This window comes from Calliphora vicina, chromosome 1 (genome assembly GCF_958450345.1).
Source record: "Calliphora vicina chromosome 1, idCalVici1.1, whole genome shotgun sequence".
Classification (NCBI taxonomy): Eukaryota; Metazoa; Arthropoda; class Insecta; order Diptera; family Calliphoridae; genus Calliphora; species Calliphora vicina.
Window position 1 is genome coordinate 171,231,591 of NC_088780.1, and position 72,089 is coordinate 171,303,679.

The 72,089-nt window shown below is 28.7% G+C and overlaps 2 protein-coding genes across 2 annotated transcripts; one reads left to right on the forward strand and one right to left on the reverse strand.

The window, feature by feature from the left end:
• The first annotated feature begins 16,795 nt into the window (after nucleotides 1–16,795).
• beat-VI (beaten path VI) lies at nucleotides 16,796–52,347 on the forward strand. Its single transcript, XM_065498225.1, has 5 exons — nucleotides 16,796–16,910; nucleotides 26,361–26,452; nucleotides 26,981–27,091; nucleotides 50,120–50,389; nucleotides 50,823–52,347. The coding sequence occupies exons 1-5, from the start codon at nucleotides 16,826–16,828 to the stop codon at nucleotides 51,291–51,293; spliced, it is 1,029 nt and encodes a 342-aa protein (XP_065354297.1). The 5' UTR covers nucleotides 16,796–16,825; the 3' UTR covers nucleotides 51,294–52,347.
• Nucleotides 52,348–56,387: 4,040 nt separating this feature from the next.
• Nucleotides 56,388–58,597, reverse strand: Lsp2 (Larval serum protein 2). Its single transcript, XM_065498226.1, has one exon. It carries the CDS (start codon nucleotides 58,571–58,573, stop codon nucleotides 56,468–56,470), a length of 2,106 nt encoding a protein of 701 aa, XP_065354298.1. The 5' UTR covers nucleotides 58,574–58,597; the 3' UTR covers nucleotides 56,388–56,467.
• Nucleotides 58,598–72,089: the final 13,492 nt, after the last annotated feature.

Below are 72,089 nucleotides of genomic sequence, written 5' to 3' on the forward strand. Positions count from 1 at the left end.
GTCAGTATAAATACATACATATACAATGTACATTAAACGTGCACCTAAAATTACTTTATGTTGGATTGGTCTAATTTTGTTCCTTAGCATCTCAAACAAAGCCGTACAAAATGGGAATAATGGGAAGTTATTATTGAGATTAAAAACATACAACCCTTTCATCTCTATTTAGGAACATTTTTAAATATTTATTAAAAATTCTAATCCCTTATGAGAATTGTTACTTTTTGTAATTATTATCAATTTATTTCAATTAGAACGTTTCTCTCTTTTTTTTATAAATTTTTCATAAATTTCGTTAAAAATGTTATGATTGTGGATAATCATGAACATTGTCATAACAGTTGTATGATTCTAGTTCTTAGGAAAATTATTGATTTAATTAAATTGTATTGCAGAAAAAAAAGCAATTCAGTTTTCACAATTAAATTTTAAGAAAATGCGTTGCTTTTATTTTATATGTATAATTCCACTTGTTAATTTTCATAAATAAAATATATTTAGTGCATAATTTCTGTATTTAATTATTTGTAGTACTATTTAATGATGTCTGTTTCAAATTTAGTTTAATATTTCTAAAATGTGTTTAAAATTTTATCCTGGAATTTAGACTGTAATTTCTATTTCACGAAAAAACAATAATAATTCCACTTTAAAAGTTTTTGGGATAAATAAATTTAAATTAATTTAATACACTAGGATTGAAAATATTTAAAAATTGGAAATATTTAAATTTTCAAAAGCAATAAAAACAAATTTTTAAAAATTATTAATTCATATCAAAATATGAACTTAAAATCAATTTATGTACATTAACCCTATGGAATCAAATTTATAGGATGTGCAAATGCTTGACTTTATTCCATTGTTTTATAATGTTCCATCTTTAAAAATGTTTGAAAATTTGTAAATGTTATGATTTCTCATAAAATGTGAAAAATGGAACCCAAAATTATTGTTGTCCATTGACTCAGAAAGTTTAGAAATGACTTAGTAACAGCAAATAAACTTTAACTTAAATATTTACTTGAAAATATTGACAACAAATTTGTTTATCCATCCTAATACGTACATTTGTATATTAAATATACATACAGTGGTGGCCAGCTAATTAAGAACAAAATTGTTTGCTAAATTCTATGTGATTCTCAATTAATTTTTCAAATATTTCCACAAATATGAATGCATAGGGACTGTATTAACACACAACTGTGTTTTAATCAACTGTGTCCATTCATACATATTCACCACGAACACGTACGATTTTTCTACAACCTGACCAAAAATTATTTTTTTTAAATAAAAATATTTTCTAACATTTATATCCTTACATTTTTATTATTATAAAATATTCGGACTAAATTTCGTACTTTTAGTTCCATTAGTTTCGATTATATCATGTTATTAACAGCGAATGTTCGCTGAGGTGAGTCAACGTATTTCCACATATCTTTGTCCATATATGTTGTACCGATTTTTCCAAACATTTTTGAGAAACTAGAAATATTAATAACAAATTTCACACCCTTAGGTTCTTTTGGGCCCTACGCACTTAAAATTCAGTTGATGAAATATAATTCAAGTATTTGTTCTTAATAGCTGGCCGCAACTGTATATACACAGAGTAGAACCAAAATGTAACCATATGATGCAGCAGTAGGGTTCCTAAAAGGACAAATTTTCCCGGTAACATTTTTTTAAAAAAATTGCGGTTAATAAAAATTGTACTAATAAAAATTTGTGAAACAAAATATGAAAATTGTGTGAAATTTTCAATTGGTCCCTTAACATTTTGAATTTCCATGCTATTTTGTAGCTAAAAATATCAATTTACGCAATAAACCAGAACCAAGCCAGAGGCAATCAAGTCGGAGAAAGTTATATAGCAATATTGCTTATCCGTATCTGATAAACAGTTCTTTGATACAATTATAAATTCAAAAGTTGAAAAAAATTAAAAAAAGGAAAATAACTTCCGTTCGTTTAAATTTTTTTTATATTTTTCAATTCCATATCTAAAAAATCTATAAACACATACTCGTGCTTTTAACTACTTTTTTTATTTAATTTTTAACCTTTTCAATTTTGTTGCTAGTAGCGTCTTTGATATAAAATTATTTTCTATTTTGTCAAAATCAAAAACACTTAAGAAATAATGAACAATAAAGTTCGGTTTCATATATTTTAAAAGAATAGTGTTTTTGCGCATATACATACATTATTGTGTTATAACCGATTATTTGAAAAAAAATCGACTGGTTTTTGCTGAATTTAGTATTAAAAAAAACTTCCGGGATTTCGAGGGAATTAAAATATTTAATTTATTATTTCCCGGTAATAAAACAAGTCCGGGAAATGAGGAACCCTAAGCAGCAGTCTTAAAGGTTGCACAAATACATTTCGTTTGTTTTTTTATTTATTGTATATGTGTGCGCATTATTCTAAGTTTTTGTTGAAATAATATTATCATCTGTGAAATTTATGACAGGATTTTGTGTTATGAAACAGTCATAAAATTATTCTTCTTTTCAGTGGAAGAAACGTAAAAGTGGTAGGTGTGCAGACATGTATATATGTATGTTTTGTGGTTGCATCATATTGCTATTAGATTTATGTATGTATGTAAGTATCTGTTACTTCACCTGTGTATGCATTTAAATGCTTATTGTTGTACTGTGTTTACAAGTTTTATTAAAAATATTTACATGAAAGTTTTCTATAAAAATTTAATTTTTTTGCGAAAAAAAAATAAAATATTTAAGTCTTGTGTCTTTTGTTTTGTGGACATTTATTCATACTGCTTGGAAGGAAGTTGGATATAATTATTTTATATCTTATATTCAACTATGTCGTTATCACTTGTGGTAATCGATATACTTAACAGATTTGGTTGAAATCAATGCTTTAATACATAATAACTATAATGCTTGAATACTTGCATAAGTACAAACTTTTGGAAGGGTTGTTCGAGAAAAATATTTTTTTTATATATTTTAGCCATGCTAAACACAATCTATTGTTCTCACACCATACGCTGCAATTTTGTTTATTAACAAACCCATGAAGTCACAAACCTATAAAGCCTCATCCCCGAATACAATTTTGCGATAAAACAAAAAGTTGCGCAAACCGATGACTGATTTTCAAAGTAAATTTAGATAATTTGGTAGCGTTGTTCAAACGTCAATATATTTATGATGAATTGCCAGAGTATGCTGATCAAAAATATCGTTTGACAGTTAAACATTTTGCAAGTTTTATCGGGCTTAAAAAACACCCTTAATATCAATCAAAAGATAAATCATGCTAAATCATTCAATGGAACAATTAGAAAATCTGCTAAAGTTATATTGCTCGATTTTGATGCCCTCTAGTAATATGTTGTGATTTCTAGACAAACACTTTAAAAACTTAATTTATGAGTCGAAAAAATAAACATTTACTGTGTGTTTTTTACTCCATTTTTTTATTTATGTGCTGTTTTTCTATAGCGAATGAGCGTTTTGAGTGGACGTTTTATATGTATTTTGTTTTTGTTACAATAACAAAACACATGTTAAATTTCCACTCAAAGTACTCGTTCGCTATAGAAAAACAGCACATTAGTTTTTTATATTAGTTTTTTTAAAGTATTTCTAAATACACGCATACTCACTCACTCAGTCCAAACCCGACACAATGAATTTATCTACGCGTATTTATAGTCTAAATACACACAGATACACACTATATCCTTGAATGTATGAATGCATTCATGAAATATTACAGTTTGGCAACTTAAGACTTTGTTCGTCCATTCGTTTTTATAAATTTTTGTTGGTCAATTTATTACAAAAGAAAAGGAAACAAGATCTGTATGTGAAAATGGATAAAAGGTTTTTAACTGATTCCAATACTGATGGTATTATCAAATGAAAAGCAGAAAGAAAATAAAGATTTTCATCTGTTTCTTTTTCAACTTTAAGAAAAGATAAACTATTTTTATGCTTCATTTGGTTCACAAAAAAAAAAACTGAATACAGAGCAAAAGGAAAAACTTAAGCTCTTACTTTAGCCAAAGTTTTCTCATTCTCCATGTTTTAAGTTTTCGATTATGTTGTTATTAATCATCATCTTAAAAATTAGAGATTTCTTAATGTGACACTAGTTTGTTTAAAAAAATAACAAATTTTATATAAAAATACTATAATTAAAGAGACTTACACAGCCATATGTTAATATTAGATTACCTAACCATATTTATCATAACGACAGTCTACATTATTAAAAAATACTTAAACAAAAATGCTGGAATTTTCCTTACAAAGCAAATAATTATTACTGAAACCGATTATTGGCGGATTGTAATTTAGTGGGTGAAACAAATGTCGATTTAGCGGTTGAACACTAACTAATTTCATTCATTTAATACAATGCATGGTAGTCGAATTCGTTCTTAAATCAATAACTTTGTTAGTTCACGATAGCGTTCATTTTTATTGTAAATCACGCAATTTTGTTTTAAAAAACGGTACATTTTGTCTACCATATAGAAATATTCATGAACTAACTGCATCATTCGCAACTCTTAGACACGTGTTAGAGGCTAGTTTTATATCTTATGTAATATTTGAATCCTTTATTGTTTAATGCGATTTTTATTAAATCTGTACACAGTCAGTCTGTCATTTATCCAACCCTTCACTTGTGTACCAAGCACTACATTTGAGTTTTTTTTTTCCTAGAACCTCTTAGACTCAAGTACACACACACTCAAACTCATAAAGCATACGAGTTCGTTTTACTGTTGGCCTCTTTGAGTAGTTTAATTTAAATATGGCTAAAAGCATTCTTAATGTAAATACTGCAACTATTTACATAACTTTCCAACATACATACATACAAACAAACATACATTTGAGCACTAGGATGTTCAATTATTCGATTAAAATCACTGATAGGTATCTTATAAAATAAGTTTAAATATCACATAATTATAGCATATTTTTTAATATCTTTAGAGAAGATTTCAAAAATTTGTTTGAGATCAAGTTATTTTTCATTTTATTCTGGAGTTATTTTAACCGAATAATAATTAATCGTTGCACTACTAAATGCACACTTGTTAATACGTATGTATGTTTAAAAGCTTACATAATCACTATAAGTACATATCCACGTAGATACAAATATACGTAATAGGGCATCCAAATTATTCATGTTATAAGATAATTTGACATGTTCATAGTTTCCATACTTTAATAAAATAAACAAAATCTGTTTAATGTAAGTTTAATTAAAAGTTCTGGTTATGCGTTAACTAATATTTATACTGACACTTGTCATACACAAATAATTTTAACCGACAGTATAACTGTTAGTTAACGCTTAGCCAGGTTTCTTGTTAGTGGGGGTTAAACAAATAATTTTTCCTACAATTAATGCTTTACTCATTCTTATATGTCTTCATCATTTGGGACACATTTTGCTAAGAGCAATAGATAATAAGTTACATGGATGAGAAAAACACCTGCTTGGCCAAAATGTAAAATGTTGACCCCCTCTAACTCAGAGAGTTCTACTATCCAATAGAACTATCCTTGGTGTAAATTTCATACCAATCGGAAGACATCGAATGAACCTGACATGAAATTCCCCATATATAAATATAATTACCAATAATTCAATTAGTTACAAACGCAATACTCATGAGATTGTATAGGAATAAGACATTTAATTCATCGGAATCTTCGTATAATTATTCGAATGGATACCCTAGTACGACATAGCCATATGTACAGCATTTACGTTTAAATTAATGTACATATATTTTGTAAAGTAGTGAGAGTTGTGTGATTGAATGCGTATGTCAGTGTTGCTAGGGTATTGTTTCAATAAATGATTAAAGTCCTTTTAAATTTCAGTTGAATAGAATACTTTAAACTAAATATTACGTGGGTCCTCATTATGGAAAAATAAAAATAAATTTTACGAATGCTTAAAGGAACCAATTTTCAACATTGTAATACCTTTTGGTCAAAAAAAAAACACACTTAACAAGTTACATAAAAGTTAAAGAGTTTTCCCGACTGGGCAGAACATTTAGAGCTTCTTCTAAATATTTTTTTTTATATTTTCTCCTGAAAATTCTTAAACTCTAATTTCAGCTATAAAAATATCTAAATTTCGGTTTGAATTTCCTTATTTGAAGTAGCCTGTTTTTCTAAATGCGAACGGATTGAAAACAAAAAATAAATTTTAATTTTTTGTTGTTTTCAATATAAAATACGAAAGAAATTCGTTCGCATTTAGACCCCTTTCACACTAGGCAATTTAGTTGCGCAAGTCTCTTGTGTTTGTAGATGCCAGAGGTAATGTCGGGTTAAGGAGAAGAAAATTTTACATGCTGTTTTGTTGTTGGGCAAGAGACTTGCGCAACTAAATTGCCTAGTGTGAAAGGGGTCTTAGAGAAATAGGCAGTTAATTTCAAAGACATTTTTTAATGCGAATAACTAGTATATGTGGAAAAATGTAGCATTCTACAAATATAATTCAAACCAAATTTTTGTAACTTGTAATAGCCCATGCTTGGTTAAGAAAAATCTTACAAATGTAGCCAAACGGCAACACTGGGGAATGCTCATGTATGTGTTAATGTTTTTAAATGCCATTTACAAAGCAGGCCATTTTGTATACTTAATATCAAGTTTGTTTTAGATAATCTCTTTTTCTATTTGAAATTTACCTTTCTTTTTCTCTTACTGATATTTACTGAATTTATCTTTCACTTTATTTTAAATCTATATGTATAAGTATTACACTCTCATACATACAGTATGTAATCATATACATACAAAAGCATATGTTGAGCAGTTAGGTACGTACCAGGGTTTCTACTATTGGGGAACAATTTTCGGGTATATTATTTTCCAAATAAATAATATAAGTTGAAATAAGTTTGAAAGTAATTCATGAATTTTGTTATTTCTATTATTTAACATTAGTTATCAAATTTTTTTTAAAGGGTTAATACGGATCTTGGAGTAGGTATTTATATTGTCTTTAAACCCAGCTGTGTATGGAATGTTAAACTCGGCATAGAAACAATATTCTTTGAATCGACTCCATAAAAATAAATCTTTATTGAATTTGTCTTATATTGAACTTATCAAAATATTGCATTGGCACTTTTTCGAAAACTAGGCAAAATTTCTTTAATTAAAGTTAAACACAATCGATAGATTTTTAATAATAGTTATCTGAAATAATGTTTACATGGTATTAAAATTAATTTCGGGTAATTTAAGGGAATGCAAAAAATTATTTATTTTTTCCTGAGAATGAAAAAATCTGGGAATTGGGAACCCTAGTACGTATATAAATAAAGATATTTGAATGAGGAACATTTGTTATTTAAATCCCCACAATTTAACTAAATGTTTTTGTACTTCATTATTAAGTTGTTTAAAACTTATTATTATTATCTGTGTATGGCTTTGTTAAGCATCTCTGCTGATCAAAGATGTACATAAGTGTTAGTGTACACTGTGCATCAGGGATGGCAAATGGAATATTAAAATTGTCATCAGTAATTGTATCAATACTAGGTTCCTATATGTTAAGAAATTCTCGTGAAATTTTTGAAATTTCTTTATACGTTTTGTTGTTAGAGTTACAATATTAAGATTCAAATTTGTAGCTGTTTGGATGATGATGAATGAATATAATCATTGATTTCGGTTCTAGCCACAGATAGTAAATTGATAATGAAGCATTACTGTTGAAATGACTGAACTTTTAGCACCCCACTCAGCCATAGTAGAAAAAGTCGGTAATTAAGAATGAATCATTCGATTAGCAACAAATTACATTATAACAACCAAAATCCGAAACACAGCAAAATGTTAATTTAAAACAAAAAAAAAATCGATTTATTACAAATTGAAATTTTAAGATCTAATATTACAAATTCATAATTAACTTTGTTTATTATATGGTTTCTGGTTGGAATAAGAGTGTGATAAGACTGGTGAAATGCCACTATTGCACTTTTATTTAAAAACAATTTTGTATATTAATTGCAATTTGATACTACATATTTCGGCCATTACTAGAGAACCATTTTAATTAAAAATTCATAATGAATTGGAATTCATAAATTTTTCTTTTCTCATATTAACTGTAAATTTTAAATTTTAAATAAATTTTAAAATTGTACCAAATGAGTCATATCATTGTACTTTTCAATATCGAATTGTACCAAAAAAAAAAGTACAATTGTACCAACTTTGCCATCGCTGATTGGAATGCTGCTAAGGTGTTTTTTTACCTCAGTTTTCAATTTTAAATATTCTCAAAGAGAAAATGGAGAGTATCCGTATCTTTTTTTTGTAATATTTTTGTCAGATTGACTGTTAATCAAATTAGAATCACGTCCAGTATGTACGACCATATACCTACTTACTTATTTATCAAAGAGTGCGGTCTTCCTTTAACTAAATATGTTCAACATGTTCCTTGTAATAAGAAATTTAATTTCAATACTTACATAAGTACATACATATATATAACGTATATTACGTTTTTTTTAACATTTTATATAAGGAAGGGGCGTGTTTATGTCTACGGAGCTAATAAAATGTCAATTAAACTTGATACTCTGAGGTTGAGGAATCCAATAGTTTCTTATTATTTGTTCTTTGTTTTTGTCTGCACTGTCATACTTCATCTCAATTAAAAGATTATTATTTTGTGGTCAAGCAATTTGACTGTTATGGGAGTAGAAATCTTTGTAAAATGAATTTACACCCATTTCCTAGAAGCGTTAGGGTATGAACGTTCTTTAAACCCACTTACATGTCTGATTGATAAACCAACCCATCTAACAAATGACTAGTAGGACTTAATCAAAAATCCATTTGACTATGAAATAACATATTCCCATACACATATGTAAACTCACATACGAGTCCATACATACATAACACGTGTGTGTGTGTGTGTTTCCAGATGTATTTCTTCGTATTTGGAAAATACTACAATATATAAAAAAGAAAACTGTTTTTATACTAAATAACTATCGTTTCTGTCTTTGTATGGTATGTACATATGTATCGATATGTATATTGATATTACGTGTGTGTCTATATTGTTATTCATACATAATATGTACTCATTTGTGTAGGCATGTGTGAGAGTTTGTGTATTTGTCGTTAAGGGCGTTTCCGGATCCTCTAATCAATAAACACTTATTTATATATTCAAGAAAAATATTTAAATGAAAAATGGAAGAAAAAAAACTAAAACAATATAGAGCAGGCAACTTAAAAAAAAGAAACGAAATAGAATGAAATGTTGCCATAACTCTAGACCATTCTGTATAGAAGGCAAATACAAAATAACAATAACAATTGGAATTTGTAACATTTATAGCCTTAAGTGAAGCATGACAAAGCATAAATATAACGCAAAATAAAAAAAGGCGGCAGATTGCATAAACTTACATACATACATATGTATGTATGTTAGTATATTAGTGTGGATCCAAAAAATTCCCCATTCTTAGATGTCACTTCACGAAACGTTGTAGTTTTTTACATAGCTGTACAGATTAATTTAGATTTGAAATTTAATAGTTATAAGAGCATTTTTTTCCATTTCTCGAAATTACTTCTAACTTCGATTTTAAAAGGTAAACATAAAGTAGCACGTTAGATAATTCCTTATAAAAGTCTCGTTATTTAGCAAAATGTTGCCAGACTAAATTAGAAAAGAATTAATATGATCGATCGATTCAAAGACACCAAGAATACTATTCCTTTAGTGCAATAAATTTGAAAAAATATAAAAAAAATCCTTTTCATTCTTTGATCGACTAAAACGAAAAGATATTTTTTTTAAGAAACAGATCAGTAGATGTAGATTTATATACATAAATATATAGTTAAAGGAGAGGATAATGAGAAAATAAAACATTTTCTTTTTTGCCTTTTTTGTCCTCTATGATTTCTTTTTAATGGTTTCCTTTTTTAATATTAACAATATTCTTACTTTTTGTGTTTATTTGAACAATATTTATACATTTTGCCTTCTCTGGATTAGATATGCAATTAAAAATATATTTGCTTTGGATGGATCATAGATAAGTAGTTTATCATTAGTTAAGTCCAACTATTGCAGAATGTAAGTGCATAAAACTTTTTTTGATTTTTTATAAAAACTTCATCTTTATTTTAATTATTTAATTATTTAAGGTAACATTCATAATTTACCGAATTTTAAAACATTCAATCGATTTCCGGCACGTGTTGTAAATATCCGATTGCACTTAAATTTTGCAGTAGTTTTTTTTCGCTATGAACAAAATAAGACCCATCCAAAGCAAATATATTTTTAAAGGGCATGTCTAATGTATGTATGTTTGTACTATTTAGGTGAAACCAGGATACAAGTAATCTTCCTCATAAGACATTAGAAAGAAAGAATGAATAATTTTAGAGTAATAAAAGTGATAAAACTAACGCATGACGTCACGCCTGCCTAATATTTATAAATATATGTAGTTACATGTTCAAACATTTATACACATACATACATACATATTTACTAAATACAACAGTTAAATAAATCTGTATATAATAAATAAGTTAAAATACAGAAACATTACACGTATTTATATTCATACTCGTATACCTACATGGCTGTGAACGTAGAAAACCACAACTGGGTGTAATTTGTTGTCTCGAGGGCCTGCAGATCTTTTGTATACCACTTGCTCCAAAGTTCCTCGAGGCATAAATTCACATCAACCTAGCAATTTCTTGTTTCTATAGTTTTTTTTTTTTTTTGGTTTTTTCTTTTTTATTTTTCGTTTTAAAATGATTGTCATATCTGATGGTTTAGTCTCCTTAGAAGCAGTAATACAATACAGATTGATTGACTATGAAACAAAGATGCCCTTAGAACTTTGAGGTTTGTGTGTGAATGTACGTACGTACATATGTACATATACATACATATAAGATATTTTTTCTTTCCCAAAAAACACACACAAAAAACAAAATGATTTTAAACGGAAGTATGCACTAATGATTCAAAGGTTTCCGTATTGTTTGATTTGTTTTGTTCCATTTTAATGCACTTCTCTACTACTGCATCAATTCTTACTCTTTAATAAAGATTTGCTTTTGTTCTACGTTCTACTTTTCAATAGAAACCATAAATTGGAAACCATAAAAACGGGAATTTATTTTCTAGGAGACATACAAATATATATAAGAAAAGATATACAAGTACAATTGTACAAGGATACAGTTGATGATTGTAGTCAAATTCTATCAATTGTTTTATTGACTTATTCTCACAGATACGAATGCTTGCATACATTCATACCGACTTTTTTGTTTCTGTTGCTATTACCATTTAAAAAAAAAAAAAAACTTATCCAAATTCTTAACAATTTCCTTTATTAAACTCGTTCTTTTTGTATTTCATTCATGTGGATGTGCGGGTACACGAAATAAAGTAAAGACAAATTTGTTTCTTGATTGTTTGAAATTTATCAGCAATTATAATAAGAGATAAGAAGCAGAAAAATTAATAGGGAATATTTATTCAAAAGAAATTCCTGCGGCTGTGTGTTACAATCCTTTTGATTTCAATTTGACATACACGCTAAAGGTATCGATCAAATACTTTAAAAGAATGTTTCAAATATTTAAACACACACAGCCGCCCTCACACATATTCATTCATTCAAAACCATTGACGCACATATACCGATACTTATAAATACTACATACTGCACATAGATAAAAACATTCGCATTACAACCCAGCATTTAAGCAAGTAGTCAATGTATCCCTTAAAGACAGTAATTGTCACAAATGTGACAGTAATTGTCACAAGAGAGAAGACAATTGGTTATTCTATACATCCCAAGTAATCTAGCGTGAAGACAATTGACACTTAAGTGTCTCTAAGTAATCTGGAGTGTAGTCACTTTAAACGTTTTGTGAGTAATTCGTACAAACTGGTTTTATTCAAATTGTGTTGATATAATTCTCATACAGTTTATTTTTATTTTTGCTTAAGTATACTGATATCGCATGTAACATAGCACCATAGGTGTCTCTTGGTAACCTATGGTGAAGTCACTTTAAACTTTTTTTGTACTGCACTTTATTTTACCCACCAGAAGCCTTGACTACTTTCGACCAGCTATCAGATAAACACACTGCAATCAAAAGGGTCAATTGACCACCTGCTTAGGACATGCACGTTTTAAAATAACTAGTCAAGTAGCTGATCAAGTAACCAGTTACTAAGCTATTAAGGTAACTGACGCTATGTAACCAGTATGTGAAGCCAATGTGTTGCCTAACTTGGACCAGCTATTAGACAGTCTTATTGTAATAAAAAAGAGACAATTGACCACCTGCTTCGGACAAGCCCGTGTTAAAGTGACTAGTCACGTGGCTATTGAAGTAGCTAGCTCCCATCCTAAATGATGGGTAAAATCACTAGTTCGGTACTGTCTCCTAGAACTGCTGGGAAGTTACAAGTGTCATACTACAAGTGTCATGTAAGAAAAAATAAATCAAAACATGAAAACCCACCCCATTCCAAGATTTTTTGTGGAGTGAAGTGTTTAGTTTACTAACCACCGGTTGGCATTAAAAATTATTATGATACAAATTTTGGTTTCGTATAAATTTTTTGAATTTGAATTTGAATTCGATGAACAATAAACACTCTGTGCATTTTTTTATTGGATGAAAGTCTCTTAAAAAAACCGATTTTTAAAATACGATGACTTCAAAAAATATAATTGTTTAGCAGAATGTCAATAAATGTCAATAAACTATGTTTTAAATACTATAGAAAATGTGGTTAGTAAAGTGACCACCCAACCGCAAAGAGTTAACAAACGTTTTGTAATTGATTTACTCATTATAATACAGAACAGAATACAAAAACAAACATAACGAATAAAAAATACGTTTCTCTATCTGTTTTGTACTCAAATGTACGATTGTAACCGTAAATAAAAAATGCAGATGAGTGAAAAACGAATTGTTTTGTTTTCTCTCTTCGTCACTCTTTATTTCACTTTAATTTTTCTAATCTTTTAAAAGAATTATTATATATACATATGTTTAATAAAATTGGTGCAAAATAAAAAATAAATCAAATTTTGAAAGAACATTTGCAATCATTATTAATAACATGAAGTCAGTCGCATTTTGTCTATCGTAATGAGCTTTCACACATAAGTTGGCCATTCCCCTGTGTTGTTTTGAAAAAAGTTCAATATATTTTAAAATTTTGTGTGTGTTTTTTAATTTTATTTTTAACATTAAATTACGAGTCACGAACATTTTTTAAAGTAATTACTAAAATCGTCAATTAAGAGAGTTTTGTAGATAATCGACATTACCCTGTCAAAAATGGCCAACGTTGGTCATTTAAGTATCATTTAAAAAAGCACTGAGAAACTTATTTTCGTATTTAAATAGAACTTAAATATAATTCATATTTAAATACGAATTCAAAAACTGGCTCTAAGTATTACAATTTTCAGTTTTTATAAAAAAAATCGCCCAGTAAATAAATTAGAACATTTTTCTCCATTTAATAATTAAATATTACTATTTGCACTAAAGTAACTAAAAATTTAAAATTTTGTAATTTGAAACTTCACATGCAACATATTCCTTTTCTAAAACAAATGGAATGAACATTTTCAAAGACATTTAAGAACTAACGTTTCGAAGGACACTTTTAAAAATCACTTTTAAAATATATATACATATATATATTGAAGTTAGTTAATTATTCATAGCTCCCATATAAGGTCTAATTCCGAAAATCACTTTAACATACATAAATCTTTTACAAGCATATCAACAAGATATCTTGATAAAATTTAACTCAAATAAGTTTTATATGCCCAGAAATCATGCTATTTAATTTGATGAAAAAACACATGTTTTGAAATTTTGGCCCCCTCTAACTCAGAGAGTTTTTGACCGGCTATGGAGGGTCGAAATTTTGTTTAAAAATATCAACTATTTTTGATACAAAATTTTGAATAAAATCAAAACAACTTGCTGAATGTTATCTCGTACGTATAAAAAGTTACATGCATCAAAATTTTTCTCAAAAAAGTCCATATATTTTTTATTTTGTTCTTTCCTAGTTCATGTAAAGTAAAACTTGGACCACTTATTTATATATTATTGTCAAGCTGAAAATGTCTTTTATTGGTAACAGTAGATTATGAATCGTATACAAGATATACATCGAATTTTCTCGAACGATGAGACTTTTGCGACTGTAAAGCTCCATTATCTTCGATGATTTAAAAACATAATGGCCTTACGTTTCAGTGAAAATTTCAATAAGAAATGTTTGCAGGGTAATTAGATATAAATGTATTTATACATTATCTGTAACTCTTTGAGTACGAGTATGTTACAGTTCATAGAGGTCTTAAATTAAAATTCCTTAAAACTTTGTGTATCTCCTTCTCGTTCCTTGTACTTCTCCTTTAGGCATTGTAGCGAAAATTTAATTAAATTTCGGTTTAAGTATAAATACCAATGAAATGAAATGAAATGCAATAAAATTTGTATGCGTACGAATGTACATATGTGCGGATAAAGAAATCTATATGCAATACTTAAATATGCCTGTATGAGAGTTTGTTTGTAAGTTATGTGATTGTGATTGTCAGCGATTTTCCGGCAATAAACCACAAAATACTGCCGTAAGTTATTATTGGAATGTTTGATTGCACCGAATACCGCAAAGATCAGTTGTAAATCAACGTATTTTAAGCAAAAGTATGACACACACACCCATTGTGCTTGAGTTTGGCATTGTATTTACATGTGAGGGTTTTATATCATGAGAATCTATCAATTTAGTTGGCTAATTGGACAAAGAAAACTCTATTGGCGTCAATATATTTAAAGTGATAAATTGCAAACTCAAATGGAGTGTTTATTTTAATTAGTATAAATTATTAATTTTTACATTTAACATTCATAAGAATCAACGATTAAATATTAAAAATTTAGATGCTTGACTTGTTCTGCATTTTATATAAATCTACTCAATTTCATCTTAAATATTGAAAGAGATTTATTTCTCATATTATTTTCATTATTTTTAATTTGAAACTGTTTTTGTTTGTATACATGCATACATACATACGTATTTTTAATTTTATTTGAAGGAAGAAGAGTTTTTTTTTGGTAAAAGTTTTATTATGCGTAAGTTATTGTTACCAATTCAAAAGTTTTTGATTCTTTATCTTTTTCTTCCTTTTGGTTTTCTGTGAAAAATTGCATGATGATGTTTTAACAACTTTTTTAATTATCTTTTCTGGCCAACTACAACATAGCAATAAAAAACCACTTGTTAAACAATTCAGCATATAAACACATAATTTTAAGCAGCTTCAGTTATAACGAAAAATATATAAAGTACAGATTGTGAGACTGACAGTCGGAGAATTAGACAGGAAAAACACACTAGTTCCAAAGTGATAGGGACCTGTTGTAGTTCCTATCACTAGTTCTTCATATCAAAGGAACCTATTTTATTTAATATACACATTTTTGGTGTCAAAAAAATTAGGTTTCTCAAAATTTTTGTCCTGGCTTCAGAATTTGGTGAGCTGGATCCAAACATAAAAAGTCCTTTTTTAGAGATCTTATGATTTTGTTCCTATTTTTCGCAAATGAAGCATATGAAATATTGGTATCATGTGAAAGGATCCAAGTGATAGTCCAAAATTATTCAAACGTTTGTATTTTTGGGAACAATTTTTAGTTTTAAAATTTTTACATACAATTATTTAATGAAATTAGTTTAAATTAATAAATTAAACCTCATATCAATTCAGCGAAACGTTTTTTCCATTTTTCGAAATTCAATCTGAAAGTGTGCAGACAAGTCTGAAAGAAAAATTGTGGACTATGTGTCATATGTTGATAAAGTTTCAGAATTAGATACTAAAATTCTGTCATCAGATACGTCGGAAAATTATGTTTACTGAGTATATTCGTACGAATCACTATCAAAAATTAACGGGGTTTAGGATTTTTAATTTACAAATACATACATTGAACTCCTAAAACTTGTGTTTGTAAAAATCCGACTCTTAAAAACCGCTGTGTCGGCTAACTTAAATTTGGACCATTTTAGAAACTTATTTAAATAAATGTTAAGTTTTACAAATGACTAATAAAATAAAATTTAATGAAAGAACAATCTAATCAACTCAAATTTATGGAAATAATATAATGATTTATATGTACAACAAATTCTATTTAACGTTTAGAAAAATCATCAGTAAATATTGAATGAATCGATAGTAAGATTTAGCCTAAACTTCTTGAATTATGCGGAATATAAATAATGTTTGATAGTTTTTATGTAAATTCCTCAGCTATTTAGAATTATTGTAATGCTTATAAATTTGTATCGAAAGAACTTTAATATTACAAGTTTAGATTTTAAATAAGTGGAAATGTTTAATATAATCTGTATAACAACGAAAATAAACATGCAACTTATTGTTTTTAGTGCTAAATTTTAATAATTCCGGTTAGCCGAATTATATAAAACGGATAAACCGGTTAACTGAAAATCCGCATTTGAATATAACCGGTTTAAAAATTACAGACATTGCGAATACAATCCAGTTTATAAACACAACTTCCTATAAATAACTAACTGATTTCAAACAAATTGTATTTCAATTAAAAAACGTATTTTTTAATCTCTCATTTCTCAAACAGATTTATCCTGTGGTACAAACTCTGTTGCCGCCATAATGATTTGGAGAAGAAAATATTATTATCATTGGTTTAATTGGTTTGTTGGCATATGGATTATTATATCTGATATCAGTTTAAATGGTAAGTACTTTATTTAGGTTATTATTTTAATTAAATATTATGTATAACCAAAACTTTGTGTGCTATTTCTATTTTATATTAGTATACATTAGAGTAGTTCAATGGGAATATTGAATGAATATTGTTTTAAATTTATACACATATATTTCACAATGGTATAAAAATGTTGTTATGGCCTTTCAAGCTAAAAATGCCATAAAATAATACTACTCTGTATGATATGTTTATTGTGTTATCGTAACCAACCCGCAGAAACCTGCGCTGAACGGGTAAGAGTCGGTTAAGACGAGCCGCCGCACAGTGCTTTGTTTTCATTTCGGCAATGGTCAAAAATAGTTATTGCAGACGAATAAAAATTAGTAGAATATTTCCTTTTGGTAAGATTAAGAAAAAATATAATCCTTGAAAAAATCCGTGCAAGCACACGGGTACCTCCCTTATATCCTGAACATATACTTTTGAATAAAATTTACAGTTATAATCCTAACATTTTAAAATTTGGTTATAATCATTTCAAAGTTATTGTTGTTTGTGAAAATTTGTATTACAATCGCAGCAAAGATTCGGGTGGCTGCCATACATCCTTTTGCGTAAAAAACATATAAACCTGAATAAAATTCGATGTAAAATTATGAAAATGTCATCGGAAGGATATTCATAATTCCAAGATATCAAGATTTCAATATCCTGTATAACATTTTTCAAAAATTCGTAAAAATCGTTTTCTATTTAGGAACCAAGCATTAATTTAGTTATTAACATTTCTATTATAGCTAAGATTTACATAACTGCCATATATCCTTTTTTAAAAAAATCTTTAAATGCTTTTGAAAATCATCTAATTGGTTCAAAATTTGTACCAAGTTCAACACATCAACAATATTCCATACAAACTTGTATTAATTTATTTAAAAATTGAAATATTGTTAGTATTTTCTAAATTTGGAACGACGGAAGGACGAATGGACGGACATTTTGAAATGTTCATAGACTTATGGTTTTGCTGTTATATTAGAAACTGGATGTTGGATTATACTTTATGTGTTCCTAATATCAGCAGAAACTCATATTACTATCTCAACCTAAGGATATGTAGGTTATATACAATTATTGAGTTACTTACATTTAGAGTAAAAATGTATTATTTATGGTTGCCATCAAAAACAACATTTTTTTAAAGTTCTAGTCAAAACGGACAAATAATGATTTGATGACGACAAAAATAGATATTTATAAAAAAGTCTTTTTTACACGAATGAGTTATTTAGTTGTCTATTGAAACATATAAATTTCATTAACATCAAAGACATGATCTTGTTTTTGATTTTTGTCCATTGAACAAAGCACTGTGCGCCGAGTAGAGATGCTAATCGGGACTAATTTTTTAAAATCCCGGGGTTCGGGATTTAACAAAAAATCCGAAATCCCGACCCGGAGTTTCGGGATTTTCGGGAAATCTAAAATCCCGAAAATTATAAGAAATAAACGTACGTAATTATGTCTTTACAATTGAAAGTAAATTTTTTACTTAGTCATTCATTTTTATTAGACACTAAAAAGCATTAAATACTTGCATGTGTACATTATATAATAAGTAATAACAATAAAGTATGTATATTAGGCCGGGTCGAATTGTATGGACGATAAAAAAGTAAAAAATCGTATAGCAGCAACGAAATCTACGGATAATACTAAGAAAGTTTTCTCAAGAAACCATAGGTGTAAAATCAAATCCTATCTTGCGCATTTGGTCTTTTATCCAATAAAAAAAATATTAACAAAAAAATTTATATTGAAGTATTATAGGATAAAAAGCGAAATGCGCAAGATAGGATTTGATTTTAGACCTATAGTTTCCTGGGGAAAATTTCTTAGATTTTTCCGTGCAATACGATTTTTCTTGAAAAAAATCGACCCACCCTAATGTATATACTGGTAAAAAACAGTACCTTAGTAAAAAAAATAAAATACCTTAGTATTTTAAATAGCTTCTTAAGAATACTATCTATGGTTTCATCTGTCATTCTGGAACGAATTTTGTTTCCGAAATATTTTGCTGCCGAAAAACATCTTTCGCATTGGCAAACCCGTTTGCTAATAATTATAACAAATCTGCAAGTATTTTCATCTTGTTCCTTCAGAAATAAAATGATCTATTTCTTTTGCAAGTTGCAAATCTACATTATAATTTGATTTCGTTATTGTTATTTGGGTTTTTTACATTTATTAATAATATCTTTTAGCCTTTTAGCCATCGAAATATTTTTATTTTGTTCGAGTTCCTCAACTGAGATAAAATCTATTTCATTTGAAGAGGATTTAAATTGAGTTTTGTTATATAACTTACAAAAAAGGTGAAGAATTGATTTTTATTAGGTTATTATTTTAATTAAATATTATGTATAACCAAAACTTTGTGTGCTATTTCTATTTTATATTAGTATACATTAGAGTAGTTCAATGGGATTATTGAGTGAATATTGTTTTAAATTTATACACATATATTTCACAATGGTATAAAAATGTTGTTATGGCCTTTCAAGCTAAAAATGCCATAAAATAATACTACTCTGTATGATATGTTTATTGTGTTATCGTAACCAACCAGCAGAAACCTGACCTGAACGGATAAGAGTCGGTTAAGACGAGCCGCCGCACAGTGCTTTGTTTTCATTTTGTCAATGGACAAAAATAGTTATTGCAGACGAATAAAAATTAGTAGAATATTTCCATTTGGTAAGATTAAGAAAAAATAGAAAAAACATTTCTTAAATGGATGAAAACAAGTTAAAAATCCGTGTTAAATTTATTTGCGATACGATTTATAGTTAAACATGCCAAACAAAAATTTACTTAGTATAAATGAATATGCTATGCTACTATTTAAGTAACTACCGTCAGATAACATCAGATATCAACTATTTATGCCAAAACTTTAAATAACTTTTACTAAATGGCATACAAATAATTTAATGTTAAATTTTATTTAAAACTTTCCATAATCTATAAAAAATAGATAAAATGTACATTTTAATTTAATCAGTAAAAAATGTCTAACTATTGTTTAATTATTTACATTCTACGGTACAATATTATAAGTATTTTTATTTTCAATGCGATTAAAAATGATAAAAATGTGAAAATATGAAATGGGTTCCATTCATGCAGCGTGTTACACATAAAATAGGGAATTTATTTTACAGGCTTTAATAGCTGTGGTTGACACTTCATTAAAAGCAAAAGAGAACGAGAGAGCACTATTGACAGTATACCAGCCAGCCAGTCATTGCAAAACAATTGCCTACTAACACGTACTCATACATATTTACATACATACCCAGCTGTTAAGCAAGTAGTTAATGTATCCCTTTTATGTCTGGATTCCAATTTACATATTTTAAGTCATTTGCCACCTATGTGTTTTAGTAGTGCAGAGAGAAGTCCATTGGTTACTTTATACATCCCAGGTAATCTAGCGGGATGACAATTGTCATTTAAGTGTCTCCAAGTAATCTAGAGTGAAAGTGAAGTCACTTTAAACGTTTATTTTGTACTGTAATTCATACAAACTGGTTTTCTACAAATTGTCTTGATGTAATTCTCCTACAGTTTATTTCCGTTTATTCTTGTTGCTTAACATTTCAAGTAACCTATCCCCTTTAGTGTCTCTAAGGAATCAAAAGTGTAGTCACTTTAAACGTTTATTGTGTAGTTCACTTTAGAAAATAAATGTATTTCAATCCATAAGTAATATAATGGTGGTTGGTTTGTGTACAAACAATCGGTTATCGAACTGGCTATGAAATGTATTTTTAACTGACTATTTGAGGCCATATGTAAAAATAACTATCTATATAGCTGATCAATTTACCAGTACGGTAACTGAATCTATGAACTAGCTATTAGTTAGTATCAATGTAATCCAAACAGGTCAATTCAAATAACAAATCAAATAACTAGACACGTTGCTAGTTATGTAACTAGTTTTCAACCTTAATGATAGGTAAAATTACTAGTTGGGACAGTCTCCTAGAACAGCTGGGTACACACACATCTATGCATATATACAGTGAAAGTACTCGTACACGGACACTTGACAGCTTTTCAAGTGATATGAATTTTACATTAATTTTTCAGATAAATTAATAACAACGACAATAATAAAAATGTAAAAAAAAACATACAAAATCATGACATGCATTTAAAGCATTTAATAGCAATTGATCAGAAATTGATTAACTAAACTGATTAATTGTGAAATTAAATAACTTTTTTCTATATTATTTAACGAGTTTTCATTGTGCATATGAATAACGTTTATAATCATGTTAATCTACATCTACATATGCACGTATGTGTTGTTCTGTTAACATACACATACACTCATGTGTGTGTGTGTGTGAGGAAAACTGTAAATGTACACTAGACATGTCCTTAAAAAACTTATTTGTTTTGGTTGGGTATTATTTTGTTCATTAGTAGCTTTAAAATTAGGCAAATAACTTTTTTGGTATGTTCTTATCCTCTAGAGTAAATTATCGTTTTAACATGCTATAAATATTGCCTTTTCAAAAGAGAAATTAAGAAGTTTTTATGTTTATGCTATCAACTTCAAATGTAATCGAAGCAAATTTTAAATTAAAAATGTATAAATTAATACTCACTGAGTTATCTTAAAGTTCTTAGTGGTATGAAAACATACGGAATAATAGCGTTCCGAACGTGAAATTTATCATTACAACATCGATGGCAAAGCTATAATGCCATATCCTTAAAAAAAACCTAAGGTGACTTGACGCTTGATTATCTGGAATGTAAAAAGTAATCAATTGTCTTATCTCTGCATTACAAAGAGCACATATGTACGCATAAAATTACCCAAAAATATATAAATTGAAGTCAGCATGAAATACAAAATTAGTAAAAATCACTGTATAACATTCATACATACATTGAATTCTTTTGTAGTTAATGTAGAATTGCAGGGACTAAATGCCAACATATAAAAAGATTACACACACACACACTCAAAATGCATTGAAATTACAAATTGTGTAATAAATACACACTCTAAAATTACGTTTTCAAAAAAAATTTATTGAAAAAAATTTAAAATTAATTTATGACAATTGAACACCTTTAACTAATTTAAATAACACAATAATATCATCATCAGTTTACCTGTAATATTCGTATACGGTGCTGAATATACTTGCCACACAATCTACGTATCACCCCCATTACATTGCAAGCGTTTTTTGTGTGTTAAATTCAATGAAATTTATTTTACAGCAATTCTTTATATCTACATGAAACATTGTTTAATTGAAAATTCAATTATTGCCGTTGTCAGGGCAACTCTTGCATTATGACCTTCTTTCTGGGTCTGAGTAAGTATGCGGATGAGTGTGAATAGATTCGCATTCGGATTCGTATCTGCTATATACAATGAACATTAGGCCCACCCTTAAAAAATATTTCTTTGGGACTTATTTTTGTTTGTAGTTGGTAAAAATAAGCGATTCAAAATTTGACGATAATCGGATAACTTGTAACTTGTAAAATTGGGCAAACAATGGGTCTTTTAGGTACGAAAGGACAAAATAAGACCAATCCGAAACAAATAAATTGTGAAGGGCATGTCTAATGTACATCCATACATACATACATATATACACATATGTACGTAGTATTTACGTACATATAGTGCGAGTAACTCGCATGTAACAATTAAATTTTCCTCGAAATGTTCCACCATTATTCGGTGGGAGTATGAACATAATTTTTTATGCTAATTATTATAACTTTTTTTTTAATTTCATAACAACTACAAAAGCATAAAATATGCAGTATAAAAGTATTGTAAATTCATACATACATACATGTGTATATACGCACAAACACACAAAAACATACTATTGGTATTGGTATTAATAGAATTTTTAAACTTTTTTTTATTTAATTTCAACATTAATACGAATACACATAGTATGTACTTATTTTGTATTTGCATACACACTCACACATACAAATGTCATATTAAATGCAAGATCGTCTCAACTTAAAATTCAACATTTTTGAAGTGCATAGAAAAAACCTATTATCTATATCTTCCAAATGTTTTCATCTATATCCATTAGCCAGCCGTCAATGCAATATGCCCTATGTAACATGAGTTTGAAATAAAGATCAATGAAAATACTTGGAAAACAAGTAAGAAAGTATGGTCGGTCAAGCCCGACCATATAATACACTACACCAAGTAAATGAGTAAAAATGTTTTTCTTTTAAATTATAATAATAATAATTGATATTCGTGAGTGACTTTCGGAAGTGGGCCTTATATGGGAGCTACGACCAATTATGGAATTAGGTAGTGTGATTGATGTCTATATGAAAGTTTACTATGTTGAATTGTGTGTGTATACCAAAATTTTTAGGAGATGTATGCATGTTAAAATGATTTTCGGAAATGGGTTTTACATGGGAGCTAAGACTAATTATGGACCGATCGTAACAAAATTTGGTGACATGAATTCGGTATATATAAAATTTATTTGGAGCTAAATTTGTGTAGATACATATATAATTTAAAGATTTATGATCGATAAAGTCCAATTTCGAGAGGACATTTGTATGGGGGCTAGGTGAAATAATGGACCGATTTTAGCCAGTTTCAATAGACTTGGTCCGAAAAAATTATATGTACCAAATTTTATCAAAATATCTTCAAAATTGCGACCTGTACTCTGCGCACAAAGTTTACATGGACAGCCAGCCAACCAGCCAGCCAGGCGGACGGACGGACTTCATTTAATCGACTCAGAAAGTGATTCTAAGTCGATCGGTATACTTTAAGGTGGGTGTTAGACCAATATTTTTGGGCGTTACAAACATCTGAGCAAACGCCTTATACCCTCCCCACTATGGTGGTGTGGAGTATAAATAATGGAAAAATACAATATAAATTAAATTTAATTGCAATTTAAAATCCAGAGTGTTATAAACGATACTATCAGCGTAACTACAAAAGAAATTTTAAAGTTAATTTTTGTTAAAGTGGACTTTATTTTAAAATAGAACTCTTGTTTTTTTCGTACCATAAGAAACATTTTAAAAAAGCTTACGAAACTTTTTCCAACTCATACATTCAAATAAATGAAAATATTTTTCAATGAATGTAAATAAAAAAAGAAGAAATTTCAAATAATTAAAATAAAATAAATAAAAGTTCAAAACAATAAGCTTATTTTATAAAAAACCATAGCAGAACAAGCAAGGTACAATTGTTAGAAAGTACGTTCTCAATTATACATTCCCTATAACGTCAAACAAAAGAAAATTAGAAAAAAACAAAACGAAATGTCTAAGAGAAAAAAAAAATAATTAAACAAATTTTTGTGTATTTACTTTTTTTCCTAAAATATTCAATTCAAATTAAATTTTTTCCAAATAAATATGTGTTAGTTTTAATATAACGTGCAAAACATTGAGAAAACAAAATAAAAACTGATTAGAGTAAATGCGTTATTTGATGTTGTAGGGGTAAATATTGAAAACTCTCCCTAATAATTGTACCTGGTTGGTTCTACCATGATAAAAAACATAAAAATAAAACATTTAAAATTATATATATTTGAAAGTTGTTTTATGGTACGAAATTTAAAATAGTAGTCAACTTTATGGAGTTGTAATCTACCTTAAGGCTTTTGTGGTTAGGCTGTATATTTTTAACAGACTCAGACTTTACAAATATGATATGAATAACTGCTCTAATTACATACTTTGTATATAAATAAATCGATTCTTAAATGTTGAACATATTTCAAGAGTAATACAATCATATTCGAAATCATTTTCTTGGAGCATAGTTTGCTGAGTTGTGACGGTTTTGCATTAAGTGAAGCGGTATTCAATTCATTACCATGTATATAAATAAATACGCCAGTGTGTGTTCAATATTTAAGTGGCAGAACTTTAATTAAAAAAATATGCATTTACATAAACACATAACGTATATTTCTATATGCAGGTGCGGATCCAGGTCAACCATTTGAGGGGGGGATAATTAAAATTTGTTCTACATTTTTCTTTTTATTCCTTTTTTATATGAAAACTTTTCGGTTCTGGGGGGGATATTTCCTATTTCACTCCCTCTGGATCCGCGCCTGCTATATGTGTATGTACATTGTACAAGTACATGGTATATATTTAACAATTATTAAACAAATCCACTAATAAACAGAAATGTTAAATTCATTTACACAAAAAGTGAACTCTTCACTATGCAAATATATGCAGAAAATTATTCAATAAATGTATAATCTTAACTCTTTATAAATGCAAAAACATATACTTTTATACACCCTACAGAACATGGAACAAATTCCGCGTTGTGAAACTCCTTACACACTTACTATCTATGTATATACATACATACTAGTTTGTTAGTACACGGTTGTAAGTACACTTTTTAGTAATCTAGTATCTAAGCTCTTAACTAAATATTTAGAGAAATATTAGAAAAAAATAAACAAACAGTTGTGTGAATCTGACCTTAATCTCAATAAATTTGAATTAAAATCTAAAGTTTCTAAAATTATGAGCAATTTAAAAATAACATGTTAAATTAAAATAATTATTTTTATTCGTTTTATTCGAATATTTTTCGTAAGAAATTGTTCGATTAATCGAACGATCATAACTCCATTTTTATTGCCGAAAAACCGATGTTCGCATTCTTATTTTTAGTGATTAAAAACATTGATTTTGATTGTTTTTGTGCACACATACTATGAAACAAAAATCAAGAACAAAATTATTTTCTAAATCCCGTGATAGTTTTATATCAACAACAAAAACAAAATATCAAAAATTTCAAAATGTTGTTTTTAGTTTTCATGAAATTTCAAACTCATTTTGGAGTTGAATTAATTTTTTTATTTGTATTGAAACAGTTTATTAGGGGTATTCACAATGTAGAGTCTATTTATTGACAAAGATTTAAATTTCTAATGTATTTTGCTTTTATTTTGTTGATATTGTGCTCTTTTAGTACATTACCAGGCCAAGTACATTGTGAATATCGCTATTGTATTTTTAGATATTTTTGTTTTCCCCATATAAAATGAAATATTAATAAAATTGTATTTTTGCCCGCATACATAATTGTAAATGTTAATATTTTAACCTATTATCTTGACTAAACAATTGTGATTGTGCCTTTATATACATGTGTATGTATATAAATAAAAATTTCAAAATTTAACCGGATATAAATAAGGGTTGGATAAGAGTTCTTTGAAATTCAATGTGATGAATTACACTTGCTTTATTTTTGATAATTTACTAATAATTATTTTAATGAAATTTTTCTTGTCACTAATCCGTTATTTTTCTCCTCTCGTTCTCTCTCTCTCGCTTATCCTTTGAAATTATGTACATTCGCAGCTGATTGTCTAAAAGACTTGAAAATTTTCGTGCCAGATGCTGTAATTATGGGAAACGCTGCAACATTGTCATGTCAGTATGATCTGGAACAGGTAAGTGAAAGACAACAAGCCATTAAGTAAAAAATAATAGAAAAAGGCAAAGAGTCCTGACACTTAAAAGAATTTATTTATTTATTTTTTCAATGAACTTCATTAAATATTTTACTTGCATAAAGAGCAATACACAAAAAAAAAGAAAAAGAAACGTAAAAACGTAAAATAATTTTGAACAATGTTGGCCAACAGCCCAGACTAATGGCAGAAACGTTCCTAACTAACCTTCCTAACTAACTGGCGTCCAACCATTCATGTGATACAATGTTCAGAAAAATATTGCAAGGAGAAGGCAAGGAAGGATGTTCTTGCAGCAGTTTCTGTTGGCTCGGTGTCTTTGGTGAAAGATATCGTTGTTACACATCTTATAGTATAAAAAATCCTAATTAAATTAATTGCAAGTGAAATTGTTTCTAAAACTGATGTTGTTCATCTTCATTTTTCTTGGATTTTTTCACATTTTGTTGTTATTGCTTTTTGTCTCTTATTAAAATACTTGTGTATGTGTGTGTTTTTCCTTTTCAGGCGGCCTTGTACTCAGTGCGTTGGTATTTTGGTACAGAGGAATTCTATCGTTTCGTGCCAAAGGAGTCACCGCCTACACTAGTGTTTCCCGTGTCTGGAATTAATGTTGATGTAAGTTATAAGCTTCTGTACTTGTGTTTTTGCTTTATCATCTTCGTGCTGGTTAGTTTTTTTTGGCTCGTATACAGGTGTTGGCCGCAAAATCAAGAACATTTATATGTGAAATGCGTATGCAAATAGGTATATTCATATTTGGAACAGCAAAACAGTTTGAACATTGAATAGTTAATCCTAACATGTAATTCTGACCCATCCCTGTATTTACTTACAAGCTTGTATGCCAACCAATACTATTACATTCAGTATAGTTTTCATTATCTGTTTTGGTGTTTGTGTCGTTGTCGTTGTTATTGTTTTTGATTTGGTTACTGTCTGTCGTTGTGTTTGTTACTAAAACTAAACAACATTTTAAAACACTGAATTTAGTTTTTGTATGTTTTAGTTAAAAATAAGAGACAGTGCTTGTGAAGGAATGCGCATAAATCATGAACACGCGTGGGCACTCCAAATGCTGCTACATTACATATTTTTCAATATCTGCATATGAATGAAAGTGTCCATGAACGTATGCATGTGTTTGCAATAATGATTTGACTATGTATATTGTTATTTGACGCACACCTAAGTATATACATTATTCTGGGTCGATTTGTATGGACGATCAAAAAGTAAAAAAAAACGTATAGCAGAAACACAATCTACGGAAAATTCTAAGAAAGTTTCCTCAAGAAACCATAGGTCTAAAATCAAATCCGATCTTGAGCATTTCGTCTTTTACCCAATAAAAAAAAACCATTAAAAAAATATATATATGTACTGAAATATCATTGGATAAAGGACGAAATACGCAAGATAGAATTTGATTTTAGACCTATGGTTTCTTGGGGAAAATTTCTTAGAATTTTCCGTAGAATGCGTTTCTGCAATACGATTTTTTGTGAAAAAATCGACCACCCTAATATACATATGTTCATTAGAGAGGGTCAATTTTTTTCTCGTCCAAGAAGTTAGCAAAATCGTAATCTACGATGCATTCTAAGAAGGTTTGAAGAAGAAACCATGTGTCTAAAATCTAAATTGCTAAACTTTTCCTTTCGTATCTTATATTTTTGTTGAAATATGTGTAACATTTTATTGAGCTTTTAAGAAACTTGACTATGTTTGGGGTTGTTTGAAAGAAAAGAGAGGTAGAAAAGATGAATCTTTGCAAATGGAGAATATTAAAAATAAACTTCACTCGAGGATGGTTACAAAATCTCATATCGTAGTTGTGCGAGAACCTAAAACCGAGGTTTTGGGTCACAGTAGGGGAAATAAATCTGTAACTTCCCACGACTATAGAGGAGCTTTTTCTGAGCTTAAGTTTTGAATTTGGACTCTTAACACTAAGGTGGGGCGGAGCTTTAAGGCCCCAAATTGGGGTATATTAAAAATTAAAAATGATGCAAAGAAGAGAGCTACAAAATTATGTAACTATATTTTATCTTTTATAGTTTTTACTTACCTTGATCTGGATTTTTGCAAAATCTCTCCCGATTTTTTTCAATTATTATTAGGAAAGAATTATTTCAAAATTGATACCATGTCAAAAGTTAAGTGCACTTAAATTAAACAAATTTTAAATAGTATTTTTTCGAAAAAAGTACTTACATTAATCTTTAGTTACACAGAAAAAACAAACAAATAATACGGTAACATTTTGGGAAGTACTATAGAAGACAAATTATTTCAATAATTCTATAACTGCGTGGTCAAGAACCATAGTCAAGTTTCTTAAAAGGTTATTATGATTGATAGCATGTTTAAACATAAATATAAAATTTGAAAGGAAACGTTTTGCGTTAAAAATGGGAAGCTCTACCTTGATTTCAGACCCATGGTTTCTTTGACAACCGCTTGATGCATTTTTTTTTATACATACAAATTGACCCACTCTAATGTACATAATATATACATTACAGGGATCCAAAATAATAGTTTTATGTATTGTAAAAATACAGTCTGTAAAATATTAGCATGATATGATAACGAAAGTGCTCTGAACTGTGGAGATGAGTTTTTACGTAAAACAATCGATATATGTACATAATTATCATCAGGGAAACCAAAATATGCAAATGCATGTTTTTTCTGGTGAGTCTAATGAGCACATGGATAAGATATTTACACGTTTCAGAACTATTTAAGAATTTTGGCATCGATTTGTTAGTGCATATTTTACCCTTAAATGCATATTTTTGCATATATTTGTTTTAAGAGCATATTTATGTCATATTTTTGCGTTTTAGAGCATATTTTACTGTTTAATAGCATATTTTGACTTTATCAAACAAATTTTGTATTACTTATTTTTCGCTATTGTGTTTGTTTAAAATTCAAAATTGAAAAATAGATGGATTTTCACCAAAAAAAAAAAAAAATTAAAAACAAAAATTTTATTTTTAAAATTTGAAAAAAAATAAAAAAAACAATTCGAAAAATTTTTTTTCCAAAAAATTAAAAAACTGAAAAAAAAATTTTGTTCAGCTAAAAATATTCAAATTTTTTATAATTTTGTGAAGGGTATATCAGATTCGAAACAGCCAAATATAGCTCTCTTACTAGTTTTAATATAAAATAAGCACTATTTTAATAATAGCGCCATCTAAATATCAAATTTTAGTTCTAATTCAAACTTAACCGTTCTAAGTGTTAAAGAAATATTTGGTTAATTCACAAGTTCTCTTATCATGTCATAATGTCCTAATATTTCACAATGGTTTTTATTGCTTTTCAAGCAAAAAGTGTCCTAAAATAATACAACTCTGTATGCTATGTTTATTGTGTTATCGTAACCAACCAGAAAAGATCTGCGCCGAATGCCTAAGAGTCAGTTAAGCCGAGCTGCCGAGTCGTGATATATTGGAACATTATGACAATATGACTGAGATGAATGAGAGACCTTGTGAATTGACCAATTGTCTTTTAAATTTGCTCCTATGACACCAGTTGATGTCGAAAGAACATTTTCTATGTTTAAAAATTATATAAAAGTTTGTTTTTTTAAGAGAATATTTTTTAAATTTTAAGAGCATATTTTAAAGTTTTTACTGCATATTTAAAGAGCTTAAAACGCTTTTTTTTAGAGCATATTAGCGGTTTCCCTGATTATCATTATAATGTAATATAAAAGAAAAAAATTGGTTAAAAAATGTTAAAGTTATTAAAAATTTTAAATTTTTGCCTTCTCCTGGAAATTTCAAATTATTTGAGTTAGGGCCTTTTTACATGAGACCAAATATGAGTATAGCCAAAAAAATATTGATTTTTTTTAACAGCAGTTTCAAAACTATATTTTCCAAAAGTTTTGTTAATGACATTCATTGAATGTCATTTTGGGATTTATTGAGGGTATATAAGTAGTGTTTATAAAAAGTCGACTTTTGTCGGTTAACCGAAAATCTGCCTTTTTAGAAAACCGGGTTTTCGGTTAACCGACATTAAAAGGAATTATTTTAAAAGTTTAAACAATACATTATACCTAACTTTAAAATTTGTAGTTTTTAGTAATCAGGAATACTTAATATTAAATAACTATAAATATGCAAAAGTGCTAAGTCGATTTTATTTTGAAAACATTTAAAATTATTATCTCAGTCAAATGGAATTTAGTATAAATGTGTTACCTATAAATGTAAATCATAAATATTTTAATTAAATATTTGATAATTTTTAAATTTATTATCAACTTCCAAAAGTAATATTTAACAAATTTTAAAAATATTTAAAGGGGGAAGAGGGGTGGTTGGTGTTTGTCGGTATATACCATATTTTTTTGGCCATACAATCTTGGAGCACTCTAGTATACAAAACATACAAACAAAGTTATTTTCACAAGCAACACATACGTGTTGTTATGCTAAAGTTTTTAAGGCTTTTGCATTCAGTCGCAAAAAATCACATGCACGCTAAATAACTATAGAAAATGGGAAATATTCTACTACAAGGAAAATTCTCCTACTGGGGCTATTCGAAATTAATTAAAATTATGTACTTAAAATATAAATTTTAACAAAAGGTATTTCAATTTGTTGCCAACTTCATTCTAGTTCGAATTTTTAATTTGACTAAAGAAAAACAAATTAACACTGCAAACATATTTACCTTCTAATACACTATATTGTACAACTTGTTCACCTGCAATAATGTTACAATTCAAAATCAGACATTAAAAATGTATGTATGTTATTGATTTTAGCCTGCTGTATTAGTTTGAACAATATTAGTGTTTAATGCGCATAAAATATGACGTAAAAACCGAAATTTTAAAAATATAATCTAAAAAACCAAATGTGAATTTTTAAGCTAAAAAGGTGTATTATTGTTACAAAATTTACATAAAAACAATTATGTACAATTTTTCAAGAAAGACGTCGACTTTTTTTAATTATTCATTGGAGATTTTAAATATGCTTCAACAGTACTTTATATAAACCAAAATAGATCTATTTTTAAAATTAAACAATAGCATTTTTCATATTTTGACAGTCGCTGCTGAGATTCAAAAGACAAAATCAATTCGCAAAATTTCTTTAAAATAAAATCTTTCATTGACTGAAAAATTTAGAAAAACAGTAGGTACTAAATCAATTTATATTCGTGCGAGTTCCAAACATAATTTATTTACAATAAAATACTAACTTTAATATTAGAAAGATAATTAAAAAATATTTACTTGAAACTACGTTGATTTAACTTTATTTGTGTCATCTTTTCTTTGAACTTAGAAAGTGGAGAAATGCATTAAGTGTAATAAATTAGCGTTAGTTATTATTAATTACATGTTAAATGAAGAAAGAAAGAAAGAAAAACAGCTAAAGGTATTTTTTTATTAATATTGTAGTATTGATACATATACACATCTCATCTACTATTATCTACATACAATTTTTAAAATAAAACTTGCTCTTTGTTTTATGAAATATATTTAAAATTACCTTTCTTACTTTGATGGGTCTGACTTTATTAAATTTTACATCAATTAGTGTGAAATTGGATAAAATGAGAGTAGAAAGGAAAACGGAAAATAGCTAGAAATATCTTAAAACAGAAAGATTCTGGTGATAAATAATTAAAATGTTTCTGGATTAAATCACTATCGTAAAAAAACTTTAAAGTTTAATTTGGAGATTATGTCGGTCCAGCAACAATAAAATATACATTTAATCTTAATTTATTATAAATTTATTTTTAATTTTTGTCATTTTAACTTTCTTTGTACTATAATGAAATGGTATTTTAAAATTTAGCATGTAAAAGTTTTAATATATCATTATTATAAGTACACTCTCTCGATGAAGCCATTAGTCCACTTGAATGAAGCCAATCGATAAAATGGACTAAGCCATTTTCCCAACACACATTTAAGCTTGATATTAAACTAACAATTAGAAAATGTTAAGATTTCAAATCTTTTTTCAATAAAAATGTTGGTTTTTTATTAATAAAGAATTACATTTAACAGCAAATGAAAAAAAAATAGATTTTTTAAAAGTTTGATTTGTGTCTGATGGGTAAAAACTTTCCCTCTCACACAAACAGTTGAATTATAAATTAGGAAAATATTTTAGTTGCATTTGCATATATGTATTTGGCTCATTCGGTTTTAGTTTTTGTTTTTACATGTTTGCATTAATCATTTATATGGCTAATGGCCATGCTAATGTATGGCTTATACATACTTCATATTTCAGACAAGAGAATAATAAAAGTTTTCAATATTTTTTTCATTTGAATTTTTGCATAACAAACAATTCTAATTTTGTTCGGAACGATTTTATAACTCATGTGTTGCAATCAACGTTGCTCAACCACAATTTGGCCAAATGCATGTGATTGGTTTGTTTGCTCGAGCCTGCCAAATACCCGGTCCGCACCTGATCAATACCAAAGAACATCATTGAAATTGCAAATATTATCAAAAGCTTACATATTCGCCCATACATACGACTACATAACATAACATATGTATGTAAATAGTAGATGCATATCCCAGCAGTTCTACAAGTAGTCAATGTATCCCTAAAAGACAGTAGTTTTTACTAATGACTGATTGCTTGGCACTTATGTGCTCTTTGTAGTGCAGAGATAAGTTAATTGGTTACTTTATATATCCCTGGTAACCTAGCATGAAGTCAATGGTCACCTTACTGTCTCTAAATAATCTAGAGTGTAGTCACTTTAAACGTTTAGTAGTTATATTACCCACCAGACGTAATCTATTAGAAAATAGTTGGAAATAGGTTTTGTATTTTCTGATAGATGTAATTTCTGACTAGCTAAGGTCCATTAGTTTCCGCTTAGCACACATAAATACATGTTAAAGTAACTACATAGTTATGTAGCCAATCCAGTAACTAGTTAGATGGATGCAATCGCTATGTAAATCACATGCATTAACCACTTTGGAATATCAATCGCTTTTTAATCTATGTAGGGTCAATTGCTTAGGACACGCACATGTTAAAATAACTATTCACTTAGCGTTTTATGTAACTAGTGGTGACCGTATATGATAAGTCAGTCGGGGCAATCACCCAGAACTGCTGGCATACTTGCATCTATGTATATTTTGTATACAAATGCATATGTATTTGGTTTGTGTTGTACTGTTGTATGTACATTAGGGTGTTTTTATTACTTTTTCAGCTTAGAATGACACTTGGTATAATACTGTAATGTTCAAAATTTGAGTCATCAAACCAGCTCCAAAGTTTGGCAATGTATTTGCAATTTGTATTTTTATATTTTTGTGAAAATATTTTTCTTAAATATTAAATTTTACATTTTACATAACGGAATTGTATCTTTTTAAAAAGCAATATTGCTACCAATTCGAAACGGTTAAAAGATAACGGTATTTTGATTTGACTTGTATTTATAATAAAATTTACAAAAATTAAAAAAAAATGGCATAAACTCTATCAAAAATTTGTATTTTCATAGAAATAACAAGACATTGGTTTCCTCATCCATAATGCTCTAAATTCTGAATCGGTCTCAACTAAAAATCTCGCAAAGTGGTAACAAAATTTTGATGTATTGTGGTTCCAGTAGTACAAAAATGGTAAACATTTTAAATTCTATGGATAGATTTTTTTAAAATTTTTTTTCTAAAATTGTGAATATTTTAAATGTTTCTCCACATAATTTATGATAACTCAAAAACGTTTAGTCCGATATTATTAAAGTAAATTTAAAAAAGTTAATATTTACATAGCCTTTAATACGGTTTTAATCTCAGTAGTTTCGGAGTTATAATAACAAATTGAGGCAAAAAATATATTTTTTACATGATAATAGCAAATTTTTGTGTTTTAAAAAACTCAACGAAAACGGCAGAACTTGTTCAGGTTTATTACTATATCGCAAAGCCGAATATAATGGGAACCAAAGGAGATATCGAAGATAAAAATCGATGGATTATTTTCGAATTTATTCACAATTAAGTGAATTCGCTAATTTTCAGAAAATTATATGTTTGTACAAGCGTGTACTATGTACATTTTACATGTGTTTTGTTTTTGTTAAAATTTGTGTTACAATAACAAAACACATGTAAAATTTACACTCAAAGTACACGCTTGTACGCACATACCATTTTCTGTAAATAAGCGAATTCACTTAATTGTGAATAAATTCGAAAATAGCCTATCGATTTTTATGATCGATATCTCATTTTGTTCCTATTACATGTGGCTTTCGGACATCGTTCGGACGTCGTATTTTCAAACCGCTTTCAAACACTATGAGGTACATGGTAGTTACTTTTGCGGAAGGTTTTGTTACAATTCAGTGTAGGGAGTAGTGTAGGGTACAAATATATACAGGAGTGCGCGTGCATGTATAAATGTTTAAATTATTGTAAGTGTTTTATTATTTATACTCATATATTAATGCAGTTTTACAACGACAGCCACTACAGACAGTAGTTTGCATAAAATGCATACTTTATTATGTGACAAAACATAGCAGAACTTCCGCTGTTGCAAGTTAGAAAAAATTCAAACGAATTTTTTGAATGACAAATCCACAACAACCAAAAAAAAAATTAAAACTAAGTTAACAGTCATTCAAATAAATATTTCGCTTTTACATAAAATTATTTAATTTTTGTTGTTTTCTGTTTAACAGAAAAGGAAAACCGTCCACTGTAACGCTGTGTGAATTGTGTCCGTGTCTGTGTTTGTGGCAGTGATTTAAGTAAATGAGTGGTTTCCGCATTTTTATTTCACATTGTGTTTATTTGAATGTATGTATGTGTTTTTTTTCCTTTATCCTTTTGGTTTCGTGGAAGTGAAAAGAAGTTAATTTTTTATTGCGGAAAGTATTTTAGTTTGTTTTGTTTATTTTTTTTTTCTCTAGCGTTTTTTGGTTTTTTTTTTAATTTAATTTTCTAACAATACTCGGGAGATTTATGCTTAATTCTCAGTCGGGAAGACTAAAACTTCTCTAATGAATTACTTCCTTTTTTCGCTTAGTTGTCCTCTTAAGTGTTCATATGAATATTAACATGTATGTGTTTGTATTCGCATGTAGGTTTCCATGGATGTGTGTAAGGATTTTAAATGAATTTGTTGAGTGTTTGTTCGTATAGCAGTCGGTTAGCCGGGCTGTGTCTGGTTGTTTGTCAGTTTCATTGTGAATGTGAATGAAATGAGTGTGTGAGCATCATATTTTTATGAAAAACTTTTATGTTTTAATGATAATTTTTAATATTTTAATGGATGTTATATGCATCTACATAAATACATACATATTAACATTTTTTCACTTGGAAATTGTTTAAAATGAGAGCACACACATGTACTATATACGAATATTTCTATGTACATGTTTCGCATCTAACCAACATTTTTGTTTTGTAAATTTTGTACTCATGTTAAAAGAAGAGTTAAGCTTTATTATGGTTTTTCGCTACAAAAAAAAAAGGAAAAATCTTCACATCAGTTTATTTTTATATTTATGTTTTTATTTTCCAACCACATAAGTTGCTGCCACACCCAAATTTTTCTATATTCCAGCATGTTGACAAAAAAGAAAAGTGAAAAATAATAATAGAAAGATGGTAAAAAAATAATAACAACAATCATGTATCTCATGCGTCATACATACACATGTACATATGTACAATTCTTGCAGAAAACAAAACCCTTTATGAGCCGTGTGCGGTTATCTAAGTAAACATTGCAAATTTACTAAAATCGTTTCAGTTTCTTTTTTTTCGTTTTGTTTGTTAGTACTACTACAAAGGAGTAAATTTACTGCAATTTACTAAAAATCAAAGAATCAGACAACATTGGAATCACATTGGACATTCTAATGAAAAAGAAATGTATAAATATAGAAAAAATATATATGTATTTGAATGCGCATTGTAGGGTTAATAATAAATTGCAGTTATCTCCTCTAAGTGACTGCCAAGTTTAGTTTTGCTTGTTTCCGTTTTTCTGACACCAACACTTAACTGTTCGTGTAGATGTCTTTAGAAAAAAAACGTAGTTTTTCCCCTGAACTAAAAAATGTGTGTTCTTTTCTATGGTTTCAAATAAATTCCATACATTCAGACACACCGAATCTGTATGTATGCATGTGTAGTTATAAATATTTGTCATTATTTTTCTATTTCTCATTTAATGTGGGCCCCTTTTGCTTAAAAGAAAAGTAAACAATGACACTGACACACGACAAATCTCATTATTATGAATTTAATCTTGGACTGAAATGTGTTCAAATGTCAGAATAATAAAATAAATTTAAATATAACGCAAACCTTATTGTAAGCAACACTTAAACATAAAAAGCACGAATATGGTGAACAGAGACTTAACGAAGTTTAAACTCAACCCAAAACCCAATACGTAATAAAAAAAAACCGAAGAAACTCATTTAACGTGGAAATGTGTTCATTAAAATTAATTAAAAAATGCCGTCGAATATTTTAAGCATTTTAAATTCAAATGAAACCCTGATACTTCTCTCACGTGAACTTCTTAACGGCAGAGGTGCACAAAACAACAACAGCGATTCAAGGAAAATGTTCCCAAGTATATACATATGTACATATGTATGTATGTACATTCAAAAATACACCTAGAATTTATATCGTCGTACTGCTTGATATCCTTCTGTTAAGCCTGTGTCCTTCGCATCTCTCGCATACATACAAACATGCATACTTATATTTGTATGTTAGAGTACGCGGGTGTGCGAGTGTTTGTGTGTGTGTGTGTTAATGACTTTTCCATAAATTTGCATTTCCAATATTGTTCAAGTGTAGACTACTTGTATCACTACTACTTGAATCGGATAAAATGTCACTTGACAGCGGTAGATATCAGTTGCAGATGACAACAAGAGTTACCCGAGACACGACATTTGCACAAAATGCAAATACTTGCACTCTTATGTGCAGTGTAGATAGATACAACAACTACAATAACGTCAACATAACCTACACACAACTACACGCAGATATCATGAAGTAGGCAGATGAAATTATTCAAATTTATTAAGGCAAATGTACTTTTGAATAGTTCTCTTCTCATTCTCCTCAAAACTCACTCGTACAGTTTAAATAAAATACAATTAAATAACGTTAATAATAAAATCTAAAGAAATTATCAAGCATACATCATAAACAAATGATGACAAGACCCAATTACACATCGGTATTCTACATCTAGTTTCTTAAATATAAAGAGAAAAATAAAATTTTAATACAATTTTAATAAAAATTTTAAATATTTTAAACCTACAGTGACTCTCATTAATATTCGGTTTTTAAATATCAGTTTCAAAAATCCGAAAATTCTCAATTGATATAATGACATCTTGTTAATGTTTATTTTTTTACTTAAATGTAGATAGATTTAGTGCTCACCTTTCACTAATACGTTTTAATTAATATTGAGTGAATCTATTTTAAAAAATAACAAACAAATATACATGCTTCATTTTTATTTGGATTTTAGTTTTACCGTAAAATTCTACGCTGTAAATCTGAATATTTACATAAATTATTTGTATAATTACTAGAAATTGTTAGAAAAATCAAAGCTAAATTTGCTACTAAAGTTAAGGCGGAATTTGGAAAAAAGGCCATATTGCCCAAAAAACTCTTTCTTGAATTTAAAAAACAGAAATCTTATCGATGATTTCTGTTTTTTAAATTCAAATTTGTATATAAAAATGATGTAAATTGGTGGGAAGACGTAATTTTTCTCGCTGAAAGAAAATTTAACTTATTTGTAAGTGATGAAAAAACTATGGTGTGGCGCAAGCCGAATTAGTAGTTAAACTGAAAAACTATTACTCCAACACTAGAAACAATTTGAAACAATCTGCAGCAATATGATAATTGCAAGAACTTTTAAATTGTATCAGGACAACGACCCAAAGCATAAAGCCCATGTTGTTCGTGAGTGGTTGCTTTATAAATCCCATAAAAAATTTATGGAACCATTTAGATCGCCGAGTCCGCGGAAATCCCGTTTCATTGAAAAACGACCTAAATAAAAGGCTGCAGAAAGAATGGGATAAAGTCAGCAAAAAATATTTATAACATGCCAAATCTTCCATTTGCTAAAAAACAAAATATGATGAAGTGTTAATTATTTAAGTTTTTCTGTTTTTATATATAGTCACCGGAAATCCAAAAGAGCGTAACAACCAAAAAATTCAAAATTGAGTTTTTAATGAATATTGGTACAGCGAATCAAGACACATGTCTTCACAAAGTTTTAGCTTTCTATTTTGATATCTGCAATAAAACAACTGAATATTAGTGAGAATCACTGTACTCATACCTCAGAAACTGTAATTTTCAAGGTTCTTAGAATATCAAACCGAATATTTTACCGAATACCAATACCGAAAAATATATTTTTTTTAAATCAATTAAAAACACAGTACAACATTTTTCAGTTCATTGCTTTGGGACTCAATTCTGACAATTGTACATGAAAGTAGCCCCAAAAATAAGAACTTCTGCATCATTAGTTTTGTTAAGTTGGCGGCGCACGGTGGCTCACATCTCAATTTCATCGACCAAAAGTCCAACTTTTTGTTAACTCCGATCGGTCCATAATTAGTCATAGCTCCCATATAATGCACTCTTCCGAAAATCTGTGGAAGCTATGACTAATTATAAACCGATCATAATACAATTTTGTGAAAAATTGTTAAAAAAAATAAAATAAAAAATTCATTTTTGCGATTTTTAAGGCACTGGATGCACTTTTTCGAGTAGGTATGTTCCGGTTTTTTTCTCCTATTCAATATCTTTATTATGAAAGTGGCGAGAATATGGAACTCGATTATTCCATATACTGAAAGAAGATTCTCCCATAGTGTCCCGCAATTTGAAAATATTTTCAAGATGACTATTGAAGTTTGAATGAAAGCATTAATGTTGCTGCTAATCATCACTCATCTTTCTTGTCAGTTGTGTTTGTATAGAAAAAATGGGGGGTATGTATATATAAAAATTAATTTACAATGAATTAATCCATTAGTTAGGGAAATAAATAAAAATAAAAAAAACAAGTAAGAGAGCTATATTCGGCTGTGCCGAATCACCAAATTATCTTACGAATCACCAAATTATACTTAAAAATAATTTTTTTAAATATTTGTATTTTTTTTAATGTTTAAAAAGTTTTTATAAATTTTTTTTTTCCAAATTGTTTTTTAATTTTTTTTAAAATTTTTTTTTTAAATTTTTTTTTTTTTTTAAATTTCTTTAATTAATTTTTTTGGAAAAAGAATTTATGAAAAAAAAAATTTTTGATGAAAAAAAAATTCGGGTTAAAAAATATTTTTTTCCGATTTTGACCCATTGTATGTCCAACTTACTTTGAAATATCTATCATTAGATATCCATATTGTCTATATTAATGACTTAGTAATCCAGATATAGGTCAAAAATCGAGGTTGTCCTAGTTTTTTTCCTTATATCTCAGCCATTTGTGGACCGATTTTCTCGATTTTAAATAGCGACCGAGCCGGAAGAATTTCGGAGATACTGATGTATGAATCGTGTATGTAAGTTATTTTGGGGCTTCGGAAAGTTGATTTCAACACAAAGACGGACATGGCTATATCGATTCCGCTATCTATAACGATCCAGAATATATATATACTTTATGGGGTCGCAAATGAAAAATGTGGAAATTACAAACGGAATGACAAACTTATATATACCCTTGCCACTCATGGTGAAGGGTATAATAAACTATCTATTACGTTTTGAAATATAGAAGAAGTGATAAAAATCTACCTTGAGCAAAAAAAATCGTATGGCCAATAAATTATTACGACAGCCAACATGACAAAACTAATGATGCAGAAGTGCTTATTTTTGGGGCTACTTTCACGAGCACTTGTCAGAATTGATCCCAAAATCATATGTTGTACTGTGAAATATAAATATTAAAAAACTTGACAAAATGGAACTTACGAAATTCAAGAACCAACAGTGGGATAAATTTTACAATATCAGATCGAGGATAAAACTTACACATTCAATGAAGATGACGAAATTGAAACACGAGAGGTTTGAGAAACTGAACCTCGTATACAATGACGACTGGTTTATTAACCACACGAGTATAGAGTTTGAAATGGAACATAAATGGTTATTATCACTGGGGAACAAGTTTGCAATACCAGTAGATAGAAAGAATTTCACACCTATACCGCTTATAGCTGACATGGAACAATGGGTTCAGGGTATAAAAGATGATACAGAAAAGGACATAACGCGATCGAAAATAGCGAACAGAATTGCATACTTCAAAAGGAATCTTAGGAATGCGGAGAGGGATAAATTTATACTGAGTATATACGAGGTCACCAGGAACTTCATTAAGGAACACGAGAAGGACATAATTATAACTACGGCAGACAAGGGGAATAAAACTGTGATATTATATAGGAGAGATTATATGGAGAAAATGTACCAATTATTAGATGACAAGAGCACATACAGGAAAATTGAAATTGACCCAACAACTAGTCTTCAGAAAAGGAACAATAACTTAATTACACAATTGGGAAAAGATGGGTACATTACCAGATACGAGAAATTCAACATGACGACACAAGCGGCAGCAGCACCTGAGTTATATGGACTGCCAAAGATACACAAAGACGGAATACCACTTCGACCGATATCTGCATCCATGAAGGTACCGTGTTACAGTCTTTCGAAGTATATTGGAACAATTTTGAGGAATATTGTGTCGCCCAAATACAATATACAAAATTCAGTAGAATTAAAACGAAAACTGGAAAGCGTCTCATTGGAAAATGACGATATTATGGTCTCTTTCGACGTGGTATCATTATTCACTAATATACCGATTCACTTGGCTATAAGGAATATACTTGACAAATGGAAAACACTTAAGGAACACACGACAATACCAAGGCAAACATTTTTGAAAATTCTTCAGTTTTGTTTAACTGATAATAACTATCTCACTTTTGACAATAAATTTTACCATCAAACATATGGTATGCCAATGGGAAACCCCCTATCGCCAACAATTGCAAATATTGTACTTGACACACTACTGGACGATGTAATTGACGAATTAAGGGCTAATAATATAGAGATTAAGTTTATCACTAAGTATGTGGATGACTTGTTCGCGATTATAAGGAAATCGGACGAAGAGAAGATATTAAAAACAATGAACGTTTATCACAATAAGATACAATTTACAATAGAACGCGAGAAGAATATGTCAATACCGTATCTGGACATCAATATCATCAAGGATAATGGAAGAATAAGGACAAATTGGTACACGAAACCCACATCTTCAGGTAGAATGGTTAACTTCAACTCTACACAACCATTGAAAATGAAGATAAGTACAGCGACGAATTTAATAAGGAAAGTATTACAGATAAGTGATGTTGAATACAGGAAAACCAATATTAATAGAATAAGAAAAATACTTACAAAGAATAGTTACCCAACATATATGACGAACAATTTAATCAACAAAGTACTAAAATATGAAAAACAGCAGAAAAATCCAAACACTGAGGAGGAAAAAGTTTTTTACAGTGTACCATTTATTCCCAAACTAACGGAGACAAAAACAATGAAGAGAATGATCACAGAGAAAACAACAACAATAGCTTACAAATCAAATATGACACTGAGGCATCTATTTACAAACAACAAAACAAAAATTGACAAACTTAAGAGTGATAATGTGGTCTATGAGATAAAATGTGACGGTAATGAAAGGGAGAGATGTAACTTGGTTTACATTGGTACGACAAAGAGAATGTTGGGGACGAGAGTTAATGAACACAAAACAGATATTGAAAAAGGAAAAATAACGACGGCATTATCTCTGCACGTAAAGGAGTGCAATCATAAGATGGATTTTGACAATATTAAGATATTGGACAGAGAACAAAAAGAGAACAAACGATACACTCTTGAAAGCTTAAGAATACAACAAAAAATACACAATACAATGAACACGAAAGAGGACAAGGATAACACAAAACTGCAATATTCCGCTGCAATATTTAATTATTAAATCAGTTGAAGTTCTGTGATATTAGTATTAAGTTTGACTTATAGTATATGTTTGTGTTGTAATGATTATTTATTTATTTATTAATTCTGTGTCGTGAAGTCCAGTTTTTTAAATAATAAGTTAATTGACAATGTAAACAATAGAATTTCGTAAGTTGAACTGTGATATCTTAAGTTGTTCAATGATTTATAATAAAATATTTATATGTTTTTGTCGCTAGAATTCAACAATAAAAGAAAACCCCTGAAGAAGTTTGAAACAAACAAACGAAACGTTGGGTAAATAATAATAAAAATGAAAATACTTTGATTTTTATTTACACATTTGGTAACAAATGATTGACCATAAATAGCCCGTAAGATTGGAATCTTAAAGACTAAAATTGTCAACATCATTGGTCATAAATAGAAAACTAGAAAAGTAAACATATTTTGTTTATGACGTTTCTTAAAGCGCAAATATCAAGTGCATTTTTAACGAAGTTTGAAATTTTTAAATTTAATTTTCAAAGCAATAGAAGTGCACAGTTTTCAAAATTATTGGACTGAAATTAATTTTAGTAGATTGTTAGCTATCGGTAACCAACATCAAAACTTGTAAATATAAAATGGAAATACTGACAAAAAACATATTTTGTTTAAAAGTAAACTACATACATATATGCTTAAATAAAACACAATCGCCCATAATCATAGTCACAAATAAAGTACATTTTAAGAGAATTAAACTCGGCTTTACTTAAGAGTGGACTTTAGGTCTATCATAGATAAGTTAAAGTTACTTCTGACGCTGAAGTCGACTCTAAATATAAAACTAGCTGAAGTTGTTTTTAACTCGTTTAACAACAGCATCAGCTGTTCTTCGCCGAGTAAAAAAGTTCGTCACAAAGTAAAAAATGTTTAAGTTACAAGATATTGGTAGAGATTTTGCAATTATTGAACAGCTATCAATAAAATTAGTACCAAAATATCGTAATTATTATTAATTAATCTTATCTTTTCCATTTTTCCACAACAAACAACTTTCTTTCTTTAGATGTCTTACTTTTATTGTTTACGTTTTTTTTTTTTTTTTTAATTTTGTATCTCAGCTGTTCAGCGTTGCCACTTGTCTGTTTTTTGTTGTATATTGTATGAAAACATTTTCTACATTTGCGGTGGCACCCAGTTAAAGTCGGTTAAATTTAAAACATACTTTAATTTTGACTATGGTTGCAAATTAATAAAAAGCAGGTTTTTATTTTAAAGTTGTTCCTAAAAAGAACCGACTTTAGTATTTGACTATGATTATGGGCTAATTTTTTTGTTTTAATTAAAAGCTATAACACGTTTTTTATTTCAGTTACTAATAGCTACTTATTTAAACTAATACATTAAAATATTATTAAACAAATATTTTTTGATACTACCAAAAATAGGATAAAAAACTATTTATTTATTAATTAATTACTCAAAATATATACGTTTTGTTTAAAAAAAAATAAGGCAATTGGTTATACGTTATTTTGACTTTAGGTTATAACCTTGTTATTTTTAGTAGTAGAAGCTTAACATTTTTTATACATATTTATTTAATTGAAGTGAATCGTAATATAAAATAAAAAAAAATCAATTACGAATTTTTTGATGATTCTTTGTTTTACATTTTAGATGACGATATGTTGTATGTTTATGAATCTAATTTTGAGAATCATACATAAAATGTTTCCCAGTAACACTACATACAAAAGCTAACCAGCAGACAAAATAAATAATAAAATATCCGAAATAGTGGGATTTAAATTTATTCCATCAATAACAAATAAAATTTGAAATTTCAAGCAACACATTTACACATATACTCTGGATTTATGATGTCAGCAGATGTCATATAAACTGTATTTTACGATTAAAAACATCACTGCGTACCGTATTAATTAATAGTGTATATTTAAAGCGTAACCCATTGTATTTTTCGTTATCAGTAAATTAAGGGAGCGTGTATTATTCATCTATCTATCTATGAATATATACAAAGCTTGTGTGAATGTACAAAATTTTGCTGATAAAAACGTGAATCAGCAGTGGCTATAGAGAACATACTCTGAACTATATAAATTCTGGGAATAATTAACGATTCGTAATATAGTACACTATATTGAGTAAGTTATTTAATTGGTTCAAGTACGCCGATTTCAATAAAGCTTTTGGTCATGATATTTCACAATACATTTTTACGTAGGACAGAAATTAAAAACAATATATGTATGAGAACATAATTTTATACATATTTTATTTTATTGTATTATTTATACCATTATTAGAATAAATTATTCAAATTATATTTTTTTGTGGTCATAGTCAACTATTGTATGACATTTTGGCCAATATTTTTGTATGTAAGCATAACTTTTAAATTTTTTATTAAAAAATGTTTAAATTTGTATCGAAAATTAAAAGATTTTGAAAAAATAAATGTTTAATAACGCAAAAATTTAAGGAAGTATTACACTAAATCTTTCTACCGTATCCGTCCATATCATAACCCTATCCCCTATATCAAAAACATATTTTTTGTTACATACTGATTATTACATTCTTGTTAATTATTAATTTCGCCACAATTTTAAAAATCAAGTATTTTTATATTTAATAATTACCTTATGTACAAAATCATTACAAACAATATAATAACCTACACTAAGTAAATGAACAAAATAATTTTTTCTTTTAAAATTTCAATAATTTATTTTCGTGAATAATTTTCGGTAGAGTGCATTGGGAGCTATGACTAATTGTAGACCCATCGCCATGAAATTAGGTCATGTTATTTATGTCTATATGAATATTATTTGTGTTGAATTTTATATTTATACCAACATTTTGATGAGATTTATGCTTGTTTAAGTGATTTTCGGAAGCGGGCCTTATATGGGAGCTATGACTAACTATGGACCAATCATCATAAAGTTAGGTCGTATTATTTATGTCTATATGAGTTAGTTCTTTGTGTTGAATTTTATATGTATACCAACATTTTTAAGGAATTTATGCTAGTTTAAGTGATTTTCGGAAGCAGGCCTTATATGAGAGCTACATATGTAATATATACACATCAGGAATGGAGAATCAGAGCGGTTGAAATTCACATAGTATAGCGTTCCACTTTTAAAATGTTTCTACTGTATCTATGGCAAAAAGAAATATTTCATTTATTTGAACCACTCTACTAAAATAACCATCTAGTAAAAAAAAAAACAGAAAGAATGAAAAAGAGATTAGTTATGTATTTAGTTAGAAATCAACTAAACCACCAGTATGGCTTTAATTTTTGTATATTTTCATTTTTTATGATTTGTTTTGTACTCTCAATATTACCATAGGAATGGTAAGCGCATTGAATGCATAATTTTCATATTTTGACGGTTTTTTTTAGTTTCCTTGCAAAACCATGTTCCTTTTTCACCAATACGAACAAACGCCTGTTGGCATTGTGCACGTTGATGTGTAGATTGAATGCAGGATTGCATCTACATTTACTCACGCTATTACGACACAACAAAACAAAACGACATCAACAACAACAACAACAAAAATAATAACAGAAACCCACAAAAATGTTTGTTTCGGATTAAATCAAAAATGTCCAATATTTTTATAGAATTGTACAGTTTTTGTTCTTCTATTTTGGGGGAGCATGACATTTGTCGTTTCTTTTTTATATATATACATACGTATGTATGTATGTATGTATATAGTATGCATAATATGTATTTATTTTTTATTTTTGTTGAAAATAACGTAGAGAACATGATGTCTGCATTTTTATGGAGACCACTTATGTGGCTCATTCACAATCATCGCCAAATGGGGTGGGTGGTTTGCGATTGACATTTGCAAAATAGAAAACAGGCATCAACAAATACAACACAGATACGGAGAAAAAGAGGCAACAATATTGACCAAATTTCAATTTGCTTTAATTAAGTTATCGAAAATTGATAAAGGGTTCGTTCGTGGTCAGCACAACACATCCGAATTAGTGATGATGTTTATACACATACATACATATGTATGTACAATATACATGAATTAGAGAATACTGTATTATGTACATTGAACCTGCACTTCGATTTATGGGTAAAAACACAGCATAATCTTGGTAATGAATTGCTATTACTAAACAACGTACTATTCAATGTCTATTTCATACCATATACATTACTTATAAGTAGTTTGGTAATGGCTGACATATAATATAATATGTAAGTACTTGTATACGAAATTCGGAATTAATTCATAATAAAATTTAGTCAACCATTAAATGATAAATTTTTGTTAATTAATTAATATACATATGTATAACACAGTACAACATGTTTCAGTTAATTGCTTTGGGACTCAATTCTGACAATTGCACGTGAAAGTAGCCCCAAAAATAAGAACTTTTGCATCATTAGTTTTGTCAAGTTGGCTGCCGTAATAATTTAATATCCATATGATTTTTTTTTTTCCTCAAGGTGGATTTTTATCACTTTTTCTATATTTTAGCACGGTTATATCTCGTATACCGTAAGGATACGATTGGTCCTTGGGCCGAACAAATTATATGTACCAAATTATTTTATGATCGGTCCATAATTAGTCATAGCTCCCATATAAGGCACGCTTCCGAAAATCACTTTAAAGTGCATAAATCTGTTAAAAATGATGGTATACATACAAAATTCATGATAAATAACTTTCATATAGACACAAATCACACGACATAATTTCATGGTGATTGGTCCATAATTGCATTTGTAATCCAGTTATTGAGCAAAAAAGGTGAAAAATTGGTAAAAAATTTAAAAAAATTGGCATTTTTGCGATTTTTAAGGCACTGGATGCTCCTTTTTCGGGTAGGTATGTTCCGTACTTTTTTTCTACTATTCAATATCTACAAGTTTGATTCAGCCACAAAAGAGATTTTCCGTACGGTATACGAGATATAACCGTGCTAAAATATAGAAAAAGTGATAAAAATCCACCTTGAGGAAAAAAAATCGTATGGCCATTAAATTATTATGGCAGCCAACTTGACAAAACTAATGATGCAGAAGTTCTTATTTTTGGGGCTACTTTCGCTTGCAATTGTCAGAATTGAGTCCCAAAATCATGTGTTGTACTGTGTAATACAATTTGATTTAAAAAAATATTTCTTCATTCAATTTGTGTTTTCTTTACATAAAGAATAATTTTTTTTCACAATTTGTGATATATTTAATAGTAATATTTTTAAGCGAAAGTGGTAATGACTTATTTAACCAGATATTTGTAATTCATAGAAATTTTGCATTAAGAAAATCTTTTTTTAGATGTTTAAAAAGTTATTTTTCAAAAAATTTATTTATTATTGGTCAATTCACAAAGTCTCATATCACGTCATATTGTAATAATGTAATAATATTTCACAATGGTTTAAAAGCGTTGTTATTACCTTTCAAGCAAAAAATTTTCTAAAATAATACTACTCTCTATACTACGTTTATTGAACCCCTAAGAGTCGGTTAAGCCGAGCCGACCAGTCGTGAAATAAGGTGCACAATTGCAGCCATCCATGATAAGGTTACTTTAAAGTCAGGCCTAATGTCAGTTCTAATGTACAATTGAAATTCAAATAACAAATAAGTATGCATGAATGTTGTATTATGTGTACACACAAGGGATGCCAATTCAGAATATTCAAATATCGCAGGACTGGATTATTGGACATTATGCAATCTTGCATAACTTTATGAACATTTAAAAAGTTCGGGAAATTACTGTTCATGTACATATATATAAAGAATCGGGATCCCGTAATGGATATCATAGCCCGTTTAGCATCCCTATTACTCACACACACATTCAGATAAACATTAATTTACACATACATACATGTAACACTTGTATGTACTTTTTGCTGTGTGAATTGAATTGAAATTTCGTGGTAAAAATTTGTTGTTGACAAAATATTTTCTCTATATTTCATCTCATATGCGTGTAAAAATAAATATTCGCTTATATTAACCAACAATTTATTTTAAAATAATGAACCCAGCCATTAATAGAGTTTTACAATTACTGAAATAAACATTGTTTAAATTGCAAATTTTACTTTTTAAAACGACTTTGTCGTTTGTTAACAATGAATTGTAATTGTTTCAAATTATTTTTTTTTTTAGTAACAATTAAAATAACACAATTTCGTTTAACAACATGCATTTTCATCTTGTTCTTAACTAATTATCCACACATGTGTATAAAAGTACTTATCTACTGGTAAGTATATACATAAATACATATAACCCAATAGTCTGTTCTTAAATGGGGTGACTCGAGTGGAATTTCATTTAACATGGCTTCCGGTCATGGCACTTAATAAAGCATAAATAAATAAAATAATACAAAAAATATTAACAAAATTTTAATTACAATTTAAAAAAAAAACAATACAATCCATTAGCAAACAGTAGAGTGAACCAACCACTGCCTAGAAGAATATTTACATAAAACATACACACATTTAATGTCGTGTACATTAGACATGGCCTAACAATTATTATTAAATTCGGTTCTGAAGAAAGAGGTTTAGGTCGGACTCTTATGTTTTTCATTATCTTTTAAAAATAATATAAATCGCAGGTGTTTACTCACTGTTGGCGCCCATAGTATATCTAGCTCTCATCATCATTCAAACAACAAATTAATCTTAATATAATCATTTAATAAATGCTGACGCGCTTTTACTTTCTTTATTCTTTTTATTGGAAATAAGAAAAAAACTATATATAAATGCCAACTAATGATATGTCAAATACTACGTTAGGTAACACATATTTAATGGGAAATGTATTTAAAACAGTTTGTAGAACTAAACATAAATTATGGCTGAAATTCCAGTAATTTTTTTCTGACTTACCGCTTATATCCTATGGCCCTAGCACCACGCAATGGCGTGGTCAATCGAGCCAGATTGATATATTTATAAAAAACACCTATTTGCGTTTTTTGGATAAAAAATAAAAAAAAATATCTCCAAAATTTACCGAGTTTTGTGTGCGAAAAAGTAATACCATTTATATGGTCTATTCGACTATGCTAGGGCAATTTTAATATTTGCAAAAAATGTAAAGAAGTTATAGCCCTAATGTACATGTTGTATAAATACTTATTTATATAACTTTATGTGCACATAAGTGACAGTGCTTATGTGTAAAATAATTACAAAAAAAAAACAACTACAATGAAAATAATACACACAAATTTTGCATAATTTTATACTCTAAGTACATGTATGTTTATGACGTAAAATATAGATTGTGCTTTTATTTATATTCTATTTACTTATAAGGAGATAATAGTTGGTTCATGTCCCCAATTGAGATGGTTTTCTTCTTTTGTTTTAAAATGCATTTTTAATTGAGAATATTTCAATTTAAACATTAATGAATTCAATTTTTTCTTCTTTTTAGTTGACAAATTCAGATGCCACTTCAGTTACCCTGAAGGGAGTTACGCGTGAATTGACCGGAAACTATCAGTGCGAAGTATCGGAAGACGCACCACTTTTTCACACCGATATACGATCTGCTCACATGCAAGTAATTGAACTGCCAAAAGATGATCCCACCATGCAAGTTGATAAGAAAGTCATAACGGCAAATGACAACTTTAAAGCCGTTTGTACGATTGGACCTTCATATCCGGCAGCAAATATAACGTGGTATATTAATGGACGAAAAGTGAGTCTGTTTTCTTTATTTCTTCCATTTTGTGTACGCAATTTATTGAGGCCAATGAAGTTACATATTCAGTAGATTATTGGATTATTATATATTATCTTTAAATTAGGGATTCCACATTTCTGGGATACACGAAGAATTACCATTTATTATTCAATAAATTTTTATTTTATGCATGTTGATTTGGATATTTACATAATTAATTGTGTTTGGAGTTATTAATAACTCCAGATTTTGTTCAAAAACTATTTTTAAATTTAAACAAACAAACAAATAAGAAAAATATGAAATATTCGGCTGTACCGAATCTAAAAATACCATGTTCAATTGTTGTGCACTTAGGACTTTGATTACAATTTAGTGGTGCATTTCAATGTACAATTTGGTGAAAATTTAAAATTTTAATGTTGAATATAATTTATTGTCGTTTTAGGTTTATAAAACACCATTCCAACGAATAACGCAGGATACGTATGAAGGATCTGCGACATATTCATCCCTGGAAATTTATCCACACAGCCAAGTGCTGCAAGGCTTCTTTCAAGCCGTACCCAAATACCAAACCAGCATCCTGCTGTTGTGCGAAGTGTCAATATTGCACGTTTTTCACAAAAATGTACAGCAACGTTTAATGCTCAGTATAGGACCGCCCACAACAATTTCACCAAATCTCTTGGGACTCGAGGGTTCGAAGCGTTTAAATGGTGATCCAGATAATTCCGCCTTAACGGGAGGTGCGAGTAGAATCGCATCAACAATAACACTAACATCACGATTGACAACAACAACAAATATTCTTTTGCCAGTGGCATTTGCGTTTTTATGCTTTCTCTGCAGCAGCAGTTGGAGTCATAGTGTATCAGCGATTGCAGCACATCGACAACGGAATCGGCGTCAACTGTGACCAAATGGTCATCATTGTTTATAAATGTTTAACAATATAAAAGCAACAACAACTGTACTCTGTTTTTTGTTGTATTAAATAAATAAATAGAAAAACAAACAAAAAAAAAAACAAAAAAACAAATTAAATTAAATTTATAACAAAAGAAACCCATAGATATAGGTAAAATACACACTCTCTCACTTACTAACACACTCAGACACACACACACACACAGATATACATACAAAACAAAAATAATAATAATAATGAAATAATAAAACAATATGCAAATAAATAGATTAAATTGTGAGAAAAACTTAAATAAATAAATAAATAAATAAATAAATAATAACAACATTTAAGAGGGAGGTTTAAAATTAGTGAGATAATTTTTATTTATGTTGTTTGATAAACAAAACAAAAAATTAATTAATATTACAAATAATATTATTAATATTTTACTTATTAAAATATGAAATTGTTTAATTAATTTTTATACATAAATTGTAAAGAACAAAAACAACAAAACAAGCTATAAAAAACAAAACAATTATGTTAATTCAACTAGTGATTAAAAAAATAAATAAAATACTTTAACAAAATAGACATGTATATCCGTGGCATTATTGCAAAACAGCTTAAGGCCGAGGCCACACAATAAGCGGTAGAGCGCTGAGCGGTGAGCGGCAAGTGGCTTATTACTGAGCGTCATCATTTAAAATGCCATTGTCAAGAGCGATTTGTTTAATATTATTACGCGAAATTCGTATTCATATTTACAAGAAGATTTCAGAAAAATAAGATTTGCTATTCATTTATATACAAAATTTGGTAATATAATATGTCTTGCATTATAGCAGTCGTCTTTGGCCAGATGAAATTAACAGCTCCACATTAACTTTTTCCATTTGCCGCTCATTGTATGGCCACGGCTTAAGATAATTCATATGTATTTAATGCATATTTAAGCCAGAATGCATAAACTTGTCCAGTCTACGCTTTGGAATTTAATTTGCAATAATTTAGCTTAAGTTCTCTGTTTTAGAAATAAATTTGATATAGTAATTACAAACAGCCTAAAATTACTCATGCTAATATAACTATTGATATGTTTAATCAAAATGAAATTAAAGTTTAACTTAATTTAATTTACAAATAACGCTGTAACAAAACATTTTTCTGCTTAAACTGTTTCAACATAATGCCACAGATATGTTCACACCGCACTTAAAGTTACTTTAGGTCGACTTCCTTAATATGTGTCTCTATTCACAGAGATAACAGTTTTATTACAGCAATTAATCCATTCATTTTTTTTTTAATTTTTCAAACATTTCGAACATACCGGTTGTTTGAAATATTTTTTTATTTGAAACTCAAATCCAATTTTTGTTTAGACGACGAAACTGTATTACGGCATATAAAAATATCAAGAAATGAACTTAAATTTGAGAGGTCATAAATATATTACAATTAATACAGACAACATTTTTTTAAATAATTTGTTGTCATTTAATTGTAAAATTAGGCCTCCTACAATTTTTATACCCTTCGCCTTGAGTGGCAAGGGTACATAAGTTTGTCATTCTGTTTGTAATTTCTACATTTTTCATTTTCTACCCCACAAAGTATATACTATATTTTGGATCGTTATAGATAGCAGAGTCGATATATTCAACTCCGTCTGTATGTTGAAATCAGCTTTCCGTAGCCCACAAATAACTTACATACCTGATTCATATATCAATATATCGGGAATTCTTCGTGCTCGGTTGCTATTTAAAATCGACAAAATCGGCCCATAAATGGCTGAGAAAAAACCGGGACAACATCGATTTTTCCCTATTCTTTATCTATATCTGGATTACTAAGTCATTATTATAGACAATATGGATATCTAATGATAGATAATTCAAAGTCCATTGCAACGATGTATATAACGCTATAGTAAGTTGGACCTGCAATGGGTCAAAATCGGAAAAATTATTTTTTAACCCAAATTCTTTTCATCAAACTATTTATTTATGTCATAAATTCTTTTTCAAAAAAAAAAAATTTTAAATTTAAAAAAAAACTTTTTTAAAAAAAAGAAAAAACAATTTGAAAAAAAAATTTTAAAACAATTTAAATAAAATTAATGTTGTTTAAATAAATTTAAAAAAAAATATTTTAAAGTATAATTTGGTGAAGGTTATACTTGTTTTTTATATGATTTGCAGGTTGCGCAAAAATTTTACTGCAGATAGATTTAAAACAATTAATATATGTATATCTTCTTTTACAAGTTTAGACACAAGTTTACAACAAATAGTAAGGATTTGTTTTTTTTAAGGGTAGGAATCAACTCCAATTCATCTACTTACATAAACTACAGAATTGGTCTGAAGAGGTAATTTAAAAAATAATCTGTCAGACAATCGGAATTTTGTTTGGTTACACGATGTGAACACAGAGTCTATGTTACTACAGATTTTCATTAGAAATCAAAATTTATTTATATATTTATTTTTCCCATAAAACTGTTTTCTTTTAATTCATGCATAAAGTAGGGCGTCGAATAATTTAATTAAAATAAGGACAAAAAAGCAACAACCGTCAGCCATACAACAGTTTAACAAAATAAAATTCAATTTCCAATAGGAAAACTTGTGTCAAATTGTAAAAACAAAAAAATAACAATTGAAGAGTGAAACACATAGCAAAAATAAACAATTAGAACTAATTAAATTATAACAAAAATAAAAATTAAATAAAATAATAAATATTAAAATGTTAAGGCAAAAGAAATTAAAACATATATAATTAACAAAAACTAAATTAGAATACATTCTATGTATGTATAAGCTTTTTATGTCTGTACATAATAAATAAAAATAATAACGATATAAAATTTGTAAAAAAAAATTAACCTACACACACAAGCGTACACTAATTAATCGACACACATACATATGTGTTTATTTAACACAATCAACACACATACACACACACATGATTCAAATACCGATTATTTATAAGTATTTACATAAGAAATTCTAACAAAAAAAAGTATAATAATAATAATAATAATTTGTTTTATAACGAAAATTTGTAAAAAAAAAAAATTAAAAAAACTAAATAATAAAATAAGCAAAGTCATTTTAAGCTAAAGATATACAACAATAAATGATTCTCTATAATTTGTATTTTTCATTTTGTAAAAATGTTTAATTTTGAAAGTTTACAATTTAAAGCATAAAAAATAACAACAGAATAATAATAAATTAAAAAGGACAATGAATGCATTTATTATATTTTTTTAAAAAAATTTAGTTTTTCCTTTAAACCAGTTAAAATTGTCTGCAAATTGAATTAAAGACACTTGATTATACGTAATTTTACCAACAATAACAATAATTAAAGCAACAAAATGAAATAAATTCAAAAGTGAGATCAAGATCAAATTATGTCAAACAAATAAACAAATATATAAAAAACTAAATTATTAAAATTAATAACAAATAAAATTACATGTAAATTAAAATCAAAAGGAAAAATTTAAAAGAAGAAAAAATACTACAGGTACTTAAAACAAAATAAAATAAAACTAAATAATATTTAATATTTATAATTCACACACAAACAACCACCCTCCTTTCCTTCTCCCTTTAAATAAAATAAAATAAACCGAAATTAAATCCTCAAAGCTCCAAAAAAAACAAAATCAAACTATTCTAGAAATGTTATTTGTATAAGTAGGAAAAGTAATTCATAAAAGAAACCAAAAACCGTAAATCAATTATTATTAATTACTGGCAAAAAACAAATATAAAAAAAGAACATGAACAACTGAGAGACAAAACAAAAAATGATATTTTCCCTAAAATATAAAAAAAAGTAATTTACTTTAAGTTAAGGATCTTGATTTAATATAAATGTTTGCTGCTTAAAGTGGTTAGAAAATAAAGTAAAATCAGGACTCCTTTTTCATGATGATTGTGTGCAAAACAAACAAATAAAAAATAAAAATAAAAAAAATATATGTTCAAAAATATATAAAAACTAAATAAAGGTATGATTATACAAAAATATTTCAAATGTTTTTTATTTAATTTTGGAATCTATTTGAAAAGTATTCGATTTTTTAATACAAATTAATAAAAATAACGGAAAGGGTTTTCCAATAAATACGCTGGCAATTCTGTTGATTATTATTCAGTAACTGATGCCAAATCATCATTGGAAAAACCTTATTTTTAAATTAAATAATGTTTAGTGGAAACGACTTCATCTTTACTGGCTCAGCGAATTTTGAATGCATCCATAAAGTGTTAATGTTTGAAGCAAACCCTTCAAAAAGGCCAATAAATTTAATAATTCAGCGTTTTCATATCACAATTTTCAAAACAATGCTTTTTAAAATATTTACTTCGGAATTCTGCTAAATTGATATTTTCCAAAACATTTTTTTTTCTTTTAAATACAGGATATTGAACCAAAAAATTATCTTTGATAATTCTAACTGTATGGTTAGAGTGGGACCATGGGATATTTTAAAATTCATATCCCTAAATATAAAATGTTCCTTAAAAATATCATATTCAGGGTTATTACTGTTCTCACTTTCACCATTTTGCCGTCAGTCAGTTTACTTCAGTATTTAGATTGTGTTTGACAGCCATTGATAGCAGAATACCAAGTGACTTAAGGAGAAAATATTTTTTGTGGAAAAAACCATCAATAAAATAAAGGCTAAGCTTGATAACTACTATGACAACTCTGCACCATCCATTTAAATTGTAAAAAAGTGGTTTACTGGAATTTATTGTGACCGTACATGCAGGGAAGATGTCGAACATTCTGGACGCGCAGTTGAGTTCTCTACATCCGAAACAATTGAAAAAATTCAAGAGAAGTTGTTGGCCGATCGGTGATTGTTAAATGCTAGATAGAAGACATCGGCATCTCATATGGCTCAATGGTTTCAATTTTGAATTATCACTTGCGTATGATAAAAATATGAACATTGAACTACATAAACAGTTATGAATAATATATCTGTACGAGATCTACAGAGTTTATTACATTTGTTTTACATAAAAAAGGATCAAACAAAAATAACGAAAATGCTCATTTCCATTTAAATTTTATTTATTACATAAGACTTTGGTTTGAAATTACAATGAAATATTGTTAAGATGGATGTTGCAAGCTTAAACCAAGTTGGTGTGATCGTCTTTGTGATAGATTTTAATATCGTAGAATTTGATGTTATCAACATTGAAGTAGTAGTCGTGGCGAACAGGGCGATTGAAGGGGAATCCAAATGGAAGTGTGTCGACGAAACGACTGCCAGAGCCAATGCCGCATGAGATAACGGGGTCGTAAGTTGAGTATTGTTGTACCTCGGGAGCGTGATAAGGATAAACGATGTAGAAGAATTGGAATGGCATGCCACCCTTCTTGCCCTTGGGCAACATAATGCGTTGGGGTACACCGCAGTGAGCTTCATCTTGATTGAGAGGGAATTTGTAGTCACTATTGGTGGCATCCATTACCTTTTGGTAGAGCTCCAAGTAGGTGGTGCGATCGCTTACATACCAGGTGAAATCATCGGAACTGCGTTTCAAGTGGTTGACGCCGGCGGCCAAGTCAACAACGTAGTGATCCAACTCAAAGAAGTTCATGTAGTTGTCTTCCAAGTGAATCAAATGACCATTTTCATCGTATTTAGGACCAATGAATACCTTGACGATGGCCTTCTGGCTCTTTTCCGAGGTCACGTCCAAAGTGTATTCGAATGGTTTGTGATTCAAACGCAATTGACGAGCTTTAATTACAAAGCTCTGGCCATGTAGTTGAGAGTTGCGTCCGAACTTGAAGAGAGCATCGGCAGAGCTTTCACTGCTGGGAACTTCAACGTTGACGGCATTGCTGATGTCAGCATCAAAGTATTCGAAGTAGGTAGTGAGTCCTTCTGGCATGTGTACGCTATCGATTTTAACACCTGGGAATTCCAAATCCTTGGGTTTGTATTCAGGATATGTTGCCATTAGACGCCAGTAGTATGAGACGATGTCCTTGTAGATGGAATAGAACAAGGGATCACGCAAAGATGTTTCGTAGTGCATAAGAATAGCTGGTAAGGTTTCGCCATATTTGCCATAGGGACGACCTTCGTTAACCAATTCACGATATAGATGGTCCAAGCTGCCGTACTTTTTAAAGTTGACCGAATCAGGGTTGCCTTGAATCATATTGCCCAATTTGTTTACAGCCACCAAGTACTCATCATTGGTAGTATCGACATACTGAGCCAGGCGAGCACCATAGTATTCGATATCCTTGGCGTATTGGTAGTTGTCCTCGTAGTAGAAGTTGTAGTGATTGTCACGGTCGGGGAAACTTACACCCTTATAGTAGTGCAAATTGCTGAAGTAGCCATGTTCGTAGGGTTGGTAAATGTTGAAGTGTGGAATTTCGCCCAAATCAACTGACAAGCGCTCCAGGTAGTAACGGGACAACAATTGCCAGTGCAGGAAGAGATAGAATTCACCACGACGGTCCTTGTTCAACTCATGACCGACAGGTCCATTGGCCCAGTGGGGATAATCCAAGTTGTAGTAGTAGTAGAAAGCATTGAAGCCAATGTCTTCCAAGAAGTAGGACAAGCTGTGTTCATAGTTGACGTCGCCATAAACATTACTGTAGTTGGACTTGATCACCACATTATGAAGATTGTCCAATTTCTTGACATTGTGGAAGCCGTGCATTCTGAATTTCTCAGCCAACTCCAAAGTGTCGGCATCGAAGAAGTGCCATGGCTGAATTTCGTAGATAGCTGGCAAAACAATTCCTTTCAAATCATCACGGTGAATACTGGCCACAGTCAAAGAATAGATGAACAGTTGTTTGTTCACGTGCGTGCGAGCCCAGTAAACGGCATGGGTAAAGGAATTCCAGTCCTTGGCAAAATAGAACAAGCGCGTCAGATAATGAGCGTACTCAACGTGACGTTCATAGACGGGTGAGAAGATCTCATCATCATAAATGGGATCATGTTGCCACAACTCAAAGAAATCCTTGATCAAATCGATCTCATTGTAGTCTTCCGCATGTTCCCAGGGTTTGTAGGTAACATAGCTCTCGTCGTACTTCTTTACAAACACGTCATCCTGATAGACATGCTGCAAAATATCCAGCATAAATTTCTGCTTCACCAAAAAGTCTTTGTCCGCCACTTTGGACTCAATGTGTTTGGAAGAGGCCAAGGCAAAAAATGCCAAAGCAATCACTGCAACTGCTATGAACGACTTCATCTTGCGAAATCATACTCTATACCGGCAAAACATCTCATATTTATACTGCACTTTTATTAGAAGTTTATCAGACATACATGACCCTTATTCAATGTGTAAGTCAACAGATGTTTCTCAACGCCGGCTGCGAGTGCATACGAATTATCACCTTGAGATTCGCTTACCGACCGACCGACCGACCGACAGACCGACACACCATCTTATCAATACGAGAATATTTCATGCATGCTCTCACATAAGCTCATACCCACACCCAACCAAACCTACACAGCCATGGGACACACACTACTTATTTACTCTACTCCATAAAAGTACATCAGTACTTTTCCAAATTGAGACTAAGTTTAAGATTTGCATGAATGAATGCATCCCAAGAAAACCATAAAACGCAGCAACAGCAGACATCATAAAAATACAACAGGCAACAGTAACTGCAACAACAACAACATCAGCAAAAAACGAAAAGCTACAAAAATATAAATAAAACACTGTATTTTTCAAAAATAGCATAACAATAACATTATTATCATCATCTCAAACACAATTAAAATAAATTATCGAAAAAATGCAACCGTAAGGTCATTGATTCAAGCAACATAAATAACAACAAATCCAATCTTTATATTTAAATAACAACAATGATTAATTAATTATACATACATACATATGTATGTATGTGTCCAATATTTAATACTAATATAGAACTGTAGGCATTGCAGATGTTCAGCCTTATAAAATTCATAGAAATATTCATGTATAATTGTTTACATCTCAACAGAACGCCAAAAAATCCATATTTGTAATTTTGTAATTTGTAATTTTCATTGACCCATGATCGTTAAATAAATGGATTTGATCTCTGGAATTATTTGTTTTCCTTCATCATGAGTACACAGAAAAAATTATGACGAAATATTTCCAAATAAATGCATGTTTGAAATCAAATTTGTATTTTATTATTTATTTTATTTGGTTTTATAAATATTTTAATTGGTTTTAAATAATTGGTTTAAATCAAAAACATCTATTTGTTTTGTAAATCTTTTAACATATTGTACTTAAAATCAAGTACGTTTTCATTTTCTGATACATTATTTTATAAACATAACAAAATATTTTCTTTACAAAAATTTTGTTTGGTTTTAACAAACATTTTTATAGAATCAAACATTTTTTTAAATGATTGAACAATTTTTTTTTTTTACTTTGAAACAAAAACAAATTTATAGTGAAGTTTGACAAACAGCTGTAAAATAAAAACAAGTAAGAAAGTATGGTCGGTCAAGCCCGACCATATAATACCCTACACCAAGTAAATGAGTAAAAATATTTTTCTTTTAAAATATCAATAATTTATATTTTTGAGTGATTTTTGGAAGTGGGCCTTATATGGGAGCTATGACCAATTATGGACCGATCACCATAAAATTAGGTCGTGTGATTTATGTCTATATTAAAGTTAACTATGTTGAATTTTGTGTGTATACCAACATTTTTAAGCGATTTATGCACTTTAAAGTGATTTTCGGAAGCGGGTCTATATGGGAGCTATGACTAATTATGGACCGATCGTAGCAAAATTTGGTGACATGAATTTTGTATATATAAAACTTATTTGGAGCGAAATTTGTGTAGATACATAGATAAATTAAACATTTATGACCGATCAAGTCCAATTTCGAGGGGACATTTGTATGGGGGCTAGGTGAAATAATGGACCGATTTCAGCCAGTTTCAATAGGCTTGGTCCCTGGGCCGAAAAAGTGATATGTACCAAATTTGATCGAAATATCTTCAAAATTGCGACCTGTACTCTGCGCACAAGGTTTACATGGACAGCCAGCCAGCCAGCCAGCCAGCCAACCAGACGGACGGACGGACGGACGGACGGACATCGTTTAATCGACTCAGAAAGAGATTCTAAGTCGATCGGTATACTTTAAGGTGGGTGTTAGACTAATATTTTTGGGCGTTACAAACATCTGCACAAACGCATAATACCCTCCCAACTATGGCGATTAATTTCAAATTAAGATGAATGTAATAACTGGTTTATCTTCCCACAGGTGAACAATATCCATATAACTTGGATTCCCGTTTGCTGGAAAGTCCGTAAGTTTTGCAGAAACTAATTCATATTTTGTATAACAGTGTTATCTTTAGAAACTATTTTGTATAAAAGTAATTTCTTTAGAAAATATTGTTTATATCAGTGGTTTCTATAGAAAATATTGTTTATAATAGTATATTGTTTATGGCGTATGTAATTTATTATATTTAATTAAAATATTTATTGATTTTGAATTTAAATGTTGCTAATATTTTAATTGATTTAATAATAAATATTGTTTGAACATCTATTGAAAATCAACTATTTGTTTGTACGGTTTTATTAAAAATATTGTTTGATTTTATGTGGAATTTCAAATAGTTGGTCAATTCACAAGGTCTCTTATCAGTCATATTGTCATAATGTCCTAATATATCTCGACTCGACAGCTCGGCTTAACCGACTCTTAGGCATTCGGCAGAGGTCTCTGCTGGTAGGTTACGATAACACAATAAACATAGCATACAGAGTAGTATTATTTTAGGACAATTTTTGCTTGAAAAACAATAAAAACCATTGTGAAATATTAGGACATTATGACAATATGACATGTTAAGAGACCTTGTGAATTGACCAAATATGTTTCATTAACAATTATAATATTTTAATAAGAAAAAAATTTTTTTTTTTCAATAAAATATTTAAAAATTTTTTTGTTTGATTTTGTGATTTTTGTGATAGGTCCAATTTCAATATAATATTCAATTGCCTTTATCAATTTTGTAATTGGATTTGAATTTTAGTTTTTTCTGTTTAGTAAGGTTATATTTAAGTTTGTCATTCCGTTTGTAATTTCCAAATTTTTTATTTATTGATACATCAATATATTCGGGTTGTCACATTGATCTATTTTTCACCACAACTTTAACTTTTTGTTAGAGGGATTTCGATATTAGATTAATCCACTATTGTACCTAGTCTCCATATCTAATACCATTTCCTAGATATCACAAAAAAAACAATGAATTTCAAAACTCTATGTACTAAACATTTTACAAAATGTACTTCCATATTTGAATATAAATCCATGTGCACAATTGGGAAATGCTTCTGTTGACAATGGTGTAGGTCAGATATGATGGGTTGGTGGATGTTACATTTACACTCAAGGTTCCCGAATTACATTCATGTTTATTTAACCGTTTACAACACACACAAACAAATAAACTCATGCAGTGAACAACAAAACTGTTTTGAAAGTTATTAAGATAATCAGCAGGGAAACCAAAATATGCAAATGCATGTTTTTTCTGGTGAGTCTAATGAGCACATGGATAAGATATTTACACGTTTCAGAACTATTTAAGAATTTTGGCATCGATTTGTTAGTGCATATTTTTGCATATTTTACCCATAAATACATATTTTTGCATATATTTGTTTTAAGAGCATATTTATGTCATATTTTGCGTTTTTAGAGCATATTTTACTGTTTAATAGCATATTTTGAGTTTATCAAAAACAAATATTGTCTTACTTATTTTTCGCTGTTGTGTTACAGGTTTTTACTTCCTTTGTTTAAAATTCAAAATTGAAAAATAGATGGCTTTTCACCAAAAAAAAAAATTTAAAAAACAGACATTTTTTTTAAATTTTAAATAACAATTCGAAACATTTTTTTATCCAAAAAATGAAAAAACTGAAAAAAAAAATGTTTGTTCACCTAAAAATATTTAAATTTTTTATTTTGAAGTATAATTAGGTGAAGGGTATATAAGATTCGGCACAGCCGAATAAAGCTCTCTTACTTGTTTTTATATAAAATAAGCACTATTTTAATAATAGCTTCATCTAAATATCAAATTTTAGTTCTAATTCAAACTTAACCGTTCTAAGTGTTAAAGAAATATTGTCTTTTAAATTTGCTCCTGTAACATCAGTTGATGTCGAAAGAACATTTTCTATGTTTAAAAATGTTTTCAGATCCAATAGACAACGATTTTTATTTGAAAATTTAAGTAAATTTTTTTTGGTTAAAAATTTTGTAAAAGTTTGTTTTTTTAAGAGCATATTTTTTAAATTTTAAGAGCATATTTTAAAGTTTTTACTGCATATTTAAAGCGCCTAAAACGCTTTTTTTAGAGCATATTTCCGGTTTCCCTGATAATCAGTGTTAAGTAGTATACTAATGGCAAAGAACATAATGCAGTTTACGAATATACTAATTTAGCGTTAAAATTAAGACCAAAACACACTTTTACTGATTTTATTTGCCTACTTTTTTAAATTTGAATTGGTATTTATTCATATAAATTGTTTTGGAGTCAGCTTTGTTCCTCACTTTATATGGATACAACAGTTAAAAGTTATTTGTTACCGATGTTGTTGTTTGTGCATTTCCCATGTTTCTTGCGAAACATCTGTGTACAAGAATGTTTGTGCAAATAAACAATCGTATTTATGTTAAGCAAAAATTAGAAGACTAAGAACGAGAACAATAAGAACACCCCCTTCGAGAGGAAGTGGAAACATATACTTACATAGATATCTACATAAATGTACATATATTAGGGGAATCTTTAACACATTTGCCAATTTTAAGAATAAAGTTCCTATTATTGAAAATTAATTCAAATGATGGATGTAAATGATCATTTACAGCATAAAATAATAATTGGTCAATTCACAAGGTCTTCTATCACGTCATATTGTCATAATGTCCTAATATTTCACAATGGTTTGAAATGGTTTTGCCTTTCACGCAAAAAATGTCCTAAAATAATACTACTCTGTGTGCTATGTTTATTGTGTTATGGTAGCTAGAGATGCTAATCGGGACTGATTTTTGAAAATCCCTGGGATCGGGATTTGGGTCGGGTCTTTACAATTGAAAGTAAATTTTTTATTTAGCAATTAATTTTTATTAGACACTAAAAAGCATACTATTGCATTTATGGTTTCGTCTGCCATTCTGGGAAGAATATTGTTTCCAACATATGCTGCTGCCGAGAAACATATTTCACATTGGCAAAACCGTTTGCAGATACTTATAACAAATATGCAAGTGTTTTCCTCTTGTTCCTTCAGAAATAAAGTGATCTATTTCTTTTGCAAATCTATATTATAACTTGGTTTCGTAATTGTTATTTGGGTTTTTACATTTATTAATAATATCTTTTAGCCTTTGAGCAATCGAAATATTTTCATTTTGTTCGAGCTCCTCATCTGAGATAAAATTTCGTTTGAAGAGGATTTAAATTGAGTTTTGTTAAATAACTTACAAAAAAATGTGAAGAATTGATTTTCTAGAGCCCCACTCTAGGAAAACCAAAAATACCGCTTTCATTTATTAACTATGTTGTAGCAGGAGTTTAGCTTAACAACTTTGCTGAATATCACTTTGCGATATTCGGGCATGTAGAAGGCACACAAAAATTACAATTTCCCCTACATATTTATTTATGAAGAACGGGAATTGGAAAATCCCGGGATTTATTATTTATAAATTAAAAAGTTCCGGGCTTTAAGAAATCCCGAAAACCCCGGGATTTTCGGGAACGGGATTCCCCGTTTAGCATCTTTAATCGCAGCCAACCAGAAGAGACCTGCACCGAACTCTTAAGAGTCGGTTAAGTCGAGTCGTTAAATATTGATAATATGACATGATAAGAGACCTTGTGAATTGATCAAATATGTATTTGGATCATAAATTTAGTTGATCATTTTAAAATCAATTAGGTACAAACGATAACTATTGAGAGGCAAACATTTATTGAACCATCTAATACAATGACACTCATTTGTACAATAATTTCGTGTATAAATTCGAATGTGTAATTGCACGCACATGTGTTGCTAGAACATTACAACATTTATGTTCGCTTATTAACGGCATTTATTACCAAGACACCTTTAATTTCCTGATATTCCATGTTCCACCAACACCAACACCGACATTGTTGTACTCATGTAGGTACTAAGTATTATTAACTGGGGTATTCATGCTGTTACTAATCAATATTTCATGAATACATACATATATATACATACATATGTACTAAATACGTATAAATAAGTATGTAGAAAATATTTTTAGTTAATTTTGAAAATAAGTGTTATCATTTCTTTAATGGATTTTAAAGAGTTCTGATATGGTTTATCTCTTACAGCAGCAACAGATCTAATTTGCCAATTTGTGTATAAGAAATCTTTAAAAAAATGCCTATTTTTTATTTGTTCAGATCAATAATAAAAGAGCATTACCAATAATGTTGTAAATAATTTTTAAGATTTAAGAATTTAAAAAGAAAAAAATTAAAAGCGATTAAAGTGACCATCAAAATGATAAGAAAACATATAATTTGTTCTGCTTATCCAAAAATATAAATATTATTGGTACTATTGACTGAAATACTTGTTGATCAAACGTTGTTAAGATACACATATTTTGCTCTCATTTTATTACCGTTAGTTATAAAATTATAAGCTCATTGCATATTATTTAAATAATTTATTATTTCCCAATAGCAAATTTTTATTTGTTGTTTTATAAATGCGATTTGGCATAATTTAAGAATTTTTTGAAGAGAGTAAATAAAATGTACAGATAACAAGCCCGAGATCAATTGAAACAATTTTTAAAATAACATTAGCAATATAAAAATTTAAGTTCTTGCTTTAGTATTTATACGAACATACTGGTACCTCTATGGCATCAGAAACTGTTAATAATGTCATTAATGAAAATCTACTATTTTTAACCTTATATGTAAAGACGATTATATAATTGCCTACATCGCATTCTTTTTATTATTAGTTAAAGTCTAATGATCTATGTTAACGCCAAAAACAACACTTTGCGATTTTCCTTATTTAACCTGAAATTCTTATATACTTGTTTAGATTTTCATCAGTAGTGATTTTACTCAAAAAGATATCCAATTATCCACATCTGCTGTTTTTATATTCTTATTGATCATAGGCAATTATTATTGCATGACATTTTGTCCAATATTTTTTTACGTAAGAATAATTATAATTTTTTAAGTAAAAACAGTGGTAAAATTGTGCAACTCTACGAAAATTTACTTAATTTTTCAAATTATGAAAAAAAATAATTATAAAAAATTGCAAAAAAATGGATTTGATGGATACTTTTGAATTGGATTTTATTGAAATAAAACTAAAATGTTAGATATTGAAGTAATCAAGGCTGTGTTACCTGATCCATGGAAGGTAACATCATATATTTGATTGTACCCAAACGAACACATGTGGATATTTATGACTATTGCAACCTCCAAAAGATAATTTAATGATGCAAATATAATAAGGAGAAACCAATGCAATAAACAATATATTATTTACAAAAATAAATTAAGCGCCTATGCTTTTCGAAGCAGGTCCTTTATGCTTAAAATGGTGCAGCAGTATGATATGGAAGGTCAATTAACGTAATTTTAATTTATTCGTGTCTGATAGTTTCGATCTGTTACTCAGGCCGTCTGGTCACAGATATTCCCTTAAATATTAAATTAAAATAGTAAAAAATAGCGATAGCTTAGTAATCACGTAAGATAAATATGGGATTCTAGGAAATAGGAACAGTGTCAAAATTAATATTATTTACAGTTATCTTCCACTGTTTTGGAATTCGTTTAGTTACCAAAATATATGGATATTTGAATATGATTTCATTATTTATAATTTTTAAAGACCACATGATGTATTGTGAATTGATTGTGAAAATATTATTTTTGCATTAAATTTCAGCACCCTTCTAACATTAATTAGTAATATTCTTTTGATCTTGAGTTCTTATACACTCAGTTTGAGGCACACCACCGCAATTATATGATTTCCTTTTCATAGAGAATATCCGCAAGATTTTAAATTGGTACAGAAATAAATAAAAATTCTTAAAATTTTCTTAGTTTTCGAAACATTCACCATATTGAACGGAAAATGCACCATTCGTTAATTCTGTTATCCTTTGTAGATTTCATATCCTTGAATTTATTAGTATTAACAGTGAATTACTATATTGTAACAGTATTATAGTTTTTTAGCAATTTTTTTTTTATAATTATCTTTTTTCAAAATTTTAAAAATTAATTAAATTTCCGAAGAGTTGCATTTTTTTGCTCACACAATTTTACCTCTGATTTTCTAAAAATTTTATAATTATCCATATGTAAAAAAATATTGTACAAAATATCATACAATAATTGCCTATGATCAATAACAATATAAAAACAGCAATGTGGATAATTGGATATCTTTTTGAGCAAAATCAGTGCTGTTGAAAATCACATTGTATGGCGTTGCATTTTTTATGCTCGCTACTGTACTATAATACTTTTCGGCGAGATACAAATCGAACATTCAACTGTTTACTTCGCTGTAATTGGATATTTTTACATAAAAAATATATTTTTTGCTTCAATTTGTTATTCTAACTCCGAAACTACTGAGCCGATTAATACGCAATATATAACCGGATTAAAATTTATGTAAATTTGAACTCTTTTAAGTTTACTTCAATAATATCGAAATAACCGTTTTTGAGTTATCATAAATTGTGTGGAGAAACCTTTGAAAAAATTCAAAATTTTAGAAAAAAAAATTTTAAAAAAATCTATCCATAGAATTTAAAATGTTTACCATTTTTGTACTACTAGAACATCAAAATTGAGTAGTGGTTTAAAAAGCCTCCAAAAGTTTTTCGATTTTGTTGCCCAGTTAAATTTAAATTCTACAATAACAAAAAATTACATGTCAGAAATTCAAAAAATATTTTTTCTTGGTTTATGCAAAATAGAAACGTTTTAAAAATGAAAGTGTGCCAAAAGTGATTTTAAAAAGTAAACAATAGGCAATTTAGCTGCGCAAGTCTCTTGCCCAACAACAAAACAGAATGTCAAATTTTCTTCTCCTTAACCCGACATTACCTCTGGCATCTACAAACACAAGAGATTTGCGCAACTAAATTGCCTAGTGTGTGGGGTCTAATAATGTAAAAAAAAAAATACTTTATTTTTTATCAAAATTTAAAATTTATATCAGACAGTAATTATAAAAAATTGAAAGTCGGACTACTTGGTATACTTTGCCACATACATTTCGGGTATACATTCGAGTAATGATCGTTCAATTAATCGAACAATTTCTTACGAATAATTATTCGACGAATTTAAAAATTACCATTTCCGAATAATGAATAATTCGAACATTATTATGAAGAATAATCGAATAAAACTACTAAAAATATTTCTTTTATTTTATCATATTTTTTTAATTGTTCATAATTCTAAATTTAAATAAGTAATAATGTCATTTATTATAACTTGTTATAATCATAACGAATTGATTAGACACAATTCACGGTTTGCTTTCATATTTTCTCACACAATTTGCAGATGAACCAAGCCCAAGTTTTTCTTAGAAAGACTTAAAAATAAATGGTTTTGTGTCATCCCGGATTTTATTTAGAATCATAAATTGTATGGTCCAGATACGACGATCTAATGCGAAAATGTAATGTTGAAATATTGACTGAATCGTAATTACATATTAAGCACGCTATACGTTAGTGATACGGTTGGTAAAATAAATAATACTGATATAATAGTTAACTGAGAATAATGTAACATTGGTGAATGTGAATGTTCTTATTGATAAAAGGACGACTTTACACGATACAACTTTACGTACGACTTGACGTAGAAAAAAACTTTTTATTTTACATTATTTAACATTTAATCGAATTATTCGAACATGGTCAAATCTCTTGTTTGAATTATTCGTTTTATTTGAAGAATCTAAAGAGAATCTAATAATTTGGATACCCATGAAAATAAAAAGTGTTTGAAATATTTAAAAAAAAATGTTCAAATCATTTGTATTTTTTGAAAATCTAATAAAATTTTTGTTTAGACGGTGACGATGATTGTATTATGATACATGAGTTTTTGACAAGTCTATAGTACTCAGTATTGTAGTCTGAATATAACTTTATAGATATTGCATGTTTCAATGACATTTGTTTTCGCTTGTACAATGTTGATGATTTGCTGATATTGCAACATTTTCTTAAGATTTATTGCACTCTAATCAATTCTGAAAAGTACAGAGACTGCTGGTTGTTAAAATTTTATGAAAATGCAAATATGTATTTTTAGTCAGCGAATGTATCCATTGCAAAATAATATTCTACCAAATACTTTAGTTCTGCAACTGCTGCGAATGTATTCTTTCTAATATTTATGTTAATTTTTTTTTTGCTTTTGTCAAATCGCCAAAAAATAGACTGTAACAAATGCACAAATACTGTAAACGAAATATAGCTTAAAGACAAATTACACATACAGGCACAAACATACATATGTATGTATAATATACATACATATATACATATGTATGTATATCGTTACCTTAAACACAAACCAATTTCGGGAACAAAAAATTCAAAATCCTCTTTTAGATTTACCTACCTATATTCATCACAAAATGTTTCAAAATAACGATTTTATTATTGCTATTATTTATTAATTTAAGGAGTTCTTGTTTGGATGAAAAAAGCGTGACAGTTTAGAAAATATTTCAATATTTTGTGGTTCTTGGGAACCTGTCGTGTTTCTGGTGACGATATATTATGCTGAATTTTCCAATTCATACAAAAGTACTGGTATAAACTGAATCACATACATCCCTATATAGAACAGGAAATCAGGAGGAGATTTTAACTGCAAAACTGTTATTACTGCTTCTGTAGTTTTCTATCGTGTTGTTCTAGTTATTGTTATTGTTGTTGCTGTTAGTCGTTTATCGTTTAGTTTTTTTAAAGCACTTTTCATATAAATAAAAGAAATGAAACTGGAAATAAAAAGACAAGACATATTTGTTCATCTTGTTCAACTGTTGTTGGAACTGTTATTGTTTTCTTGGTTGTTGGTTTCAATTGATGTTTCGAAAGTTTGTTGGTTCAGTTCTCCATGGTCCTACCCTGGCACGAAATGTTATGGCGTCATTTACTTTGGCGACATATTTCCATTTAATTCAACAAAGACAGTGAATAGAGAATGAATTAAAATGTTTGTCCTTTGTTTTGTTTTTGTAGCCAAATAAACAACAATAAGAAATACTTGGGAAAAGCAACAAAAACGCTTCCTGAAGAGAACAAGAAAACCTAAATGAAGGATGTAATCACAAATAACACTGCCAAGATTAACGCCTACACAATTTGTAACTGAATACATGGGCGGAATTTATAACCCAAACCGAATTGCCAAATAGAATCCAAATGGTCTACAATTTATATTTTTATTGTTAAATTTAAAAATATTTATATATTTTTATAAGTAATATGTATATATTTATAATTAAATATGTTTTCATTCCTTACCAAATCATTTATATACAAATAATTATTGTAGTTAATCGTTAACAACAACAAAAATTAACTTGAAGATATCATAACTCTTAACAGCAACTCGTCCACAGTGTTTTATATCTATATTAGACATTTAGAGCCATTATTACAACTTGCCTTTATAGTTAATGTTAACTTTAAGGGTACCTATTTCTATTTAAATATAAAGGCAAGTTGTAATAATGGCCCTTAATCTAATAAAAATTGTTGAAACAAAAATTGAAAAATTTGTGAAATTTTCAAGGGACCTTCTGTCCGTACTATTTTATTAAAAAAAAAAACAAACCAGCCTATTCTATTTATTTATTCTATTTAGCCCTGTGCATATGTCTTTAACCCCATTGAAGAAAAAGTTTAGTCTAAAGCCAAAAGTTGAAATTTATGTTAAAAAAATTAAAAAAAACTCTTTCTTTTTAGCAACTTTTTAATATTTTTCAACTTTTGGAAATTTTAACGAATTAAGTTGAATTCTGTAATTTTGCAGTGTTGTTGTTAGTAGTGCCATTTACACAATTTTGTCAAAATCATAAACACTTAAGAAATATTGTACATACAGTATCCAGTTGTAATTTAATATATGTATCTTCTAAAGCTCATTGAAACATATTTATGAAAAACTTTGATACCATTTTTAAAAATATTGATTTATTTTATAGAAAATTGTAGCATTTGACAACATTTCGTAAAACATATAAAATAATTGCATAAAGAATTCAAAAATGCTAAATTTCCATTAAATAAAAATTTAATAAAAACCAGTTTTATTAAAAGACAATAATCGAAACCGGTTTATTTAAAAAACACACTTTTTCGGTTAAACCGGACACCGGTTTTTTAAATTTTCCAGTTTTTTTGGACACTCTAATTGTACAATTGTTAAGGTTGGTTTCATAGATTTTAAAACAAAAGTGTGTTTGCCCATATTATTATATTTCATCTGTTATAATTCAATGAGTAGATACTGTATTTTCCACGCGACGATTAGACACATTCCAGATGCTGATAAGAATACAAATATTTAGCTTGTTAAATTAAAAACAAAATCGAAGAAAGTGTTATCAATTTACTAATGAAGGGCATTTCAAATGAAATCGGTGAAATAATATTAAGCGACAAAACAACGACAGCACAAACGCTAACAAAAACAAAAATAACTATAACATTACTAATGAAACAACAAGTATAACAAACAATAAAAAGTAAATGAAATATTGTAGACATCTACTTAGAATGTGCTCAACGAAATACCTTTAACTTAATCATTCATTCATACTTTCACACGTCCAGTCACTCTTGGAGCCAGTCTACTAGTCGTTTAGTCAGTTAGTCAGCCAGTCACTTCTTATCATCTCTTCGTTTTAACATTTGTTTGACTTGAAACGATCCCTGCGGTAATATTGCGAATGTGTGCAACACAGATGATAAGAACCAAAGATGCATGAAACTTGCAAAACTAAGCTTAACACAATAACTTTTATTGTTTCCAATGCATCTCTCGCTCTCTTCATGTTATAGATTTCACAAACTAACAAGTCAAGACAACAGCACTGACAGTGTGGAAGCGATGGAGAACAATCCAAGGACACACGGATGCCTTTTGCCTCACACAGCACAAAATAAAAGCGTAAAGTTTTAAATTGCACAAAAAAAAAAATAATAATAAATAAGAACTGAAAAGAAAAACATTTTAAAAAGATTACTTAGTAGTTGATGTTTGTGTTGTTTTATGTTGGGTTTGATGTGTAACTTTGCTCAAAAATTAAATGTAAATTAAAAGTTTTTAAAGATGCCAAAAATATTATGCAGCCGGCAAACGGATATATGCATCTGCGGTTCGTTTTTTATTTTACAATAAGGATGTATCGCATAGAATCAAAGCTTTTAGAAGAACTGAAAAAACGTTCAGATTTTAATTACGTTTAAAATGCTTTTTAATTATTTATAAACTTGCAAGACGTCTAGCTAAAAATCTGTTATAGATAAGAACAATATTGTAAATAAGCAATTGAAAATTGCAAACAATATTTATAACATTT

What these genes read in the sequence shown, in the direction of transcription:
- beat-VI (XM_065498225.1), top strand. Translation starts at nt 16,826, where the DNA reads ATGATTTGGAGAAGAAAATATTATTATCATTGGTTTAATTGGTTTGTT. An exon ending in ATCTGATATCAGTTTAAATG is followed by an intron (nt 16,911 to 26,360) that starts GTAAGTACTTTA and finishes GTACATTCGCAG; the next exon opens with CTGATTGTCTAAAAGACTTG. An exon ending in GTCAGTATGATCTGGAACAG is followed by an intron (nt 26,453 to 26,980) that starts GTAAGTGAAAGA and finishes TTTCCTTTTCAG; the next exon opens with GCGGCCTTGTACTCAGTGCG.
- Lsp2 (XM_065498226.1), bottom strand. Translation starts at nt 58,573, where the DNA reads ATGAAGTCGTTCATAGCAGTTGCAGTGATTGCTTTGGCATTTTTTGCC.